Consider the following 72,089-nt stretch of genomic DNA (forward strand, 5'->3'; position numbering starts at 1 on the left):
AAGAAAGGGGAAACAGATGGCACCTGGAATATCGGGTCAGTCCCGTCCTAATACTGCGCTTTTCCAACGGGCCTGGAAAACGGCACACTAGGAGATTGTGTCCTGCACCTGGCTCGGAGGGTCCTATGCCCACAGAGTCTTGCTGATTGCTAGCACAGCAGTCTGAGATCACGCTGCAAGGCGGCAACGAGGCTGGGGGAGGGGCGCCTGCCATTGCCCAGGCTTGCTTAGGTAAACAAAGCAGCCAGGAAGCTCGAACTGGGTGGAGCCCACCACAGCTCAAGGAGGCCCACCTGCCTCTGTAGGCTCCACCTCTGGGGGCAGGGCACAGACAACCAAAAACTCAGCGAGAACCTCCACAGCCTTAAATGTCCCTGTCTGACTGACAGCTTTGAAGAGAGTAGTGGTTCTCCCAGCACGCAGCTGGAGATCTGAGAACGGACAGACTGCTTCCTAAAGTGGGTCCCTCACCGCTGAGCAGCCTAACTGGGAGGCACCCCCCCAGTAGGGACAGACTGACACCTCATTCAACCGGGTACTCCTCTGAGACAAAACTTTCAGAGGAACTATCAGACAGCTGAATTTGTGGTCTCACGAAAATCCGCTGTTCTGCAGCCACCGGTGCTGACACCCAGCCAAACAGGGTCTGGAGTGGACCTCTAGTAAACTCCAACAGACCTGCAGCTGAGGGTCTTGTCTGGTAGAAGGAAAATTAACAAACAGAAAGGACATCCACACCAAAAACCCATCTGTACATCACCATCATCGAAGACAAAAAGTAGACAAAACCACAAAGATGGGGAAAAAACAGACCAAAAAAACTGGAAACTCTAAAAAACAGAGCACCTCTCCTCCTCCAAAGGAATGCAGTTCCTCACCAGCAACGGAACAAAGCTGGATGGAGGATGACTTTGATGAGTTGAGAGAAGAAGGCTTCAGACAATCAAACTACTCTGAGCTACAAGAGGAAATTCAAAACAATAGCAAAGAAGTTAAAAACTTTGAAAAAAAATTAGAAGAATGGATAACTAGAATAACCAATGGAGAGAAGGGCTTAAAGGAGATGATGGAGCTGAAAGCCAAGTTTCGAGAACTACGCGAAGAATGCAGAAGCCTCAGTAGCAGATGCGATCAACTGGAAGAAAGGGTATCGCTGATAGAAGATGAAATGAATGAAATGAAGAGAGAAGGGAAGTTTAGAGAAAAAAGAATAAAAAGAAATGAACAAAGCCTCCAAGAAATTTGGGACTATGTGAAAAGACCAAACCTACGTCTGATTGGTGTACCTGAAAATGATGGGGAGAATGGAACCAAGTTGGAAAACACTCTGCAAGATATTATCCAGGAGAACTTCCCCAATCTAGCAAGGCAGGCCAGCATTCAGATTCAGGAAACACAGAGAACGCCACAAAGATACTCCTCGAGAAGGGCAACTCCAAGACACATAATTGTCAGATTCACCAAAGTTGAAATGAAGGAAAAAATGTTAAGGGCAGCCAGAGAGAAAGGTCGGGTTACCCACAAAGGGAAGCCCATCAGACTAACAGCTGATCTCTCAGCAGAAACTCTACAAGCCAGAAGAGAGTGGGGGCCGATATTCAACATTCTTAAAGAAAAGAATTTTCAACCCAGAATTTCCTATCCCGCCAAACTAAGCTTCATAAGTGAAGGAGAAATAAAATACTTTACAGACAAGCAAACGCTGAGTGATATTGTCACCACCAGGCCTGCCCTAAAAGAGCTCCTGAAGGAAGCACTAAACATGGAAAGGAACAACCGGTACCAGCCCCTGCAAAAACATGCCAAATTGTAAAGACCATCGAGGCTAGGAAGAAACTATAGCAACTAAAGAGCAAAATAACCAACTAACATCATAATGACAGGATCAGATTCACACATAACGATATTCACGTTAAATGTAAATGGGCTAAATGCTCCAATCAAAAGACACAGACTGGCAAACTGGATAAGGAGTCAGGACCAATCAGTGTGCTGTATTCAGGAAACCCATCTCACGTGCAGAGACACACATAGACTCAAAATAAAGGGATGGAGGAAGATCTATCAAGCAACTGGAAAACAAAAAAAGTCAGGGGTTGCAATCCTAGTCTCTGATAAAATAGACTTTAAACCAACAAAGATCAAAAGAGACAAAGAAGGCCATTACATAATGGTAAAGGGATCAATTCAACAAGAAGAGCTAACTATCCTAAATATATATGCACCCAACACAGGAGCACCCAGATTCATAAAGCAAGTCCTCAGTGACCTACAAAGGGACTTAAACTCCCACACAATAATAATGGGAGATTTTAACACCCCACTGTCAGCATTAGACAGATCAACGAGACAGAAAGTTAAGAAGGATATCCAGGAATTGAACTCAACTCTACATAAAGTGGACCTAATAGACATCTACAGAACTCTCCACCCCAAATCAACAGAATATACATTTTTTTCAGCACCACACCACACCTATTCCAAAATCGACCACATAGTTGGAAGTAAAGCTCTTCTCAGCAAATGTAAAAGAACACAGATTATAACAAACTGTCTCTCAGACCACAGTGCAATCAAACTAGAACTCAGGATTAAGAAACTCAGTCAAAACCGCTCAACTACATGGAAACTTAACAACCTGCTCCTGAATGACTATTGGGTACATAATGAAATGAAGGCAGAAATAAAGATGTTCTTTGAAACCAATGAGAACAAAGACACAACATACCAGAATCTCTGGGACACGTTCAAAGCAGTGTGTAGAGGGAAATTTATAGCACTAAATGCCCACAAGAGAAAGCAGGAAAGATCCAAAATTGACACCCTAACATCACAATTAAAAGAACTAGAAAAGCAAGAGCAAACACATTCAAAAGCTAGCAGAAGGCTAGAAATAACTAAAATCAGAGCAGAACTGAAGGAAATGGAGACACAAAAAACCCTTCAAAAAATTAATGAATCCAGGAGCTGGTTTTTTGAAAGATCAACAAAATTGATAGACCGCTAGCAAGACTAATAAAGAAGAAAAGAGAGAAGAATCAAATAGATGCAATAAAAAACGAAAAAGGGGATATCACCACCGATTCCACAGAAATACAATCTACCATCAGAGAATACTACAAACACCTCTATGCAAATAAACTAGAAAATCTAGAAGAAATGTATAAATTCCTCGACAAATACACCCTCCCAAGACTAAACCAGGAAGAAGTTGAATCTCTGAATAGACCAATAACAGGTTCTGAAATTGTGGCAATAATCAATAGCTTACCAACCAAAAAGAGTCCAGGACCTGATGGATTCACAGCTGAATTCTACCAGAAGTACAAGGAGGAACTTGTACCATTCCTTCTGAAACTATTCCAATCGATAGAAAAAGAGGGAATCCTCCCTAACACATTTTACGAAGCCAGCATCATCCTGATACCAAAACCTGGCAGAGACACAACCAAAAAAGAGAATTTCAGACCAATATCCTTGATGAACATTGATGCAAAAATCCTCAATAAAATACTGGCAAACTGAATCCAGCACCACATCAAAAAGCTTATCCACCATGATCAAGTGGGCTTCATCCCTGGGATGCAAGGCTGGTTCAACATACGCAAATCAATAAATGTAATCCAGCATATAAACAGAACCAAAGACAAAAACCACATGATTATCTCAATAGATGCACACAAGGCCTTTGACAAAATTCAACAACCCTTCATGCTAAAAACTCTCAATAAATTAGGTATTGATGGGACATATCTCAAAATAATAAGAGCTATCTACAACAAACCCACAGCCAATATCATACTGAATGGGCAAAAACTGGAAGCATTCCCTCTGAAAACTGGCACAAGACAGGGATGCCCTCTCTCACCGCTCCTATTCAACATAGTGCTGGAAGTTCTGGCCAGAGCAATCAGGCAGGAGAAGGAAATAAAGGGTATTCAATTAGGAAAAGAGGAAGTCAAATTGTCCCTGTTTGCAGATGACATGATTGCATATCTAGAAAACCCCATTGTCTCAGCCCAAAATCTCCTTAAGCTGATTAGCAACTTCAGCAAAGTCTCAGGATACAAAATTAATGTACAAAAATCACAAGCATTCTTGTACACCAATAACAGACAAACAGAGAGCCAAATCATGAGTGAACTCCCATTCACAATTGCTTCAAAGAGAATAAAATACCTAGGAATCCAACTTACAAGGGATGTGAAGGACCTCTTCAAGGAGAACTACAAACCACTGCTCAATGAAATAAAAGAGGATACAAACAAATGGAAGAACATTCCATGCTCATGGGTTGGAAGAATCAATATCGTGAAAATGGCCATACTGCCCAAGGTAATTTATAGATTCAATGCCATCCCCATCAAGCTACCAATGACTTTCTTCACAGAATTGGAAAGAACTACTTTAAAGTTCATATGGAACCAAAAAAGAGCCCGCATCGCCAAGTCAATCCTAAGCCAAAAGAACAAAGCTGGAGGCATCACGCTACCTGACTTTAAACTATACTACAAGGCTACAGTAACCAAAACAGCATGGTACTGGTACCACAACAGAGACATAGATCAATGGAACAGAACAGAGCCCTCAGAAATGATGCCGCATAGCTACAACTATCTGATCTTTGACAAACCTGACAAAAACAAGAAATGGGGAAAGGATTCCCTATTTAACAAATGGTGCTGGGAAAACTGGCTAGCCATATGTAGAAAGCTGCAACTGGATCCCTTCCTTACACCTTATACAAAAATTAATTCAAGATGGATTAAAGACTTATATGTTAGACCTAAAACCATTAAAATCCTACAAGAAAACCTGGGCAATACCATTCAGGACATAGGCGTGGGCAAGGACTTCATGTCTAAAACACCAAAAGCAATGACAACAAAAGCCAAAATCGACAAATGGGATCTCATTAAACTAAAGAGCTTCTGCACAGCAAAAGAAACTATCATCAGAGTGAACAGGCAACCTACACAATGGGAGAAAATTTTTGCAACCTACTCATCTGACAAAGGGCTAATATCCAGAATCTACAATGAACTCAAACAAATTTACAAAAAAAAACAAACAACCCCATCAAAAAGTGGGCAGAGGACATGAACAGACACTTCTCAAAAGAAGACATTTATGCAGCCGAAAAACACATGAAGAAATGCTCCTCATCACTGGCCATCAGAGAAATGCAAATCAAAACCACAGTGAGATACCATCTCACACCAGTTAGAATGGCCATCATTAAAAAATCAGGAAACAACAGGTGCTGGAGAGGATGTGGAGAAATAGGAACACTTTTACAATGTTGGTGGGACTGTAAACTAGTTCAACCATTGTGGAAGTCAGTGTGGCGATTCCTCAGGGATCTAGAACTAGAAATACCATTTGACCCAGCCATCCCATTACTGGGTATATACCCAAAGGACTATAAATCATGCTGCTATAAAGACACATGCACAAGTATGTTTATTGCGGCACTATTCACAATAGCAAAGAGTTGGAACCAACCCAAATGTCCAACAACGATAGACTGGATTAAGAAAATGTGGCACATATACACCATGGAATACTATGCAGCCATAAAAAATGATGAGTTCGTGTCCTTTGTAGGGACATGGATGAAACTGGAAACCATCATTCTCAGTAAACTATCGCAAGGACAAAAAACCAAACACCGCATGTTCTCACTCATAGGTGGGAATTGAACAATGAGAACTCATGGACACAGGAAGGGGAACATCACACTCCGGGGACTGTTGTGGGGTGGGAGGAGGGGGGAGGGACAGCATTAGGAGAGACACCTAATGCTAAATGACGAGTTAATGGGTGCAGGAAATCAACATGGCACATGGATACATATGTAACAAACCTGCACATTGTGCACATGTACCCTAAAACCCTAAAGTATAATAAAAAAAAAAAAAAAAATTAGGAAAAGAGGAATTCCAAGGTTATGCAAATCTTTTAGAATAGAAAAGCAGGATTACTCACATAGTTTTATGAAGTTATCATAAAACATATAGTTACACCTGGCAGAGACAACACTGAGAGAAAAATTAAGTCTAATCTTGCAATTGAACATACATGCAAGAATCCTAAACTATTCCAGGTAATAGGAATTGATGTCAAATTAATTGTAATTAATTTCATGAGAAATTTAATAAGAAAAACTTTCCATAATAAGTGTTGAAAATAAAACATATATATATAATTATTTTCACATATGCATTGAAAAGCCACTTAATAAAATTTAACATCCATTCAAGATTAAAAAAACTCATGGTAAACTAATATAGGGGACTTCTTTATGCTGTTAAAGCTTATCTGCAATAAAACCTGCAGCAAGCATTATTTTTGATACGCTTTAGAAATATTTTCCTAGAGATATTAAACAAGGCAAAGTTTCTCTTGATGCCTACTGGCATTTTATTAAATGTCATGGCCAATATATGAGGCCAGAAAAGTTAATATAATGTATATGGATTGGAAAAGAAGGAATACAATCTGTCATTATTTGGAGATTATATGATTGTGTACATAGAAAACAGCTAATAAGTCATTAAAACTAAGAAGAACTTAAAAATCAATACAGAACTTATTTGTAGTTCCATATGTCTCAGCAACAATAACAGCTACAAAACCCTCAAAATTTCATTAGCATAAAACTACTATTTACCTAAAAATAAATCTAACACCAGATTTTCAAGCTCTGTACAGGGAAAAATGTAAACCTTTACTGGGAGTAATTTAAAATATGTGTCAATAAATGGATATATTGATGTGCTATAGACTTTATGTTATGTATATGTTATATAATATATGTTATATATATTGTTTTATATATATATATATATATATATATATATAATCTTTACCCCAACTGATATACACAGTACGATGTCAACTGATGTCTGATGATTTGTGCATGTGAAAATTGACAAGCTGGACTCTTAAATCTGTAGGAAAATGCAAATGTCAAGAATATTCAGGATATTCCTAGAGTATTCCCAGAGAAGTATAAGAAAAATGGGACGACTCGCTTCGCTGGAAAACAAGAAATTCTATTGTCTATGGAAAATATAGTTAATATTTTGGCTTATGGATTGACAATTCAATAAAACAGAGAAGATATCTCAGAAACAGACCTACACACTTTGGATACTTGCATACGAGAGAGGTTTTGTAGATCCACGGGAAAAGGACATCTGTTTCAATATATGGTGCTGGGACAATTAGATATCATACAGAAGAAAATAGAATAGACATACAAAAATAAGAAAAAAAACAAATCTATAACATTTGCAAATATATTTACAAAAGAGGAGCCAAATAAACTTTGCAGAAATAAAAGTTTAATCCTGTTAGTCATGACTAAAATATAGTTCAAGATCACAATGACTTAAAATTGTGAACATTAAAGAAAGGTGGCATTTAACATTCTGACAAAACCAACTGGTGACAAGTATGTGGAGCAACAGAAATTCTAATATGCTGTTATTCAGAATCTACATTTTACAACCAACTGCCATTGTCTAGTAAAAAACAAAACAAAACTTGATCCAGAATTCTACTAAGTGCACTCATAAATTCTCCAGAATACCTGGCCCCAAAATGCACATAACTACACTACTTGTAAGACCTCTGAATTAGAAATAAGTCAAAGTTTCATCAACATTACATGGCAATATGGTGGAGTAATCATTCAGTAGGATAGTATAGGAAATGAATAAACAGCAATGCATTAACATTGTTGCATTTTACAAGCATAAGGTCAAATTTAAAAGAAATGTGTCAGAAATGACATATACTAAAATTTTCAATTTATATAGAGTTTTTGGTAAAACTGGCCTGGTGCGGTGGCTCACACCTGTAATCCCAGCACTTTGGGAGGCCGAGGCAGGTGGATCACCTGAGGTCAGGATTTCGAGACCAGCCTGACCAATATGATGAAACCTCATCTCTACTAAAAATACAAAAATTAGCCAGGTGTGGTTGCATGCGCCTGTAATCCCAGCTACTTGGGAGGCTGAGACAGGAGAATCACTTGAACCCCGGAGGCAGAGGTTGCAGTGAGCCGAGATTGCGCCATTGCACTCCAGCCTGGGCAACAAGAGCGAAACTCCATCCCTAAATAAATAAATCAAACAAATTTTTAAAAAGTTGGCAAAATTTATGGCTTAAGAAAACAGTTATCATGATAAAACTGTTTTGAAATGTTAGTAATAATTATAGCATGGGATAGTGGTTACCTGTAGGAAGGGCTGGAGGTGGTTGTGAAAAGGAAGGGACACAAGAGGGTCTGGGGATAGCTTCCAATGTTTTACTTATGACGAATTGGGTGGTTGCATGGAAGGTCACTTAATGAGTGTTTGTTAATCTGTACATAGATATTTTATGCAAGTACATTTTCTTTGTATATGTTGCATTTCTCAATAAAGTTGTTAAAAATGAAGCATAAAATAAGTTTGAAAAATTAGCTGATTCTTGCAATCAAGCTATAATAATGTGAAAGTGTTTATAATCTTACTTCATGAAGGGAAAGCATGATGTGTAGTTAGAGTAGTTCATTCAAGACACTTAAAGAATAATAAAATATATATGCTTTGGAATAAGTTTTATTTCCACTATTTTCTATATTGGTAGCTGCTCCCTGATTCTATGTCATCTTCTGTGCTCTTTTCCCTGCACTTTGGACTCAGAAATCCTAGCTTGCTCCGCCTTGCTGGTCTTTGGCTTCCCAGCTTTTTTCACCTGTAGAGGGTGATTTCAAACTTCATCACTTTCCACTCTCTAATCAACCTCTGTCATTTTTTTTTTCTGCTTTCAAGCATTTCCAGTGATCCTTGAAGTGCTTTTCTTTGGCTTTTTTACCCTCTCCACTTATTGTTCTCATTTTGCTTTCTTTTCAATTCCAAATACTTGGAGTGTATATTCTTTTCCTGCTATTTCCGTTTAGTTTGTCCTGGGCTCATGCTAAATTGGTTTTGTCTGAGGCCACACATGTGATAGTGTCCAGTGACCTCTTCAAATGCATTTCCCATCCCTCTTTTCTTCCAAACTGCATTCATGTTTGTACTGGAAACAGCACAGCTAGTCATCCTCCCATTTTCAGCCTTTCTCTCCAGGTTCAGTATTGATTTGACATTAATTTTGACCTATTTTTGTAATTTCTTTAGTAACTCTTCCTCTATACTTTCTAATTAAAATGAGAAACCCACCAGTGCTCTATCTTTAAATATCAGCTTTCTTCATTATACTTACTCTCTTAATAAATTTACCTTTGGATTTTATCGGTTGTGTATAATTGATCTATGTATTACCTTTTCTCCATTAAATTTGTAGATAACATATTCTTCTTGTACATCTGCAAGAAAAATATTTTGCATTTGGTATTTGCTTCTTTTATACTCTATACTGAATTTTCCACTTCTTATTTTATGGCAGTAAAACTGATTAAAAGCTATGAAATGGCTAAGTGGGGTTGTATCAATCAGGGTCAAAAATAATATTCTTAAATTAGCCAGAGAGTAAACGATGTGCTGCAGCAACCAAAAAACTACAAATCTCAGTACCTTATAATAACAAAGGCTTAATTCTTGCCCACATGCTACTTATTCATAATGGATTGGCTTACGGCTTGCTCCATGTTGTCTTTAGTCCAGAACTAATTTGACAGAAAAAAATCTCTGGAATATTAATATTCTTAGAACACGGAAAGAAAAATAACATGATGAACACTGTGCTGATTTTCAAAGCAACATTTCTGAAAGGAATTTTACCCTCAGTCACTTTTTATTGGCCAGAGCAAGTCACACTGATTTCTATGAACCAAGGAGTTAATTCAAATTAATATAACAAAGTAATCTAAAATAAAAATAACTTAGAGAAAAGAGGACTTGTCCACTATATTAGTCCGTTTTCACAACGTATTAGCCCACAACTGTATTACTCACAGTTCCAGCCATGTGGAACTGTGGGTAAACTAAAGCTCTTTCCCAAGGAAAAAGGTTTCCCAAGGAAAGAGGTTTAGTTTACCCACAGTTTCTCGTGGCTTCCGAGGCCTCAGGAAACTTACAATCATGGAGGAAGGCAAAGGGGAAGCAAGCTTGGATATTTTCACGTGGCGGCAAGAGAGAAAAGTGAGGAGACAAGAGCGAAGAGCCCCTTATAAAACCATCAGATCTCAGGGGAATTCACTCACTATCATGAGACCAGAATGAGGGAAACAGCCCCTGTGATCCAATCACCTACTACCAGGTCTCTCCCTAGACACTTGGGGATTATGGGGATTACAATACAAGATGATATTTCGGTGGGGACATAAAGCCTAACCATATCACCCACATAAGAGTTTCAAGCTAAGCAATCCATGTATGTGAGATGGCACTGTTACCTATGATTAATTAGGTTCCAGGTTGATTCCGTTTGTTGCCCAACAAAAGCATTGCCATCATATGCATGACTGAAGCTGAATCACTACACCCAAACAGTGAAAAGAGGAGAGTGAACTTGGACAAACACATTCTTATGACCCAGTTCTGTATATCATCCATTTTCTATCTATTCACATTTCATTGGTATGAAAGTAGTCACAAAATTATCATGACAAATATTGAGATTGTGATTCAAGTTGCATTATCTCTATACATATATCTTGGTAGAGATGATGAATTTATAATATTGGTCTTAGCCATCAATATGGCATATCTCTCCATTTATGTATCTATATTTCAAACCGCACTTAATAATGTTTGGCTATGCCTAACTGCCACGGATGCTGAGAAGTGCCACTTCCCTGTCTTGGAAGAAGAGAATAAATGTTTAGGGCATTATTGATTATTTAATAATGAAATCAGGACACATTGAAAGTAAGCTTTATTTCACTGGAATGTATAATTTCAGGACCCATACTTTCTTATATTGAGTTTTCAACATCATGTAACAAGGAACGTGAGTGTTTTAAAGTGCATATAAACTTAAGACATCACATCTAACTCATCATTTTAATTTCTATATCCAGAAACTCTTTTCATTAAATATAATAAATTCTTCAGTATATATACCTTTACCATTTTTAAAAAATTTGCTTATTTTTCTAAGTAAAATAAACATATATATTTAATTATGTTCACTCTTTTCCAAATTGTGTACATTGTTTCAACAGTTTGATAAAATAATTTATAGTAAAAATATTGAATTTCATTAAAACTGAATACTAAATATGATTACATCACTGTCTTTTTTACTTTTTTAAAAAAGAAGAATTTCAAATTTCTAAGTAGCTATAATGACTTAAAATGCTGTTTTTCCCTTTGCTGTTTTTGCTAATTTCCTCATTATTTTCATAATTTTTAAAACTCTTATACTTTATATTTTATATCCTAATTTCCTGTACACTTGAAATAACTGCTTCTTTTGGGATCCCAATGCTCCTTCCATCCTTACCATTAAATATAATCTAAGTTACCTTATTAATCTTTAAGATATCTCAATGTTATTATTAAAATATGTTTATTATTTTTTCTTTGAGCCTTTTAAGGAAAAGCTTTGAGATTTTATTTGAGTTAATTTTTCATTTTATCTACACCTACTAATCTAGAAATTTCAGGGTGTTTTTCTAAATTGCCATATAAATTCACAGTATAAACTACTAATTTTTTTAGCTTGGTCCTATCACTAAAAATAAAAGATGTAACAATCAATTAATAAAATGAAACCACTTAACCTTCCACCACATATTTCTTTATTATTAGTGACAAATGTTCCACAAAGTAAATATTTTGATCCACACATTAGTATAGCCTATTGACAGTTTCAGAGAATGCAGTGTTGCCTATGTAATAATATTGTAAGCTAGAATACAAATCAGCATAAACAAGTTTAGACTTTATCACAAATGTACTTAGTTACGTATTAATTCCAAAAGCCACTCTTCTACCCATGGCTCTGTAAAAGATGAAAATGAAAGCAAATAATATCTGAAACCTTTTGTCTCCGATATACTCATTTATCCAGGAAAAAACTTGCAAAGCGATAACATTAAGGCAGTTTTCCTATATTTAACAAGAAATAAAAGGTCAATTGAAAGTAATAAACCTTTATGATTTTCTAATCTAATTGCCATCAATGCACAAATTATTCCAAAAGAGAAAATGATTTAATAAGGGTTTACATTTGGCTTAGAAGAGACAAAGGAACTTGTCAAGAAATGTTGGAACTGTTCTCATGATGGATATTTTTGAGAGTACTCTCATTATGTAAACCAATATAAATGTACTGTTGCTCTGTAGACGCATGTAAATGCTAGAAAGTTCAGATTCACAGATGCTATCTTCCCTGAGAAAAGCAGTTCATTTCAGGAGTAATTAATAACTTTTTGACCTCTATAGGAGGCTTGAAAAAAATCGGATAAAACGGAGAAAAGAGAAATACAAGATATACTATTATCTGTTGGACCCCATTTTTTATTAGATCAAATATATAACGAAGCCTGACTTCAAATAAATATATTAAACACTGAATGCTAACATATTAACAGGATACAAATGGTCAGTAATTACTTTCTCCCCCCTCAATCCTCTTTAGGTGAATTTCTTGAGAAATATTAAAAGGATCTTACTAATTCTGAAGTAAGCTAGTAATATGGCATGACTGAGGCCTTATCTCATGTGAATTGAAAATATGTGTCATATTTTAAGTAAATAGTAATATCTAGAAAAAACCTTTCTATTGAAAATGAGTTTAAATGTTGGTGGCAAAGATACTAAAAATCAAGCATAGATACCAATGACATTTTCACTTAAAGGTAGTAAAATTTTATAATCATTTTAATTATGTTTTTAGCACCACTGATGAGCAATTTGGCTTATTTCTGGGACACTCTGGAGGAAAACTATGGAACAATGACAAAAATTAAAACATATTTCCACCCCATGGTATATGATTTTACAGGATTTTACAGTTAATTCACAGTTTGTCTCCCTATCTAAACCATTTCTTGTCCCTTTTAGAGAAATAGATTTTCTATTCAATTGTTACAGTGCCATATCAATGTCATGCTCATAATGTGAGTATTTCATGTTCTCTTTCTTGTTTGAATCAATGGATCAGTGGCCTCTGACTTTTGAACCAAGTCCAGACTGACCCAAACTCCAAAATATAATCAGCAGTTTATTTTGAAGATGTCAAGAATAGTACACAAAATAGACATTGGAATTAACCTTATTATTTTCTATAATAGATGACCCAATATATCATCCATATATGATCAGATTTGTTTCTATGTAATTTATTTGTTTTAGGAGATTTGGGGGAGAGGGTTTAGATTCCTTAGAATTTTCCACATAATTAAACTGTCATGTCAGTTGCTAATAAAGGCTGTTTCATTTTTCAGGGTATAAAGCCTTAATGTCTGATTTTCATTATCCTCTATCTCCATAATTCCCAATAGAAAAAAATTGAAGGGTTTGAGATTAAGTTGTTCCAGACTCCTATTAGAGTCACAGTTTTGAGGTTGTTGATCCTCTGTATTGTATTTCCTATTATATTATCTTGTATTTCATTCACTTATGTTCTTACATTTCTTTTTCTATCCTTTGATATTCCTTTAGGTTTACTATTATTTTTTAAATTTCTTCAGATAGTTAAGTAGTCCATCAATTTCTAATGGTTTTCTTCTCTAATATAATTATTCTCTGATCTTTGGGATTGATATAGTTGTATTATTTTCCTAGTATAGTTTCCCAGGAAATTAGGTGCATCTTTTATTTCTCTTTTTAGCTTTGTTTTCCTCTCTCAGTTTATGTTGTTACCATTCTCTGTATGTCTTCACTGGGTTTCAGGCAAAGATAGTATCATTTGCAAGTCAAAAAAATGTATATATCACAGAACATTTGTTAGACTTAGAATAGTTCTGTAAGGGTTAACCTGACAGAGGTTAGGCAGAGATTAGTGAGAAAGGAAGGTGAAGAGATTGTCAGAAACCAGACTATGAAAAGTCTTAGGTGTCATACTTTGGGTCAGATAATGTAACAATGGAAAATAAAATTATTTAGCAGTGGAAAGGCAATGAAGGATTCTAGGTACTCAAAATCTTATTTGCATCATTTAGAAACATCAGCTCAGCAGCTCGAGTTTAGAATGGAAGGGAACGGGTGGAAACAACAACCAAAAAGAGAAGTTTACAGCAATCAAAGGGAGGGATTGTCAAGAAGTGAACTGTGGCTGTGAGGATAAAGGAAAACAGATTTGATAGGATGAGTGAGTTATATAAAAAATTTTGAGTAGAAGTTGGTGAATTTGAAACTATCAAATTCGAATTTGTATTTAATCAATCACATGAAGAATTTTTGACAAGTGGAAGCAAAATAACTAAAAATGTAATACATAAAATGAAAAGCCTACTTTACATTAAAAAGTAACTAAGACAGTAAAAGTAATTTTTAGAATGTTGAAAATAATGTCATTCAGAACAAGGTGAAACACACTGTAACTTTTAAAATCAGAAAACTCTAAGTTTTATGTATTACAAAGTCGATCATCAACCAAAGGTCATTTCCTTATTTCTACTGTACTTCTGATTCTGTGGCCATGGTGTTAAAAGTATTAATTTTTATACATCAGTCCTCTTCAGTATTTTTTTTTTTTTTTTGAGATGGAGTCTCATTCTGTTTACCAGGGTAGAGTGCAGTGGCACAATCTCGGCTCACTGCAACCTCCGCCTCCCGGGTTCAAGCAATTTTCCTGTCTCAGCCTCCCGAGTAGCTGGTACTACAGGCGCCCGTCACCACACCCGGCTAATTTTTGTATTTTTAGTAGAGATGGGGTTTCAACTTGTTGGTCAGGCTGGTCTTGAACCCCTGACCTCAGGTGATCCACCCTCCTCGGCTTCCCAAAGTGCTGGGATTACAAGCGTGAGCCACTGTGCCCGGCCCCTCCTCTATTTTTTAGTGCCAAATATGTTCAGTCTTCCAAGCAACTGGCCTTGCAGTTGTTTTTCACATCAGTCATGCTGAATATTCATGTTTGATTTGTCTTATGCCATTCTAATAATTTCTAATTAATTTACTTTTTATATAGGTTAATACATTTACAGAATTCAGTATCTAAATGTAGGTTCCACACCCACTGTATGGCAGCTTTATTTTCTAAACGGTCTTCTCACTAGAAAACAACTAGATCTTAGGAAAAATACGTATTTTTTATTTTATTCCTAAACTTTCAGAAAATAAAAGACTACTCCAGCCTCCTTTCCCCCACAATGTAACTAAAACTGGAACTCAAGAGCTGTAAGCAATGAGCAGTGAGAAACTGGTAGATGGTGGTATCCTTTGGCAAAGTCAATGGTGGTATTGCTATTGGGAGACTATGCCCTGGGACTGTGGCATGGTAGGGAAATTTAACTTGATACTCCTTCCTTAACCAAGATTAAAAAGATGGGGAGGTAAGTCAAACAAAGATCCACATAAAAGGAAAATATCACCTATTGTGTCCTTTAATACATAACATTTTTTAATTGAATAAATAAAATTGATTTTGGGGTGCAAATCTATGTCTTGTTTTTAATACCATTAAAATATCTGAAAGAAAAATATACACTGGATTATAGATCTTATTGATAGGCAATCTTTATTCCAGTAACTTCTTTTGATTACTATTTTTTACTTTTTATTTATTTATTTTTATTTTTTGAGAGGGAGTCGCGCTGTGTCGCCCAGGCTGGAGTGCAGTGGTGCGATCTCGACTCACTGCAAGCTCCGCCTCCTCCCGGGTTCACGCCATTTTCCTGCCTCAGCATCCTGAGTAGCTGGGACTACAGGCGCCTGCCACCACGCCCGGCTAATTTTGTTTTTGTATTTTTAGTAGAGACAGGGTTTCACCGTGTTAGCCAGGATGGTCTGGATCTCCTGACCTCGTGATCCGCCCGCCCTGGCCTCCCAAAGTGCTGGGATTACGGGCGTGAGCCACCGCGCCCAGCCTGATTACTAATTTTTAAAGGTTTTTCTTCCGTTCTGGAAATGAAATATGGGAGAATCACATTTTCCTCTGAGTAAAAAAAGCAATTTCAACTACTGTCTCGTCATCAATTCTAAATAGCAAAACAGTAAGTATAATGTTGAGTACCATTAAATCTCTACTCTTCCTTTAAAAAAAAGTACAGATTTAGACATGTGTGATGTACGTGTGTGCATGTATGTGTGTGTATGCATACCACTCATACATACTCAGCCATGAAAAAGCAATCATGTCTTTTGCAGCAATATAGATGAAAGTGGAGGCCAATATCTTAAGTGAAATAACTGAAACCGAAAGTCAAATACTGTGTGTTCTCACACGTGGGCCATTAAATAATGTGTACACATGGATATAGATATCCCATATATAACACATATATATGTGTGTGTGTATATGTATATCACATATATATGTGTGTGTATATATATATTATATCACATATATGTGGTATAATATATATATACACATATATCTCACGTGTGTGTGTATAGCTGGATTTAAAAATGTTATGCATATTTATATATGTGTGTGTGTATATATATATATATACATATATATATATATATATATATCACATTTTCTTTATCCAATCCTCCATTGATGGACACTTAGGTTGAGCCCATATCTTTGCTATTATGAGTAATTCTGTAATAAACCTACAAGTGCAGGGATCTTTTATACACAATGATTTTATTTTCCTTTAGATAGATACTTAGTAGGGGGGTTGCTGGATTGAACAGTGGTTCTATTTTTGTTCTTTGAGAAATCTCTGTACTGTTTTCTATAGAGTTGGTACTAATTTATGTTCCTACCAAGTGGACAAATGTTCCCTTTTCTGCACATTCTTGACAACATCTGTTGTTTTTTGACTTTTTAAAAATAGCCATGGTGTGAGATGGTATTTTGTTATGGTTTTAATTTGAATTTCTTTGGCATTATTAATATTGAGCACTTTTTGATATGCTTGTTGGCCATTTTGTGTCTTATTTTGAAAAATATTTGTTCATGTCCTTTGACTTTTAGTGGAGTTCTTTATTGTTCTTTTTGTTCTTGTTGTTGAGTCGTTTGACTTTTTTATAGATCCTGGATATTAGTCCCTTGTCAGATGCATAGTTTGCAAATATTTTCTCCCATTCTGCAGGTTGTTTGTTTACTCTGTTATTTCTTTTGCTGTGAAGAAGCTTTTTAGTTTAATCAAGCCCTGTTTGTGTATTTTTGTTTTAGTTACATTTGCTTTTGAGGTCTTAGTAGTCGTGATCTCTTTGCCTAGGCCAATGTGCCGAAAAGTTTTTCTTAGGTTTTATTCTAGTATTTTTATAGCTTCAGGTCTTATGTTTAGATGTTTAATCCATCTTGAGGTAGTTTTTTTATATGGCAACAGATGAAGGTCCAGTATTATTGTTCTGCATGTGGCAATCTAATTTTCCCAGTACCATTTATTGAATAAGGTGTCGTTTCCTCAGTGTAGGTTTTGGTTGACTTTGTCAAAGATGAGTTGGCTGCAGGTATATGGCTTTACTTCTGGGTTCCCTATTCTATTCAATTGAACTATGCATTTATTTTTATACCAGTATCATGCTGTTTTGCCTCTCTCTTTTTGAGATTTTAGTTGTTCTTCATTTAACATGTCAGACTGGAAAAAAGTACTGCACAGAACCAGCTCTTTATTCATCCTGTCACACTATCAATCTATTCTTTGGTTTACAGTTTTGCCCAACAAAGTAAGATAAATTATTCTGAAAATACACAATTTACAGACATTAACAATGTGATTGCTTTGAATTACTTAATCAAAATTCTCCAGATGATTCATTATCCATAAAGGAATACTTTCACTATCCTCAGCATTATTTTGTAGAATTTTTGCTTTAAATATAAACTGACAAACTGCTTTGTAGTTTCAAATTTTCTGGAATTGTGTGAATTGAGAAAGTGTAGGTGTACATGTGAAATTATAATGGTGTCATATAACATGCACACTTTCAACTTTTTAGTTATTTTTCATAAAATATGAATGTTTATCCTGTGGCTGTTTAGTTTGACCAAAATCATCCTTCTATCTAAACCACAATATAAACACATTTCTACCAGCCATTTTAGATTATTTTTAACTTGCCATATTTTTTTCTATAAATATGCGAGCTTAAGAAATACCATGAAATCATAGTACTAGATTTCTTTGTTAGATAATATAAAACAGATCTTGACCTTTTCATGGCAAAATTTATATCATATAATTTTACACCTCTTGTACCTGAATAACAATACATTATTAAAGAGTTTTTAATGAATGAATGGATAAATGAATAAATGTTTCAACAGAAGGCCTGAGATTATTGAATTAATTTTATCAACATGTATTTATTTAAAGCTATCATCTTGCCCTTATTACTAAGTAATAGTACGGAGTACAGACTTACTTAATGGCTAATTGGAAAGAACTTATGGTATGTAGATATATGTTCATTTGTTTCACATTTTATTATTTTAAATACCCATAAATTGAAATTAGGAAAACTAACATCGTTTTATTTTTATACAGCCTTCATAATGATGAATGAACTTTAAATAATACATCATCTATTTATTGACATATGGATTGCAAAAATATATTAATGAACATATCTTAGATTTTTAAGAAAAAAATTCGTGTGGGGTAAAGGTAAATTGATACATTCACACAAACAGACAATTGTTGAATATTTCACGTATATTATGCTATTAGCTATGTAGTAAATATCAAAATGATTTAAAAAATGATGTGGGGTTTTGTAGAAGGAATCAACATGTTTGGATTTATTTCTCATGGGAGGTTTTAGACAGGGCTGAGATGAGAAATACAGAAAAATATCATTATTTTAAGGAAATGTTCTGATCTTGCTGAGTTTGAAGTATAGTTGATCATTTAAGTAAAAGCATCTATTCTAATGATTAGACACTGTTTAGTTTTATATTTCTGTTTGGTTAGGCTGTGTTCTCCAGTTATTTGATCCAACACTAATCTAGGTGTTGCTAGGAAGGTATTTGGTTGAGGTGATTAAAGTCCAGATTGTCTAACGCAAGTTAGGTGGGAGTGATTGAATCAGTTGAAATGCCTTAAGAATAAAACTAAAGCTTTTTCTGAAAATGAAGTACAACTATGGACATCAGAGTCAACTTATGCCCAAGAGTTACAGCCTGTCCTTCCTGATAGCCTGCCCTGCAGATTTCATACTTGCCAAATAAACCCCACAATTGCTTAAGCCAATTCCTTGTAATCTCCTGTATATCCCTGGATGAACTTTGATTGTTACCAGGACTTCAGAATCAAAATCCCTGATTCAAATTCATACTTCACCACACATTAGCTAATTTCAAACAAACTAATTAAACTCTCAAGCCTTGGTTCCTCATTTGTTAAATATTAACAGTAACAGTAACAGTATCTGTTTCTTGGGTTGTTGTGAGGATTAATTGAGATAATCCATATTGTATTAGTCCGTTCTAAGGCTGCTATAGAGAACTGCCTGAGAATGGGTAATTTACAAAGGAAAGCGTTTTAATTGACTCACAGTTCCACATTGCTGGAAAGGCCTCAGGAAGCTCACAATCATGATGGGAGGCAAAGGAGAAGCATGCAGCTTCTTTATAAGGCAGCAGGATGGAGGAGTGGGTGCAAGCAGGGGAAATGCCGGACACTTATAAAACCATCAGATCTCGTAAGACTCACTCACTATCATGAGAACAGCATGGGGGAGCCACACCCATGATGCAATTGCCTCTACCTCGTCCTCCCCTTGACATGTGGGGATTATGGGGATGACAATTCAAGGTGAGATTTGGGTGAAGACACAGAGCCGAGCCATATCACATATCAAAGCTTATTGCATAAGGTAGTGTTTAGCACAAAGTCTGTACTTAAGTTATCTGCCATTTCCTTAAAATATTATTACTTAGAAGATCTACAAAAGAAGACAAATGATTGAAACTCAGGAGAGACATCTAGATATGGCTGAACTTAGGGACCTTCAACATATAGAGTGGAAGATGACTCATAGTTTGTATGAGTTCATTCAACTATCAATTGAAGAATGCATAGTTAATATCCAAGAGTAAACAAGATTTATGAGTATATCTATTCACTCTACATGGAAGCCTAAATTCCATTTTATAATCTCCACTCATAAATATTTGTCAGTATCTTAGTTGAAACCGTAGAAAATATGATTACCACATTGTATGTAATAGAAAATAATGTAGTTTGCCTTGTGTTTAACACAACTTAAAACTGCCAGCATCTGCTTTATTCCTCAGCCGTTTGTTTCTGGAACCACAGATCTCTCTTCCCCACTGGTGTCCCTAACAATCTATTTGTCTTGAATACACATTTCCCAGGGTCAGTTTCTGCAGAGACAAATACTATGAGAGGGCATTTGAAATTTGGTTAAGAGATCAAAAGCATTTTTGTTGCTCTTACTTTTGGGTGATTTAGAAAAAAGTAAAAATACTTTAAAAAGGTGAACATAGCTTCTCTACTATTTCATAGATAAACACAATAATACTGTCATTCACTTTGTATAACCAAAGTGTAAGTTAAAATATTTGATTCTGGTGTTCTTATATATAATTTAGGGGAGTAGGTTGCTATCTGCCATTTATATCTTTGGATTGCTCTTCTGTTTGGTAAACTTTCACAATCAGTAGTAAGGGCGTTCCCACTCTCATCTGAGACAGAAAGGAAAATTCCACAAAAAAGTACTGAAGGCAATCTGAGGGTTGAGGAAATACAGAAAAGTTACTGAGTCAAATATGATGATATGAAGAAACAAGCACTTGTTAGTATGACTGATAAACTGTCACCTTAGAAATTGAGTAGAAGGTAATTGTCTCCATTATTTTCCAAGATAGAAACCAAATTTAAAAAGTCAAATTTAACAAATTTTGAGTTACCAGTAAAAAAAGCTAAACAGTCTTGTGAAATATTTTCCCAGGAAAATGCATTAGGCTTTAACGACTGCACACTGTGTGATGGAAAGCATTCAAATTTACCTAAGAAAAATGTTTTGTAATGACTTTATTTATTTGTTTTTTATAAACCTGTGAAATGATCATGTAAAAATTTCAAAGAGATACTCCCAGGTGTGATGTTGAGAGGCAATTTTAGCACCTATTATAGAACTTCACAATGTAATATAACCTGTTGTGCCTTACTGCTTAATCACATAATGGCATTTATAAATTGTTCATACTGCTTTGTAAAAATGTCTTGCCATAACATTGTTATGGCAACACTTATTTTTATTGTTATTTTTATGACATAAGAAAACATATCAAAGCACTCAGGAAACATCTTATGTGAGTAGATATAACAGAATCACCAAGCAAAGCAAGAACTTTGTGAACAAAGAGTATATGTGATCATAAGTACTATTTTTTCATAAAACATTGCTATTATAAAATGTGCCTATTTTTAAGCTTTACAAAGACTCAGTTACAGAAACATTATTACTGAAGCAGGGACAGTGAGACTACTTACTGTCACATTTTGTATATTTTCAAACAGGAAAATAAATAATAATTTTCTATATCTCAGACAAATAGCAATTATTTATCATATTCTGTTATTGAAATCTATAAAATATGACAAAATATTTATACTAAATTGCTTATATTTTGACGTTCTGTATATCTTATATCCCTGGTGACTATAAAATGAAGTTATAGATAAATTCCTAAAACGCTTAAGCAATAAAATATGTTTGTTATATGGTAATATAAAATGTTTTATGATTTTATTTATAGGAATAGTGACATGGATCTGGAGGAGCCTATATATGGAAAAAAATGTATTGAATTAATTGCCAAACATTTGTGTTTTAGTTTTAAAAGCACATTACCAGGGAAATCATAATTCCAAAGAAATTTCTTTCATTACAGTTTCAAAAGAACCCAACTAAATTTTAAAAAGTGCCTTTCATAAATCTAATCTTAAGTAGTTATCCTTCACAGACATATCTGCATATTCAGAGGTGGTGAGGGGGTTTTCTTTAAAGCCTTTAAAATGCCAAATAGTACTCCAGAAGGCCGAATCAGGAAAACTAGGTAGAAGAGATGAGAATGCACGTTGTCATTTAATATAAACTAACAAAATTTAAACACTGGAACTCTTTAACAAACTGTTATTGGAAGTATTCATGCTAAGTCAAATAGGGCCAGAAAAAAATAAATGATAAATCCTTAAAGTTGGTTTCTAACTGTGATGAACTCTACTTATTTAAAACTGCAACTTTTCAGTCTTTTATTGCTTCATCTGAACATCTGAAACAGTTATACCTTCCAGTTCTAACATTCGAAAATACCTCCCAATCTCAAATATAGTACAGTTCCGTGTTAAGAACGTAAAAATTTAGACTGAAGAAGTTGTTATAAGCCTTGCACAGTAGCCATTATTTTGAGAAAAGGCTGATGGGGGACTTTGGTTCCTTCCTGGTAGTCTTGTAATATTTCTCTTTAATCTCAACAATGACATGCTCTCATATCATTTTGACATAGTGCTGTACCGTTCCCATTTGATACACTAACTGGACTTAGGAAAAAAATCATGTTGATAAATATAAACTATGGTCTGGTTATATTCATAATAAATCATTTGGGGAAGGGTCTTTATTTGGTACACTTTCTAATATTGCCCCAATCGAATGTTTGTCCATTAATAGCATTCCCTGTTTAAAAGCATTTTCTTTCAGCCTTTTAATAATATTGGACCATTGTCTTCTAATGTCTGTCGTTGCTAATTTGTAGGATACTGCTAGTTTTTTTCCAGTGTCTCTGGGGTGATTTTTAAAAATATTTTCCTAGAAAATTTTTAGCCTTTATCTTAGTTCATTTTGTGTTACTATAAGAAAATACCACATACAGGGTAACTTATGAAGAAAAGAAATGTATTTCTCACACAGTTCTGGAGGCTGGGAAGTCCAATATCAAGGGGCTGGCATCTGGTGAGAGCCTTTTTGTGGCATCATCCCATGGCAGAAGGCAGAAGGGCAGGTGAGGAAGGGAATGAGAGTTAGAGAAAGCTAAACTCGCTTTATTATCTCTTTATGCTAATAATATATGAGATGATATTAGTGTTTTACTGTGGGGTTTCTGATTGCCTTTCTTTTTTCTTGTTAGGAGAATAAAGGCAAGCCTACTTCCCAATATTCTGAACATTTTTTTTGATAACTAGAAACTAATTTGTTGTCTTATTGAACATACAGATTTTCATTTTAATTTGAACAGTTGGCTTTGTATGTACTATGTTCTCTTCTATAACTTTTTGTTTCTTCTGGAGACGCCTAATTTTTTTCTTTTTTTAAAAATATTTTCCTTCTTTATAAAATATATAAGTTTTCTCAGTCTCTCCCTTGTATTTGCCACTCCACAGAAAAGCCTTTATTTCCTAGAAAACTTTTCTTTTGGATTTTTCTTACTTTCTTTTCCAAAGTAGAATAAGTGTAATTTTTTGTTCCTTTTACATGGCTACTGTCCTCGGACTTTCCTTTGACATTCACCTAGGTTGAATCCATTAATTATCTGATTACAAATCTAAATCAGGGGTTTCCCCATATAAATTATTAATAAAGCTTAAATAGGAAGCACACTTTCAACTACTTGTGTGCCTGAAAATTATCTTTATCTTAATGCTTGATGGAAAGTTTGCCTGAATATGAAATTCTAGGTTTAAATTATGCTCCTTATAAATTTCAAAGTAATAAAGGAACAGAGAAATAAAACAAAATTATGCAGCTACTTTTTTTGTGGGGAAATTTGGCAGTTATGATGATGGTGCAAGACACAGATCAATCAGTTAATGGCCATGTAGAGGGCAAGTACAGAGATTCAGAGAAAGAAGCAGACATTTGATAGGCCCATAGAGCTCGAGAGACCAAAATGATAAACTTCAGGGATTAGGATTCTGATGAGAAGACTGTAATAGAGAAATGAGTACATCAATCTGTTAATTTTATTCCCGAAACATTGGCTAAATTCTTAAGGATTATGAATCCTCATTATTGATTTTCTCAGCAGCTCCATAATGCCTTCAAACAAATGCATTTTTATCTGGATTATCTACTTCTATTTTGATCTGGATTTTTTAAAAACTTGTTTTGGCAGCAGCATTGATTTTTTGCAAACTACTCTGTCATACTTGAAAGTGGTACCCTTGAGATCATAGACTTTTTTATATTGGTTACAAATCTACTAGGTTCTCATGTTGTTTACAGAGATTTTTTTTTACATTGATTCTTGGTAGTTATCCAAACATATAATAATAACTCATAATCATGCATCTGTCTTAACAACTATAATGCATCTAATGCTTTCTGTTGTCCAATTTCATTGGCTAAACTTCTTAGCCTTATATAAAATAGCAATAGTGATGATAATCATTCTTGTATTTTTTTTCTGACAATAGCAGGAAAGCCTCTAGTGTATCCCTATTAAGTAAGGTGCAAATTTATAGGGGATGAGGAATACAAACATACACATATGTGTACATGAGGATATCATGTTGAGGAAACACTTATCAAATTGTAATTTATTGACTACTTCCAACATGAATATGTTTTGAGTCCTATAACATAATCCTTTTGCATCAATGAAGTTAATGACATGACTTCTCTACATAGATGAATTAAGATGGTGCTATAGATTGAATTGTGTTCCCCTTGAATTTATATATTGAAGTTCTAACCGCTAATATCTCAAAATATGATATTGTTTGGAGACAGGGCTTTTACAGAGGTAATCATTAGAGTGGGCCCTGAACCAATATGACTGGTGTCATTATAAAATGGGGATGTTTGGTAACAGACACTCATGCAGGAAAAGTGCCACAAAAAATATGAAGATATCCGTCTATAAGCCAAGGAGAAAGATCTGAAACAGACTGTCCTCACAGCCCTCAGAAGGAACCAATCCTGACATCTTGATTTTAAACTCAGACTTCAGACCTGCGAGACAGTAGAGTTCCATTGTTTAAGCCACTCAGTTAGTAGTACTTTTTCATGGCAGTTTACCAAACCAATACAGATGGTAAGGACATTGGCAAAAATGGAGGAGTAAAGACTTCTAACAATTCTCTTCACCATAGAAGCAATGAGAAAACTAACAAAAATTTTCAAAATTAACTTTTCTAAAAAACTTTAGATATTAATTAGAGGATTATAACACTCTATTCAAGAATATTGGCTGAACCTCAGTAACAACAGTGAAATTTGTGGCTTTTAACTTGAACTATTCCAATCCCTCTGTTAGCTCTTAAGTAGCCTTGAAAATAAACATCTTGCAATCACAGAGAAAACTAGAAGCCTGGTATCCAACGGAGATAGCAGAAAGGGATTGGAGTGCCTTTGAGGTCTCATTCACCCAAAATATAATTATTTGACCTATCAGGTAGTTCCCTGAAAGACTCCATTTGCAGAGCTGTCTTAAGCCCCTTTTGCCCTTGGGGATCTTGTCAAAAACAACTGGAGCCAATTGTTTCACTCTGTGGCTGCCTGAAGTGGCAGATAAGAGTTGGGGCAAACAAAAAGCAAAACAAAGAGCTTAAAATGAAAACTGAGGAATGAGATTTTTTTATGGAGGCTTTGAAAATGTTGACATACTCCTGGGAATCTAGACAGACACAGCAAAATGTGAGAAAACCCTAAGTCTGTACCTCTGGCTGACCTTGAGGCTTTCTTCATGCAGAAAGTGAAGCCTAAAAAAGTTTTCAACTGTGTAACTTAACACAGTGTTAAAGATTACTCCAGAATGCACTCAGGGCTCTGCAACAAAGATTAGGAGACCTATTTTTTAATAGGCTTTTAAATAAATCTCTGTATAAGGAGTAGATTATTAATAAGCTAACCAAGAAAAGATTTCAGTGGCCACATAATTAAGGAACACTGACTTCACAGATTTAGGTTAGAAAAGTCATAAAGTAAACAGTAGCAACTACAAAGAAAACATGAACCATTTTTTTTTTTGAGGGTTGTAGGGAATCCAATATTCAACATTGCCAAAATACACTACTTTAAATATCTGGTTTTCAACAAAAACTACAAAACATGTAAAAAAAAACTATGAAGTGTGTGTTCTACATAGGGAAAAACTAAAAAACTGCTCCTAAAGAATCTCAGCCATTAGAACTACTAGGCAAATATTTTCAATCTGCTACTTTAAATATATCCATATAGTGAAAGCAATTCATATATAAAGAATGAAAGGAAAGTATAAGAATAATATCTCACCAAATAGAGAATGTCAATAAAAAGATAGAGCTTTTTAAAAGAAGCAAGCAGAAATTTGGACATAGAAAATTACAGTAATGAAATGGAAAAATTCATTAGAGGGTTTCAATGGCAAATTTTAGAAAGCTGGAGAACTTAACAATATGTCAGTTGAGATTATCCAGCCTAAGAAACAGAAAGAAGAAAATCAAGAAATCAAGAAAAAAATCAAGAAAGAGCGAAGAAAATCAAGAAGTCTCTGAAACCTGTGGGATATTATCAAGCATACCAATATATGGATATTGGTGGTTCAGAAGTACAGAAGAGAAAGAAGCAGAAAGAATATGCGAAGAAATAATGGCTGAAAACTTCACAATTTTGATAAAACAAAACAAAAACCACTAGTCTACACATCCCAGAGGCTCAATAAACCCAAGTACTATAATTTGTAGATAGCTATGCCAAGGTACATTATAATAAAACTCTCTAAAGCCAAAGACAGAGATAATATTGAAAGCAGCAAGATAGAAGTGGCTTATTGCAAACAAGGGATTCTCAATAATGTTAATAGCTGATTTCTCATCAGAAAGCATAGAAGATGGAGGGAATTTTTAAAAAGACTTTTAATTAAAAAATTTAAATCCAGCAAAACTATCCTTTGAAAATGAAGGAGGAAACAAAGAATTCATTACTACCAAACTTGTCATAAAGAAACACTAAAGAAAGCTCTTCAGACTGAAATGAAAGGATGCTGGCAAGTAACTAGAATTTAAATGAAGAAATAAAGGGCACTGAGGAAGGTAACTAAGTAAATATAAAAGTCAATAAATATATTTTTGTTTTTAATTAGTTTGAAATAAAAAAATATATTTTGTGTAACACTATGCAGGCATAAAAAAGAATGAGATCACATCTTTTACAACGGCATGGGGGATTAGGAATAATGGAGGCCATTATCCTCAGCAAGCTAATGCAAGAACAGAAAAACAAATACTGCATGTTCTCACTTGTAAGTGAGAGTTATATGATGAGAGCACATGGACACATAGAGGGGAACAACACACACTGGGGCCTGTCAGAGAGTGGGAGGAGGGAGAGGGTCAGGAAAAAAAAAAAACTAATGTATACTAGACTTAATACTTGGGTGATCAAATAATCTGTACAACAAACCCTGAAGATACACATTTACCTATATAACATGCCTGCACGTTTTGTACATGTATTCCTGAACTTAAAATGTTAAATATATACATATATGTATATATATAGGTTGTAACATGAAAAGTTTTCAATTGTAATTATTTTTATCCTATTCGAATTAAAAGACAGTTGCATAAAGCAATAGTTATAAATCTGTGTGAATAGGTACACAATGCATTAGAATGCAAATTGTATAATAGCACCAAGGATGGGGGATGGAAAGAATTTATACAGAAATAATTCTGTATAAAATTTAATTTGGCATTAATCTGAACTAGATTATGTTAAATTAAGATATAAATTGTAATCCGAAAGGAAACCACTAATTTTTTTTACTCTTCACATATAGTAAAAAAGCAACAAGGGAATTACAACAGTATTTTAGAAAATATCTAACCATGATAATAAATTTTATTGATCAATTTTTTAACATTGATGCATTTCTGGAGTAAATTCCACTTGTTCATGCTACTGGATCCTTCTTACCACAATTTTACTTGAGATTCCTACATCAACATTCATAAGTGACACTGATGTGAGTGTGTTTTTATGATTGTGAAATAATATCACAAAATAACTTGAAAGCTTTTTTTCAATTATCTGCAATATCTTGGCTAGCATTGACATTTTCTGATCTTTGAGTTTTTTAGAAATCCCCTCTGCAACCATATTGTTTTCATGTTTTTCCTTTTCTAAACTCAATTTTTAAAAAATTTCTATTTATAATTTAGTGTATTTAGACTTTCTGTCTCTATTGAGACCATGTATTAGCCTGTACTCACGCTGCTAATAAAGACAAACTTGAGACTGGATTATTTATAAAGGAAAGATGTTTAATTGTTCAACATGGCTGGGGAGGCCTCAGGAAACTTACAATCATGGCAAAAGAAGAAACAAACATGTCCTTCTGCACATGAGGACAACAAGGAAATGTGCCAAGTGACAGGGGGAAAAGCCCCTTATAAAGCTATCAGATCTCGTGAGAACTCACTATCAGGAGAACAGCAGCATAGCGGATAAGCACTCCCATGATTCAATTATCTCCCACCAGATCCCTCCCAGGACAGGTGGAGATTATGGGAACTACAATTCAAGAAAAGATTTGGCTGGGCAGCTGGGCACGGTGGCTCACGCCTGTAATCCCAGTACTTTGGGAGGTCGAGGTGGTGGATCACCTGAGGTCAGGAGTTCAAGACTAGCCTGGTCAAGATGGTGAAATCCCGTCTCTACTAAAAATACAAAAAGTAGCCGGGCATAGTGGTGGGCGCCTGTAATCCTACTCAGGCAGAGAATCGCTTGAACCCGGGAGTCGAAAGGTTGCAGTGAGCCGAGATCATGCCACTGCACTCCAGCCTGGATGACAGAGTGAGACTCTGTCTCAAAAAAAAAAAAAAAAAAATTTGGGTGGGGACACAGCCAATCCATATCAGAACATTTCTGATAAACTATAATTTTTCTAGAAAAACATGTATTCTAAATAAGGTTCAAATATATTTGCATAACCTTCAAAGACTACTGCTGGGAATACCTTTTGCAACATAGCACCACTGCTTTGGAATGCAATTTGACATTATTTTCTAAAGTTTAACATGCATGTGTACTGTGAACCAGCACTTCCACTCCTAGATATATATGCAACAGAACTGCATATATTACATGTATGCACTAAAATATGTTGATTACTTGTCTTATGGTCCATAGAAATATGAAACAATGATGAAAGTGTGTTACTTTGAGAGATGCAGTTGCCAAAATGCAAGGGTGAAGAAAAAGAAAAATAAAGCAAGGATAATGTAAAACATTGCAAGATGATGATTTACCTTGTAAGTTACCTTCTCATGCTGGTTAGTGAAGAATTTTATGGTTAACTGCTTCCAGTTGGCAGATAGGAATATTGAAGTGGAAATACAAAAAGAAAATTTGTCTCAGGGTAGTCCAGGATGTGGAGGAAGGAAGATGAATTCTCCAACCTCTTGTTTTTCCATTGGTCAATTCCTGGCCTGTGGCCAGAGGTAACTCATTCTTGGCTCTCCTGTTTTGTCTTCTGATTTTATTTGGTGCCTATTCAGGATGCCAGATCCCAAACTCTGTGATTTGGTGTTTCACTTAAGAGTAGGGTAGTTAGAGGCCAGGCATGGTGGCCCACGCCTGTAATCCCAGCACTTTGGGAGGCCGAGGTGGGTGGATAACCTGAGGTCAGAAGTTTGAAACCAGCCTGGCCAACATGGTGAAACCCCAACTCTACTAAAAATACAAAACTAGCTGCATGTGGTGGCACATGCCTGTAATCCCAGCTACTTGGGAGGCTGAGGTGGGAGAATCACTTGAACCTGGGAGGTGGAGGTTGCAGTAAGCCTAGGTCACGCCATTGCACTCCAGTCTGGGCAACAAGAGCAAAACTCCATTAAAAAAAAAAAAAAAAAAAAAAAAAAGAGAGTAGTTAGAGAAGCTAAAAACCCCAGGCCCAATAACCATTTGGTCCAGAGATCATAATGCATTTCAAAAGGAATCCACATAGCTGAGGAAATCTGAGTAAGCACCTAAGCGGTGAGTCCAGTGTCCAGTACAAGAGTGTTTATTGCTGTATTATACACAATAGCCTTAAATTGTAAATAATCCATATTACCACCAGTAGCATTATGCATAAATGGTGGTATTAAATATAAAATGAGTTAAATTACTGCTACATGTAGTGGAGTGAATCATTTCATTTTAAAATTTTGAGTAAAAGAAACCACATGTGCAAATGTATAAATAATGTTATTTACATAAATATTTTAAAATTAGGCAAATTGATCTATAGTGTTAGAATTGTGCTTACCTTTAGAAAGTTGTGGTAGGGGAGGAGTGTTGAAAATGGGACATAAAAAGGACTATTGAATGAGTGCCAATACTGTTTCTTGACCTAGGTGATGGTCAGATATGTTCATGTCATCAAGTTGTACACAAAGAATTTTTGCACTTCTGAATATATATCAATAGAAAGTAGTTTAAAATACAGATCCTTCTCAACTTACTATGGGGTTACATTCCAGTAAATCCATCGTAAGTTGAAAATAGTTGAAAAATACTTGAAAACCTCTTGTTGAAATAGTTGAAAATAGTTGAAAATCCAAAAGTGGATTCTTCGTAGCAAGGACTCTCACTGTGTGTCTGGCCAAAGGCAGAAGTTTGCTGCTTTGTCTCATGATATATGTGTCTGTGTGTGTATGTGTGCACACTGCATAGTACTTAATTTTGTTTAGTTGTTCAAACATCATGCTTTAGAGTTTTTTTTATTTTTAAATCCTTATAATTCCTATTCCTGGTTCCTTTCTTTTCTATGTCTTTTCTGTTTTATAACTCATGTTTTAAAATTTTGTTCGTTATTCAATCTTTCATTTTTGCTTGTACTATTCTCTATGTTTAAGTGTTCTTTCAATTTTAAAAAATTAAATGATACAAACATGTAATGCTGTAGGCTTTTCTTTCCATAGACTTATAGATTCTTTTATTATTATTGTTATTATTAATATTATACTTTAAGTTTTAGGGTACATGTGCACAATGTGCAGGTTTGTTATATATGTATCCATGTGCCATGTTGGTGTGCTGCACCCATTAACTCGTCATTTAGCATTAGGTATATCTCCTAATGCTGTCCCTCCCCCCTCCCCTCAACTGACAGCTGTTCCCAGAGGGTGATGTTCCCCTTCCTCTGTCCATGAGTTCTCATTGTTCAATTCCCACCTATTAGTGAGAACATGCAGTGTGTGCTTTTTTGTCCTTGCGATAGTTTACTGAGAATGATGGTTTCCAGTTTCATCCATGTCCCTACAAAGGACATGAACTCATCATTTTTTATGGCTGCATAGTATTCCATGGTGTATATGTGCCACATTTTCTTAATCCAGTCTATCATTGTTGGACATTTGGGTTGGTTCCAAGTCTTTGCTGTTGTGAATAGTGCCGCAATAAACATATGTGTGCATGTGTCTTTATAGCAGCATGATTTATAGTCCTTTGGGTATATACCCAGTAATGGGATGAATGGGTCAAATGGTATTTCTAGTTCTAGATCCGTGAGGAATCACCACACTGACTTCCACAATGGTTGAACTAGTTTACAGTCCCACCAACAGTGTAAGAGTGTTCCTATTTCTCCACATCCTCTCCAGCACCTGTTTTTTCCTGATTTTTTAATGATGGCCATTCTAACTGGTGTCAGATGGTATCTCATTGTGGTTTTGATTTGCATTTCTCTGATGGCCAGTGATGATGAGCATTTTTTCATGTTTTTTTTGGCTGCATAAATGTCTTCTTTTGAGAAGTGTCTGTTCCTGTCCTTCACCCACTTTTTGACGGGGTTGATTGTTTTTTTCTTGTAAATTTGTTTGAGTTCATTGTAGATTCTGGATATTAGCCCTTTGTCAGATGAGTAGGTTGCAAAAATTTTCTCCCATTTTGTAGGTTGCCTGTTCACTCTGATGATAGTTTCTTTTGCTGTGCAGAAGCTCTTTAGTTTAATTAGATCCCATTTGTCAATTTTGGCTTTTGTTGCCATTGCTTTTGGTGTTTTAGACTTGAAGTCCTTGCTCATGCCTATGCCCTGAACGGTATTGCCCAGGTTTTCTTCTAGGGTTCTTATGGTTTTAGGTCTAACATGTAAGTCTTTAATCCATCTTGAATTAATTTTTGTATAAGGTGTAAGGAAGGAATCCAGTTTCAGCTTTCTCCATATAGCTAGCCAGTTTTCCCAGCACCATTTATTAAATAGGGAATCCTTTTCCCATTTCTTGTTTTTGTCAGGTTTGTCAAAGATCAGATGGTTGTAGATATGCGGCATTATTTCTGAGGGCTCTGTTCTGTTCCATTGATCGATGTCTCTGTTTTGGTACCAGTACCATGCTGTTTTGGTTACTGTAGCCTTGTGGTATAGTTCGAAGTCAGGAAGCATGATGCCTCCAGCTTTGTTCTTTTGGCTTAGGATTGACTTGGCGATGCGGCCTCTTTTTTGGTTCCATATGAACTTTAAAGTAGTCTTTTCCAACTCTGTGACGAAAGTCATTGGTAGCTTGATGGGGATGTCATTGAATCTATAAATTACCTTGGGCAGTATGGCCATTTTCACGATATTGATTCTTCCAACCCATGAGCATGGAATGTTCTTCCATTTGTTTGTATCCTCTTTTATTTCACTGAGCAGTGGTTTGTAGTTCTCCTTGAAGAGGTCCTTCACGTCATTTGTAAGTTGGATTCCTAGGTATTTTATTCTCTTTGAAGCAATTGTGAATGGGAGTTCACTCATGATTTGGCTCTCTGTTTGTCTGTTATTGATGTACAAGAATGCTTGTGATTTTTGTACATTGATTTTGTATCCTGAGAATTTGCTGAAGTTACTAATCAGCTTAAGGAGATTTTGGGCTGAGACAATGGGGTTTTCTAGATATACAATCATGTCATCTGCAAACAGTGACAATTTGATTTCCTCTTTTCCTAATTGAATACTCTTTATTTCCTTCTCCTGCCTGATTGCCCTGGCCAGAACTTCCAGCACTATGTTGAATAGGAGTGGTGAGAGAGGGCATCCCTGTCTTGTGCCAGTTTTCAAAGGGAATGCTTCCAGTTTTTGCCCATTCAGTATGATATTGGCTGTGGGTTTGTCATAGATAGCTCTTATTATTTTGAGAAACGTCCCATCAATACCTAATTTATTGAGAGTTTTTAGCATGAAGGGTTGTTGAATTTTGTCAAAGGCCTTTTCTGCATCTATGGAGATAATCATGTGGGTTCTGTCTTTGGTTCTGTTTATATGCTGGATTACATTTATTGATTTGCATGTGTTGAACCAGCCTTGCATCCCAGGGATGAAGCCCACTTGATCATGGTGGATAAGCTTTTTGATGTGCTGCTGGATTCGGTTTGCCAGTATTTTATTGAGGATTTTTGCATCAATGTTCATCAAGGATATTGGTCTGAAATACTCTTTTTTGGTTATGTCTCTGCCAGGCCTTGGTATCAGGACGATGCTGGCCTCATGAAATGTGTTAGGGAGGATTCCCTCTTTTTCTATCGATTGGAATAGTTTCAGAAGGAATGGTACCAGTTCCTCCTTGTACCTCTGGTAGAATTCGGCTGTGAATCTATCAGGTCCTGGACTCTTTGTGGTTGGTAAGCTATTGATTATTGCCACAATTTCAGAGCCTGTTATTGGTCTATTTAGAGATTCAACTTCTTCCTGGTTTAGTTTTAGGAGGGTATATTTGTCAAGGAATTTATCCATTTCTTCTAGATTTTCTGGTTTATTTGCATACAGGTGTTTGTAGTAATCTCTGATGGTAGATTGTATTTCTGTGGGATCGTTGGTGATATCTGCTTTATCATTTTTTATTGCAACTATTTGATTCTTCTCTCTTTTCTTCTTTATTAGTCTTGCTAGTGGTCTACCAATTTTGTTGATGTTTTCAAAAAACCACCTCCTGGATTTATTAATTTTTGAAGGGTTTTTTGTGTCTCTATTTCCTTCAGTTCTGCTCTGATTTTAGTTATTTCTAGTCTTCTGCTAGCTTTTGAATGTGTTTGCTCTTGCTTTTGTAGTTCTTTTAATTGTGATGCTAGGGTGTCAATTTTGGATCTTTCCTGCTTTCTCTTGTGGGCATTTAGTGCTATAAATTTCCCTCTACACACTGCTTTGAATGTGTCCCAGAGATTCTGGTATGTTGTATCTTTGTTCTTGTTGGTTTCAAAGAACATCTTTATTTCTGCCTTCATTTCATTATGTACCTAGTAGTCATTCAGGAGCAGGTTTTTCAGTTTCCATGTAGTTGAGTGGTTTTGACTGAGTTTCATAATCCTGAGTTCTAGTTTGATTGCACTGTGGTCTGAGAGACAGTTTGTTATAATTTATGTTGTTTTACATTTGCTGAGGAGAGCTTTACTTCCAACTATGTGGTCAATTTTGGAATAGGTGTGGTGTGGTGCTGAAAAAATGTATATTCTGTTGATTTTGGGGTGGAGAGTTGTGTAGATGTCTATTAGTTCCACTTTCTGCAGAGCTGAGTTCAATTCCTGGATATCCTTGTTAACTTTCTGTCTCGTTGATCTGTCAAATGTTGACAGTGGGGTGTTAAAATCTCCCATTATTATTTTGTGGGAGTTTAAGTCCCTTTGTAGTTTACTCAGGACTTGCTTTATGAATCTGGGTGCTCCTGTGTTGGGTGCATATATATTTAGGATAGTTAGCTCTTTTTGTTGAATTGATCCCTTTACCATTATGTAATGGCCTTCTTTGTCTCTTTTGATCTTTGTTGGTTTAAAGTCTATTTTATCAGAGACTAGGATTGCAACCCCTGCCTTTTTTTGTTTTCCATTTGCTTGATAGATCTTCCTCCATCCCTTTATTTTGAGTCTATGTGTGTCTCTGCATGTGAGATGGGTTTCCTAAATACAGAACACTGATGGGTCTTGACTCCTTATCCAGTTTGCCAGTCTGTGTGTTTTAATTGGAGCATTTAGCCCATTTACATTTAAGGTTAATATTTTTATGTGTGAATTTGATCCTGTCATTATGAAGTTAGTTCGTTATTTTGCTCGTTAGTTGATGCAGTTTCTTCCTAGCCTGGATGGTCTTTACAATTTGGCATGTTTTTGCAGTGGCTGGTACTGGTTGTTCCTTTCCATGTTTAGTGCTTCCTTCAGGAGCTCTTTTAGGGCAGGCCTGGTGGTGACAAAATCACGCAGCATTTGCTTGTCTGTAAAGTATTTTATTTCTCCTTCACTTATGAAGCTTAGTTTGGCTGGATATGAAATTCTGGGTTGAAAATTCTTTTCTTTAAGAATGTTGAATATAGGCCCCCACTCTCTTCTGGCTTGTAGAGTTTCTGCCGAGAGATCAGCCGTTAGTCTGATGGGCTTCCCTTTGTGGGTAACCTGACCTTTCTCTCTGGCCGCCCTTAACATTTTTTCCTTCATTTCAACTTTGGTGAATCTGACAATTATGTGTCTTGGAGTTGCTCTTCTCGAGGAGTATCTTTGTGGTGTTCTCTGTATTTCCTGAATCTGAATGTTGGCCTGCCTTGCTAGATTGGGGAAGTTCTCCTGGATAATATCTTGCAGAGTGTTTTCCAACTTGGTTCCATTCTCCCCGTCATTTTCAGGTACACCAATCAGACGTAGGTTTGGTCTTTTCACATAGTCCCAAATTTCTTGGAGGCTTTGTTCGTTTCTTTTTATTCTTTTTTCTCTAAACTTCCCTTCTCGCTTCATTTCATTCATTTCGTCTTCCATCACTGATACCCTTTCTTCCAGTTGATCGCATTGGCTACCGAGGCTTCTGCAATCTTTGTGTAGTGCTCGAAACTTGGCTTTCAGCTCCATCAGCTCCTTTAAGCCTTTCTCTTCATTGGTTATTCTAGTTATCCATTCGTCTAATTTTTTTTCAAAGGTTTAACTTCTTTGCCGTTGTTTTGAATTTCCTCCCGTAGCTCGGAATAGTTTGATTGTCTGAAGCCTTCTTCTCTCAACTAGTCAAAGTCATTCTCTGTCCAGCTTTGTTCCGTTGCTGGTGAGGAACTGCGTTCCTTTGGAGGAGGAGAGGTGCTCCGCTTTTTAGAGTTTCCAGTTTTTCTGCTCTGTTTTTTCCCCATCTTTGTGGTTTTAACTACTTTTGGTCTTTGATGATGGTGATGTACAGATGGATTTTTGGTGTGGATGTCTTTTCTGTTTGTTAGTTTTCCTTCTACCAGACAGGACCCTCAGCTGCAGGTCTGTTGGAGTTTGCTAGAGATCCACTCCAGACCCTGTTTGGCTGGGTGTCAGCAGTGGTGGCTGCAGAACAGCAGATTTTTGTGAGACCACAAATTCAGCTGTCTGATAGTTCCTCTGGAAGTTTTGTCTCAGAGGAGTACCTGGCTGAGTGAGGTGTCAGTCTGTCCCTCCTGGGGGTTTCTCACAGTTAGGCTGCTTGGTGGTCAGGGACCCACTTTAGGAGGCAGTCTGTCAGTTCTCAGATCTCTACCTGCGTGTTGGGAGAACCACTACTCTCTTCAAAGCTGTCAGACAGGGACATTTAAGTCTGCAGAGGTTCCTGCTGACTTTTTGTTTGTCTGTGCCCTGCCCGCAGAGGTGGAGCCTACAGAGGCAGGCAGGCCTCCTTGAGGTGTGGTGGGCTCCACCCAGTTCGAGCTTGCTGGCTGCTTTGTTTACCTAAGCAAGCCTGGGCAATGGCGGGCGCCCCTCCCCCAGCCTCGCTGCGGCCTTGCAGTTTGATCTCAGACTGCTGTGCTAGCAATCAGCGAGAGTCCGTGGGCATAGGACCCTCTGAGGCAGGTGCAGGACACAATCTGCTAGTGTGCCATTTTCCAAGCCTGTTGGAAAAGCGCAGTATTAGGGTGGGACTGACCCGATTTTCCAGGTGCCCTCTGTTACGCCTTTCTTTGACTAGGAAAGGGAACTCCCTGACTCCTTGCGCTTCCCGAGTGAGGCAATGCCTCGCCCTGCTTTGGCTCGCGCCCAATGCGCTGCACCGACTGTTCTGCACCCACTGTTTGGCACTCCCTAGTGAGATGAACCCGGTAACTCAAATGGAAATGCAGAAATCACCCGTCTTCTGTGTCGCTCAGGCTGGGAGCTGTAGACCGGAGCTGTTCCTATTCGGCCATCTTGGCTCCACCCCTTGTTTCTAGTATTAACACAGTTGTTAACATCATTTAGTTGCTACTGATTCATTTAGAAAAATATTTGTATCCATATGACCATGCTGCAGTTAAGATATAAAACTTTTCATTTTGTTTTTTCAAAATCTCTTTATTTCTTTTTAAAGTCAGTCCCCATACCTTCCTTCCCAGGCGCACTTGAATCTTATTTCTATCATTAGTTTTATCTGATGTGGAACTTCACATATGGAATCATTTAGTACTCATTCCTCTGTTTTTACCTATTATGTTTATCATATGCTTTTGAAAAAATAATCATCCATGGTTTGATGTATCAGTATTTCATTAAAAAATATTAGTATTTCATTTTTGTTGCCTGGACCATGACATTAAAGATTCCTTTCTGTATTTACTCTGCCCACTATACCTGAGTTATGTTTCTTATACCCAAGTTTCTTCTCTGCTTACCTTCACACCAGCTATATATAGCAAAGAAGCATCACCTCCAGCCATGTTATATAATCTGCTGAGCTGTGGTTTTTTTATTTATGGCTTTTTTACTGGCACTATTTTTCAACAGAGATAGCAGATTTCGCTTGTTTATCTGCAAAATAAAAATGAATTTAAGCACCATTTCTTCTATCCAGAATCCCCCTTATTTAGCACCCACCTTAATCCCTCTGAATTAGGCTTATTTGCTGCGTCTTGACTCACTTCTACACGTTTATCTCAAAACTGCATGTATTTATGAAGTTTTGCTCTGGACTTTAGTATTTTTATTAATGTGGCCAATTTTGCATCATAGTGTGAATAACCTTCTTTACATTTCTGTGATCATGAATACATCTTTATCTTCTGTCCTGTGTTATAAGATTTTCTACATATTTGTATTTTTTTATACATCTTAAATTGTGGTTTTGCATGGGTCAAGTGAAATTACCCTGAGAACCTTTTTGCTACATTTTTGAGATTCATGATTATACTCTTATCCACACACAGTATGCACACACATACACATACATTTATTTACATCCAGTGTACATATTATTTTCAAAATATGTATTCCTTGAATGACTGTATTTTGACTGAAAACAATAATCTGAAAATTTTCAAGCTATGCATACAAGAGGGAATACTTCAGTAGGCATATATTAGAAAGGCATAACAGTCCTTGATCTCAAGGAGTCTGTACTCTAGTAGGGGAGACACATGTATGAACAAGTGGCCACAATATAATACATTGAGTTTTATGACTAATGCATGTCCAAGAGGATATGGAAGCACATGAATGAGGAATCCTTGATAAATTGGTGTGGGATTTAAAGGCAGGTCAGGCAAGATTCTCTTGAAGAAGTGACAACTAAATTATCCAGACTAAAAGGAAAATACAAAACTATTAGTTAGAGTTAGCACTCTTTGAAAAGATGTGAAATAAACAGTGAGAGAGACTGGTTGATTGAGGGAAATATCAGATTTAATTATTCACATAAAGGTAAAATATAGTTGATATAGGAATGCTATGTAAAGTAGCATCCAGAGCTTGTAGAATTTAAATTTGACACATGAGAAAACGCTTTCTGAAATTTGAGCTGCATAAACAGTCAAGCAAACAACATTGTATAAATATGTATAAATGAGGAGTATTGCTAACAATGTGTTTGTTCACCTTACGTTCTAATGTCACACTACTAGTACTTCATAACAAATCAATGCTAACAGTTAATTGTGTACTTTCCAATGTGTTTTGCATCCAGCCATAATAATAATAACTTAAGTTTTTAGTCATATTGAAAATGAAACAATGAATAGCCTCAATGTGCTGTTTTTAAAGGGGATATTAGTTTTAAAAATAAGAATAGGTGTCATAATATGTTAGGTACCTGTAGTGATATGTTGCTATCCGCCTATTTTCTGGAGTGTATTTTCAGAAAATAGTAGTACACACATAGAATTACTGTTGGGAACTGATAATAACTGAGTTTTCTTGCTTAAATTCACTAGTCTGAAGAACTTTCCAGAAAAAAATAGTTACTCAAGAGTCTTGTTTGGAGATGATTTTTACTGTTTATTTAGAAGAACAGAAATGTATGAAATGAAATATATGGTTGTCCATTAATTTAGTCTTCCTTTCAAGTAAAGCGTGAAATCGAACATAAAATAAAAGTATCCAGAGATAAGTCAAGGATGATGTCAAAGAAAGGTTTCCCTGCTACAGACTGAATGACTGAGTTCCCCCCAAATTTATATGTGAAAACCTAATCCCAATATGATGATATTAAGAGGTAGGGCCTTTGAAAGGTGATTAGGTCATGAGGGTGGAGATCTTGTGATAGGGCTTAGTGCCCTTATAAAAGAGACGTCAAAGGATGTCCTTAGCCCTTTCATCATGTGAAATGACTGCAAGAAGATAGATGTTTATGTACCAGGAAATGGGCTCTCACGAGATACCATATCTGCTGGCACCTGATCTTAGACTTCTCAACTTCCAGAACTGTGAGAAGTAAATTTCTGTTGTTTATAGGCCACCCATTCTATGATATTTTTGTTATAGGAGCTCAAATGGACTAAGATGATTCCATTTCACATTTAGCTTAGATTTAGACCTGCACTGAAAGAAGGTAAGAAAAGACTAATCTGAGCAAATATTTCTAAACCCTTTGAGCTTTCCCAGGGCTAATGCAGTACTGGTAGGTGGGGTGTATACTTTGGGCTAGTTTATCTCTCTAAGAGGGTCACATTAGGGCACTTTTTGTCCTTTCTGAATAAGTTAATAGTGTCCCTGACAGACGTTTGCCACTCTGATGTCAGCAGTATATTCTCTGCTTCGAATTGCAGAAGAGTCCTCTTTTGTAGTTGACTCATTTTGTTTAGCCTAGTAACTCTTAAAATCTGTGAGACTGTCTTCTTAAATTTAAATTTGCTCTCATTTGGAAATTGGCTTTAATTTTCAAATTGATATCTCCTTTTCCTTTGTATATATCCAAAAGCTACATTGTGTTATATTCAACTTTTTGCATCTACTGATGTTTTAATATTTAGGTTTAACATAGTCTTTCTTTTCTTTGGGTCTACTACTTTTTTGGTTTGCTTTATTTTTTAAATAAACCTATTCATCGTTCTGAATTCAAGCATTCTCTTGAGTCTGAAAAATAGTTTGGCCTTTATGGGTATTTTTCGTGAACAAATATCTGGCAGCTTGATGCTATCCCATTTCTAAATGATTGCTTTCTTAATAGGCACTTTGAACACAAAAAAAGAATAGTATTTAGATGTCTGTTTTTGCTACTAAAAGTGGCAGTAAACTGTTTAATATCCTTCTTCTAAAGAGAAAAGCTTGTCTTTTATGTTTTTAAAGATCTTTTCTATTTAAATATAACTAGAAGCTTTCTTTGAAAATCATTTTCTGTTCATTAATCCTTAAATTGTGCTATATTTAATGTGAGAAAGTTACATATGAGGTGACTTACCTAGATATATTTCTCCAGCTTTTTCTAAGAGTTGTCTTCAATGGTCCAAGTGGTAGATTTAAGGAGATAGCAGTATCTCTAAACATAGTAATTTAACAGTCAATATACTATAATATAAAGCATAAAAGCAGTAAAAGTACAACTTCTCCTTCTGGGAAAAGGGGATTACCAGAAACTGGATTTACTTTCTTACCTAAAACAACAAGAAGAAACAAAAGTTGTGTGGGATAATGGTTTGTATGTTAGGGAGCAAAAAAACAGTGATCCATGGGAGAAAAGAAATCAAAAGCTGTGCTTTATGGTTGTCTCAGCTTATTTTTTGAATAAATTTCCAAACCGCAAAGTAGAGAGGAAGAATCTAGTTGAATTCTGGCAAACTCCTTAGGTTGAGAAGACCAAACACAAAGCCTGAAGAGACTAAAGCAACTTCAGTTGTTACTGCAAAGTTCAAAAGAAATTAAATTGCACCGAGAGTTCTAGAGATTTATACAGCGTCCCCTCTGCATTACATCTTTAGCAGTGTGGTGATCAGGTTATGCATGTGAGGAAACTACATATGGCAAGGAAAGGAATGACATGCCATGGTTGGTGAAAGAATGCGCAAAGCTCAAATAGGGTCAGTCAAACCTACCAGACAGACTGGAAAACTCTTAATTCATGGAGAATTAAATAGAGCACAGAGAAGGATTTGCCTTGATAATTTGAAAAAAAAATAGTCAAGGACTAAAGGCTACTTTGGTCTCAATTGGAAAATCCCACTTAAAGCCAAGACCTGAAATGCTCAAACCATTTGCAGGTAATCCCATGCCAGAACAAAGCGTAATATTTATAGAAATATGAAAATATTCAACACCCAACCAAGAAAATTCAAAATGTCTAGCTCCCAGTAAAAATTTCCAGATGTGCAGAGCAGCCAGGAAATTATCATCCCATACTAAGAAGAAAAATCAGTCAATTAGAACAGATGTGGAACTGACAAAGATGTTAGAATTAGCAGACAAGTACTTTTATGTGTTTTTGTAACTTTTTATAAGTTAAATAAGCTAGAAGAAAGATTGAAAATATGAAGTGGAAATGTTGACCACACAAACAAATGAACTCAGAAGCCAGCAAGAATCTAGACATAGACTTCATGCTCCACAAAATTAACTCAAAGTGGGTCAGTTATTAAACATAAATTTAAAATACAAAAACTGTAATATGCAGAAGATAACATAGGGAAAAATCTAGGTGACTTTGGGTTTGATAATGACATTTCAGATACAACACTAAAAATACAACCTATAAAAAAAACTGGTAAATTGCATTTCACTAAAATAAACACTTGGCTCTGTGAAGAACATTGTCATGGAAATGAGAAGGTAAGTCACAGACCTGGAAAAATATTTGCAAAATACATATCTATTAAAGAACTGCTATTTAAAATACAGTCATGTGTCAGTTAATAATGGAGACATATTCTTAGAAATGTATTGCTAGGCAATTTTATCATTGAGCATCATAGAGTGCAGTTACACAAACCTAGATAACATAGCCTACTACACACCTTGGATGTATGATATAGCTTATTGATCCTAGGGTACAAATTTGCACACTGTGTTACTGTAATAACTACAGTAGGCAATTCTAACACAACGGTAATTATTTATGTATCTTAACATATCTAAACATAGACAAAGCACAGTAAAATATGATATTATTATCTTATGGGAACCAAAGACAAACCATATAATTTTACAGTTGTTATGTGGTACATGACTGCATATGAAGAACTAACTCAACAGGTAAGCAGTTATCGAACAACTAAGCTCAGCAATAAGAAAATAAACAACTCAATTAAAACATGGACAAAAGATCCGAGAACAGATAGATATTAGAGAAATAAACATATGAAAAGATTTTCATCATCACATGTCATTAGGAAATTGAAAATTAAAACAATAAGATATGAGTACATACCTGTTAGAATGCAAAAAATCAAAACACTCATAATACTAAGTACTAGGAGGATGTAGAGCAGCAGGAACTCTCATTCATTGTTGGTGAGAATTCACAATGGTACAGACACTTGTCAAGACAATTCAGCAGTTTTTACAAAACTAATCATACTCTTACCAAGTGATTTACCAATTGTTTTCCTTGATATTTACCCAAATGAGTTGAAAACTTATGTCCATACAAAATTTGCACATATTTTTATAGCAGCTGTATTTATAATAGCCAAAAGTTGGAAACAACCAAGATGTCCTTCAATAGGTGAAAGAATAAGCTGTTGCATCCATAAAATTGGAAATTATTACATGCTGAAAAGAAATGTGCTATCTAGCCAGGGAAAAGATATGACGGAAACATAAATGCAAATTAATTAGTGAAAGAAGTCAATCTGAGGGGCTGTATACCATACCAATCCAATGTCAAGACATTCTGGGAGAGGAGAAACTATGGAGACAATAAAAGGATCAGTGGTTGCCAGAAGTTCAGGGGGAGAGAAGGAAGGATGAATGAATGGAGCACAAGGGGGAGTTAGGGCAGATAAATTATGTTATATGATGCTATAATGGTAAGGATTTGCCAGCAAACATCTATTCATATCCATAGAATGAATAGCACAATAAATAAACTCTAAGGTGAATGTTAGACTTTGATTGATAATGATGTGTCAATGTTGGTTCATCAGTTCTAAAAATTGTATCACACTATTGTGGGACGTTGATGGTGACAGATCTTTGTGTAGAAAAGGAAAGGGTATCTGGGAATGCTCCGTAATTTTCTGTCATTTTTTTTTGCTGTGACCCTAAAGTTTCTCTGGAAAATAAAGTTTATTAATTTAAAAAAACAAACCTCTAGAGATAAAGATTACAATATCTGAGGTAAACATACATTGGCTGGTATTAAAGGGATTTTATACATGACAGGATAAGAGGTTATTGAACTAGAACATACAGCAATAGGAACTAAAATGAAGCACACTGAGAAAAAAAAAGAACACAGCTTCAGTTATCTGTGGGAAAATTCATCTGCAAAGTCTGAGGTGAGGTGGAGGAAGAAAAATAGATATAAGAGTAACTTGTTTTCAAATTTGATGAATACAATAAACCTATAGATCTCAGAAGTTCAACAAACCCTAGGTATAAGAAATATTTTAAAAGGACACCATTACATCACAATATGACTGCTCAAAACTATGATTAAAAATATATTTGAAGAAGTGATAAAAGTAATAACATTATGTACACAGGAAGAAAAATAAAAATGACAGAAGATTTCTCAGTAATCTGCAGGTAAGAAGACAATAGAGCAATATTTTTAAAGTATTGGAAAAAATACTGTCAGCCAAGAATTCTACACATAGATGAAATAGCTTTTAAAAATAAAAGCAAAATAATTTTTTTTCAGGTATACAATGCCAAAAGAATTAATCATAGACATATTTACATTGTAAGAAATGATTTTTAAAGATTCTTTAATCAAAAGAAATATACCACATGAAGTATAGATGTACATAAGGAATAAAAAAACTGGAAATGGAGACTACTTAAGTAAATATATAATATATATTTTAATTACTTAATTCTCCAAAGGTGAATAGACTTTTTAAATAAAAATAATGATTTATGTGGTATATAACACAGAAGCAAGTAGTGATATATATAATGAGAATTACATAAGGCTCAGGAGGGAAAAAATGGAAGTATACTACTGTCAACTCCTTGTACTATATATAAAATGATGTAATATTGCTGAAGGTAGGCAATGGTAAGTCGATGTGCATTTTAAACTCTAAAGAAAAACATATAATAAAACAGTATAAATTTAAGAGGAAATAAATTGGATTGAAATATAGTCAGTTAATACAAAAGCATGCAAAACCATAGGAAAAGAAGGAGATAATACACAAACAAATAGAAAGTCAGAAAACAAACAACATCTTGGTACATTTAACCCTAACCATATCAATGGTCTCACAAAAAGATAATATCAGATTGTATTTTAAAAAGTAACATCCAACATATGTTGCCTGCAATAGCTTATTTTAAATGTAAAGGCAATAATAGGTTATAAGTCAAAGGATGGAAGAGATAAGCTGTGGTAAAACTAATTATTTGAAAACTATGTTGTCTATATTAATAACAGAGAAAGTAGATTTCAAAGTAAATGACATGTACGTAGCTCACGATGATCATTTCATAATGATCAAGTGTTAAATTTTTTTTTTTTTTTTTGAGACGCAGTCTTGCTCTGTTCCAGGCTAGAGTGCAGTGGCGCCATCTCAGCTCACTGCAAGCTCCGCCTCCCGGGTTCACGCCATTCTCCTGCCTTAGCCTCCCGAGTAGTTGGGACTACAAGCGCCTGCCACCACGCCCGGCGAATTTTTTTGTATTTTTTAGTAGAGACGGGGTTTCACCGTGTTAGCCAGGATGGTCTCGATATCCTGACCTTGTGATCCGACCGCCTCTGCCTCCCAAAGTGCTGAGTGTTCAATTTTTTAAGAAAATACAATTCTAAGTGTTTATGCATCTAATAACAGAATTTCAAAATAAATGAGGCAAAAATTGATAGAATGTCAGAGAAAAATAGGCAAATATACAAATATAGTATACAATTTCAATTCCCTCTCTCAAAAACTGATATAACAAATATTTAAAAAATTAATTAGAACATTTAAGACTTAAAAAAGCAACTGTCACACAACTTGACCTAAGTAACATTTTAACATTCCTCAAAATAGGAGATTTTCATGTTTCATATATAATATAATATATAAACAATATTCTGATCCATAAAACAAATTTTAGTAAATTTTAAAAGATTTAAGTAATATACTGCATGTTCTCTAATCACTTAAATTACACATAAATAACAAAAAAACTTTCTGAAAAATTTCTGCATTTTTGGAAACTACATACTATACTTCTAAATTACCTATGGATCAAGTAAGATATAAAAAGGGAAAGTAGAAGATATTTTAAGCTGACTAAAAATGAAAGTACATGTATTGAAAAGAAAAAGAAGTCTCAAAACAATGATTTCAATGTCCATCTTATTAAACTATAAAAAGGAGAGCCAGCTGAATCCAAAGCATGCAAAAGGGAAAAAATGATCAAAATCAGAGTGGAAATCAGTGATGTAGGTAACAGAAAAACAATAGAGAAAATCAATGAAGCTAAAACTCATTCTTAGAGCATATTAATAATATTGACAAATCTATAGAATACTAGGGAAAAAGAGAAGACATAAATTGTAATATTCAAGAATCAGAGGTATGGCATCCATACAGATTCTACAAATGATAAAAGAATAATCATGGAATAAGGCAACTTTATGTCAATATATTTAACAAGTCACATTAAATAGACAAATTTTTTTGAAAGAGAAGCACTAAAACTCACTACAGGAATATAATATAACCTTAATAGTTCTATATTGATTTTTTAAATTTAAATATATAATATTTTTACAAAGAAACCTCCAGGACCATATGGCTTCACTAATAAATTCTACCAAACATTTAAGGAAGAAATAATACCAATTTTTCAAATACAAACTCTTCCAGAAAATTGAGGAGGAAAGACTACTTCTATATTCATCCTATGGAGTTAACATCTTGATACCAAAACCAGAAATTACAGTTAAAAAAATACTGTAACTATGTATAAATACAAAATTTCTCAAAAGATTTAGCAAATCAAATTTAACCATATATAAAATGGCAGTACAATATTACTAAGTTGAGCTTATCTCGAGTGTAAACTTTTTTGACATTTAAAATGGTGACATTTATATCGCTACATATATGTGTATAAAGAAAACAAAACATGCTGTATACCTTAAATGTATATAATAGAAGCAAAACAGTAACATTTATGAAAATAAAAACATTGGAATTTGAAAATATGTGACAGTTTTAAAGTCCACTAATGAAGTGTCACAAAGGTGTTACAAATATAATATTTTAAATATATTCAAGCTTGATTTTCACCTACTTTCGAGCATAAATAAAGTCAGGGATCTAAAACATTGCAAACGTCCATCATTCCACAGATTTTGGTTTGGTGCTTCTTTTTAAAAAAAAAAAAAATTTTTATTTCAATAGGTTTTTGAGCAACAGGTGGTGTTTGTTTACATGAATAAGTTTTTTAGTGGTGATTTCTGGGATTTTGGTGCACTCATCACCCCAGCAGTGTATACTGTACCCAATGTGTAGTCTTTTATCCCTTGCCACCTCCCACCCTTTCCCTCGAGTACCCAAAGTCTATTGTATTGGTTTTATTCCTTTGTGTCCTCATAGCTTAGCTCCCACATATGAGTGAGAATATACAATGTTTGGTTTTCCATTCTTGAGTTAATTCACTTGGAATAATAGTCTCCAATTCCATCCAGGTTGCTGTGAATGCCATAATTTCGTTTCTTTTTCATGGCCGAGTGGTATTCCATGGTGTGTGTGTGTATATGTCACATTTTCTTTATACATTCATTGATGGATGGGCATTTAGACTGGTTCTATATATTTGAAATTGCAAATTGTACTTCTATAAACATGAATGTGCAAGTATCTTTTTCGTATAATGATTTCTTTTCCTATAAGTAGATACCTGGTACTAGGATTTCTGGATCAAATGATAGATGGGTTTTTAGTTCTTTAAGGAATCTCCACTATGTTTTCTATAGTGGTTGTACTAGTCTACATTCCCACTGACTGTGAAAGTGTTCCCTTTTCACTGCATCCACAACAACATCTATTGAAAGTCAATCAATATAATTTATCATGTTAACAAACTAAAACATAAAAGTCATATAATTATTTCCATAGATATAGAACATATCTTTTGACATCATCTAACATGCATTTCTAGTTTTTTTTAATAAAGCAACTATGCAAACCATGAGTAAAAATAAATAATTCAACTTAATAAAGAGCATTTTTACTTAGTGTAGAAAGATTAAATCCTTCTCCCAAGAAGCAGGCATAGGACAAGAATGCTTACTGACAATACAATTATTTAACATGTTATGGAGGTATTAGCTAATTTAATACAGCAAGTAAAGAAAATAAAAAGATTCTAGATTAAATAGGATGAAGTATTAATCCCCCTTTCCAGTGATGACATAATTTCTCCATAGAAAATATGATAAAAAATTTTAAAGCTACTAGAACTAACCAGTCTGTCTGGCAATGTTGCAGGATACAAGATTTATACTTATTAAACATAATGAAAATCAATGTAATACACCATATCAGTGGAATAAAGGACAATTCATGCAATCATCTCAATAGATAAATAAAAATGTTTGGCAAAACCTAAGATAGTTTCATGATTAAACGCTAGAGAAAGAAGGCAACTCCTTCAGTCAGATAAAGAACATTTACAAAAACCTTCAGCTAACATTATATTTAATCATAAAAGAATAAAAGTTTTCCCCGTTAGAACAGGAGCAAGACAAGGCTGTCTGCTCTACTTTGATAAAATTTTGTAATGAATGTTCTAGCCTAAACAATTAGGCTCTAATAAAAATAAGAGTCATTCAGATAGTAAAAGGAGAAGTAAAATGCTCTCTATTTTCAGATGACATAATTTCGTTTACATAAAATTCTAAATAACACACAACACACACTATTAGACATATAACCGTTAGTGCTAATAAACTAATTCAGCAAGTTTGCATGATACAAGTTCAATACACAAAAATCAACTATACCTCCAAACACTAGCAGTGAACAATCTAAAAATAAAACTAAAGAACCAATTCCATTTACAATGGTATCAAGAAAAATAAAATATTTAGGAATAAATTTAAAAGGAGAAGTTCAAGACGTGCACTGAAAACTACAAAATAGTAATTAAAATAATTAAAGAAGACCTTAATAAATGAAAAACAATCTCAGGTTAAAGGGTCAATATTGTTAATATGTGGCAATACTCCTCAAATTTTTCTATACATTCAACCTAATCTCTATCAATATCCCAGGTGAATGTTTTGCAGAAATGGAAAAATACTAACTTTCATATGGAAAGGCAGGAGACCCAAAATAGCCAAAGCAATGTTGAAAAATGACAAGTTTGAAGGACTCATAGTTTCTAATTTTGAAATTTACTAAAAACCTCCACTAATCAAGACAGTGTGGTATTGACTTAATTATAGGCATATAGATTAATAGAATGATATGGAAACTCCAGAAATAGACAAATTTATTTACTGTCAATTGATTTTTAGAATGGCGCCAAAAGGGGAAAAGAATATTGCTTTCAACAAATGATACTGAAATCTCTAGATATCCATATGCAAAATGAAGTAGTAACCCTTCACACCATATACAAGAATTAACTAAAAATAGCATAAAGACCTCAATGTGAGTTAAAAGTATGAAACTTTTGGAAGAAAATATAAGTGCAAATCTTTGAGACCTTGGATTAGGCAATGGTTTATTAAATATGACACCTAAAACACAGAAACAAAGAAAAAATAGGTAAGTTGGACCTAATTAAAATAAAAAATATTTGTGCCTCAAAGGATACTATAATGAAAGTGAAAAGTTGTTTCATTCAGAGAATTCAAGAAAATATTTGCAAATCGTATGTCTGATTAGTCTATTATATGTAGTATATAAAGAACTCATGAATTAACACTAAAAATACAAATAATCCAATTAATAAACAAGCAAAGAATTTGAATAGACATTTCTCCAAAGAAGGAATAACTGTATAAAGGGCCAATAAGCACATGAAATGATGCACAAAGTCATTAGTCATTAGGGAAATACCAGTAAAAATGACAATAATATGCCATCTCACACCTATTAGGATGACTGTAAATTTTAAAAGTAAATAATAACATGTTATTGTGGTTGTGGAGAAAATGGAACCCTCAAATATATACATATATATACGTGTGTATATATATTTTTTTACTGGTTGGAATGTAAAATGATGAAACCACTTTTAAATATACTTCAGCAGTTCCTCAAAAAAGTTAAACTTTGAGTTATAAGACCCAGCAATTCCTGTTATAGAATTAAAAACCTTTCACACAAAAATATGTAGATGAATTTTCATAGCATCATTTTCAACGATAGCCAAAAATGTGGAAACAACCAAAATGCACATCAATGGATAAATGAATAGGCAAAATTTAAAATATCCAAACAATGGAATATTATTTAACCATGCAAGGAATAAAGTACTGAAACATGCTACCACATGGATAAGCCTTGACAACATTATTTTTATGGTTTGAATGTCTGTCGGCCTCAAAGTTCAAAAATAATTTGTAAATTTAATCCCCAAGCAACAATATTAAGTGATTAGGCCACAAGGAGTCTACCCTTATAGCTAACATTAGTGCCTAGTGAAGGGCTGGTCCAGGAAGCTAACTAGGCTCTTTTTGTTTTTTTGTCCCTTCTGCCATGTGAGGACATAGCATTCATCCCTTTTGGAGGATGCAACAACAAGGTACTAACTGGGAAGTAAACATTAGGCTTTCACCTGCCACCAAACCTGCCAGAGCCTTCATCTTGGAATTCCCAGCTTCTAGAGCTGCAAGAAATACATGGATATTGTTTATAAATTGCTCAGTCTCAATTACTTTCGTATAGCAGCACAAAGGAACTAAGAAAATTATACTAAGTAAAAGAAGTGAGACACAAAAGATCACATGTTGTATGTCTCCAGACTTGGGTCCATAGAGACAGAAATTAAATTAGTGGTTGCCAAGGGTGAGGGAAGATGTGGAGGGAGGATGACTGCTAATGGATGCAGGGTTTATCAATTGTATTTAACAAACTACTGGAAGTTAAACTTTACAGCAGCATCACATATAAAATAATCAGAATAAATCTGATGAATTTCAAGACCTGTATATTAAAAACTAAAAACAGATTTCTGGGAAATTTAAAGTAGATCTAAATAAATGGAGTGATATACCCTGTTAATGGGTTGGAAAAAATAATCTCACTAGGATGTCAATTCACTTCAAATTTATCTATAGTTTCAAAGCCATTCAAATCAAAACTGCAGAAGATTTTTCATTAACAAATTGTAAACATGATTTCAAAATATATATGAAAATGCATAGAACCAAAAATGACTAATATAACTGTAAAAATAAGAACAATGTTGCAAGAATATTACCTGATTTCAAACTTTATTATAAAGTAACAATCATCAAGACCATGTGGTATTATTGTCAATAATTGTTAGAAACAAAATACTTAATAAATCACTGAATTTTTTTCAGAAATTACCAAAAATTAAGTAAGTCCAAACATTATACATCAGCAGAGAGAGGTCATTCTCCCCAGCCCACTTATAACTTTAAATTGTATAATTTAAAACCAATGTGAGATTGTTTGAGTAGGAGTAAGAACTTTTTTCACTAAAAGTATCAATACAGAAATTGATAAATTGGCAAGCAATACAGTCATGTGTCAGCTTAATTTTGAATTAAATACAAATATTTTTCAAAAAAGTTCTAAAGGAGTTTTGTGATTAAATTTTATAAATGTTGATCCGGTTGATCACTTGTACTTTACAGGTGTCCCCAGCCCCTGGTCTATGGACTGGTACTGAGTCCGGAATTGGTGGGTTCTTGGTCTCGCTGACTTCAAGAATGAAGCCATGGACCCTCGCGGTGAGTGTTACAGTTCTAAAGGTGGCGTGTCCGGAATTTGTTCCTTCTGATGTTCGGATGTGTTCGGAGTTTCTTCCTTCTGGTGGGTTCGTGGTCTCGCTGGCTCAGGAGTGAAGCTGCAGACCTTCGCAGTGAGTGTTACAGTTCTTAAGGCGGCGCGTCTGGAGTTGTTTGTTCCTCCCGGTGGGCTCGTGGTCTCGCTGGCTTCAGGAGTGAAGCTGCAGACCTTTGCCATGAGTGTTACAACTCATAAAAGCAGTGTGGACCCAAAGAGTGAGCAGTAGCAAGATTTATTGCAAAGAGCGAAAGAACAAAGCTTCCACAGTGTGGAAGGGGACCCGAGGGGGTTGCCACTGCTGGCTGGGGCAGCCTGCTTTTATTCTCTTATCTGGCCCCACCCACGTCCTGCTGATTGGTAGAGCTGAGTGGTCTGTTTTGACAGGGCACTGATTGGTGCGTTTACAATCCCTGAGCTAGACGTAAAGGTTTTCCAAGGCCCCACCAGAGTAGCTAGATACAGAGTGTCGACTGGTGCATTCACAAACCCTGAGCTAGACACAGGGTGCTGATTGGTGTGTTTACAAACCTTGAGCTAGATACAGAGTGGCAATTGGTGTATTTACAATCCCTGAGCTAGACATAAAGGTTCTCCACGTCCCCATCAGATCAGTTAGATACAGAGTATTGACACAAAGGTTCTCCAAGGCCCCACCAGAGCAGCTAGATACAGAGTGTCAATTGGTGCACTCACAAACCCTGAGCTAGACACAGGGTGCTGATTGGTGTGTTTGCAAACCTTGAGCTAGATACAGAGTGCCGATTGGTGTATTTACAATCCTTGAGCTAGACATAAAGGTTCTCCAAGGCCCCACCAGAGCAACTAGATACAGAGTGTCGATTGGTACACTCACAAACCCTGAGCTAGACACAGGGTGCTGATTGGTGTGTTTACAATCCTTGAGCTAGACATAAAGGTTCTCCAAGGCCCCACCAGAGTAGCTAGATACAGAGTGTTGATTGATGTATTCACAGACCCTGAGCTAGACACAGGGTGCTGATTGGTGTATTTACAATCCCTGAGCTAGACATAAAGGTTCTCCACATCTCCACCAGACTCAGGAGCCCAGCTAGCTTCACCCAGTGGATCCTGCACCCTGGGGCTGCAGGTGGAGCTGCCTGCCAGTCCCACGTCATGCGCTTGCACTCCTCAGCCCTTGGGTGGTCGATGGGACTGGGCGCCGTGGAGCAGGGGGTGGCGCTCATTGGGGAGGCTCGGACCGCACAGGAGCCCATGGAGCGGGTGAGAGGCTCAGGCATGGCGGGCTGCAGGTCCCGAGCCCTGCCCCGTGGGAAGGCAGCTAAGGCCCAGTGAGAAATCGAGCGCAGTGCCAGTGGGTTGGCACTGCTGGGGAACCCAGTACACCCTCCGCAGCCGCTGGCCTGGGTGCTAAGCCACTCATTGCCCGGGGCCAGCAGGGCCGGCCGGCTGCTCTGAGTGAGGGGCCTGCCAAGCCCATGCCCACCCGGAACTCCAGCTGGCCTGCAAGCGCCACGCACAGCCCCGGTTCCTGCTTGCGCCTCTCCCTCCACACCTTCCTGCAAGCTGAGGGAGCTGGCTCCTGCCTTGGCCAGCCCAGAAAGGGGCTCCCACAGTGCAGCGGAGGGCTGAAGGGCTCCTCAAGTGCCACCAAAGTGGAAGTGCAGGCAGAGGAGGTGCCGAGAGCAAGTGAGGGCTGTGAGGACTGCCAGCACACTGTCACCTCTCAGTACCAGTCCCCAGACTGTTAGGAACCAGGCCACACAGAAGGTGAGCTGCAGGTGAGCAAGCATTACTGCCTGTGCTCTGCCTCCTGTCAGATCAGCTGGGCATTACATTCTCATAGAAGCGAGAACCCTGTTGTGAACAGCACAGTGAGGGATCTAGATTGTGGGCTCCTTATGAGAATCTAATGCCTGATGATCTGAGGTGGAACAGTTTCATCCCAAAACCATCTCCCATCCCATCCACTCCCATCACTGTCCCTGGAAAAATTGTCTTCCACAAAATAGGTCCCTGGTGCAAAAAGGTTGAGGACTGCTTCTATAGAACATGTTTCTTATGTTTCTTTCAGGTAAATGCATGCTGCCTTCTTTAGTTTCTGTAATTCAAACTTTGTTTACTGTTACATTTTTCATATGTTACTATTATTTGCTTCCTGATTAGTTTAAGTCATAAATGAAAGCAGTTATGAAACATTATCATTCATTTTATAATCGATAGACCTTACAAGTAGGTGAATCAATTATAAACACTGTGAGTTGGTCTAAATTTCATAGATTCTTACAGTGTCAGTATCTTCTTGGAAAATCAGATTTCCTTCACAAAATGTAGATGAATCACTCTCTAATAAATATTTAAGGAATTGCAGCAGTACATTGTTGTCATTAAATTGCTATTTGTGAGTGACACTTTTGAAATCTGTGATTATTCATGTAATTTTGAAACATTAAAGGCTCTAATGTCAGCAAAAATAACTACAGAATTTTTGCAGAGTGGGAGTGCTACATACTGAAATAAGCATTTACATGATATGATTTTAGACTAGTTACATAAATGCAATTCCAAATGTCCTTTTAATATATGCAAGGCATCTTTCTGGAAACTACTGGAAAACATTGATCACAAAGATAATGCTTTCTAATTACATGATCCAAGTGTTGTCATAGGCTAACTCACTTGATTCTCTGTACAACCATTAGCAACTGTAATCTCCATTACAGATGGGAAAGCTAAGGAATAGAAAGATTAAGTAACTTTTCCAGGTTTAAACAACAGGTGCACGATGATTATATAAGAAAATAAAAGCAGCCATACTCTCAGATAGGTTACTTTTCTAGTAATGCTCTTCAAATATGACTGGAAATGGCATAAGTGATTACCGCCTAAAACCTGTATATCTGTAACATGCATAACCTATGTTTTTTAGCTTGAGATATAAACAGAGTTTCTTCTCCATTTAAACTGGAAGTAATCACAACTCTGAAGCCATAGTTGCCAAGCTTACAGGACGTCCATATTTACCTATATTCCCTCCCATCAGCTTTCCTGTGTCTCTAAGATTGCCCAGGAATATTTATTCATGTCTTAGAATTTGTCTCACTTGTCCTTGCTCTCTGCTGCTGTATCAAGAACTCAGAGAACTCTACAACCCCTAGCCTGCTGGAATGGTTGTTGCTGGGCTACTATTGTCTATCCATAAACTGGATATTTACATGCCTACACCTTAAACAACAACATTATGATTTCGTATTGAAACACAATTAAGGGATAAAACATCTTGCTGATTGTGGACCCAGAAAATCTGAGACAGGTCTAGTTAATTTAGAAAGTTTATTTTGCCAAGGTTGAGGATGCATGCCCATGATACAGCCTCAGGAAATCCTGACAATATGTGCCCAAGGTGGTCAGAGCACAGTTTGGTTTATACATTTTAAAGAGACATGAGACATCAACCAATATATGTAAGAAGTACATTGGTTCGGTCTGGAAAGGCGGGACATCTCAAAGCAAAAGCAGGAAGACTGGAAGCTGGAAGCAGGGAGGGGGCTTCCTGGTCACAGATAGGTGAGAGGCAAACTGTTGCATTCTTTTGAGTTTCTGATTAGCCTTTCCAAATGAAGCAATCAGATATGCATTTATCTCAGCTATCAGAGGGATAACTTGCAACAGAATGGGAGGCAGGTTTGCCATATGCCTTTCCCAGTTGAATTTTCCCTTTAGTTTAGTGATTTTGGAGGCCCAAGATATTTTCTTTTCATATGATCTATACTTATTTATACCGTGTATGACTAAAGAGAAGCAAGAAAAGTAAAGGAGAAAGTCCCAAGGAAACCACAGTTATAACCTTAATCCTGCTTTAACTACTATAACTTGCTAGGTGAAATGCATTTAAAGTTTCACTACTGTAGGGCTCTGAAGCAGCCACTTGTCCCTGTCATCACAGAGACTTGATCTCCAACATTGCTGCAGCTAGAGTCTTGCAGTTGTGACCTGATGAAACCTGGACATTTTGTGAAGATATCCACTAATCTGTCTTCTCCTCTGGGTAAAACCCAGTGACCAAGTCATAACCTCCACTTCTGAGCCAGACAATCAAAATGGTCATCAGTGAAGGATAGAGAAGGGGTACAGAAAGCAAAATTATTTTCTTTTAATGTTTTACTGTGAAATAAATATAAATTCAAAGAAAGTTACAAAAATAGTATAGGAGTTCCGTATATCTTCACCTAATTTTCCTCAATGTGACACATTATGTGGTTGCAGTACAACATCAATACCAAGAAATTGACATTGGTATATGACCATTAACTAGGCTACAGATCTTACTCACTTTTCACCATTTTTAACCTGCGTTTGTGTGTGTGTGTGTGTTTCTATGCAATTTCATCCCATTCATAGATTCACTTATTTCATGTATAGATTTATATCCCATATGTAGATCTGTTATTATTATCAATGATTTTATAGGTCTAGAACCAGTGCATTCTGTTCATCCCTATCTATAGTATACAAGCTACCCCAATAGTACACATGATAAAATGTTTTATCAGTATCTCATTGCCCAGCCCTGCTCTTGAACGTAACAGTCCTGGTATAATAATTTGGAACACAAAGAAGAGGTTGAGTTTCCAGTTCTTTTTTCAAAAGAGAAGGCTCCTCTTTTATGGAAATCAGAACTAGAAAACCATAGATGGTGAGAAGATTAGCTTTGTCCAATTCAGTCATGTAGCTTCTGCCCACTATGGCTCCTGGATATATCAGAGGAACTTGTTCCCTCTGCACTTCAGTTACAGTACAGTCAGAATGCCGTACATATCCAACTGTACATGGGACATTTCTGTTCGGATGTCCTAAATCGCTTCCAGCTCATCATTCACCAAACTATACTTCTCAACTTTGCTTTTAAGCTTCCATTTTTTCAAGTATTTCCAATTTGTGAAAAACGCCATTATAAAGTTAACCAGATACCTTGACAGATCCTTGGCTTTTTTTTCATCAGCATCTGCCTCCTCCAAATTTATTACCAAATTATGGCAACTCTATATCTTCCCCACCTACTGCCTTACTCACACTCTCTCAGCCATGGCCATATTTAGGCCCTTACATTTTTGGTTGTTGTTTTTGTTTGTTTTTGTTTTTTGACTGAATGATATTATTTGCTTTTTAGTTGGTCTTTCTGTTTCCACAATGACTTAATGTATGTCTTATATTCTATTCTAATGCCAGAATAAATTTCAATAATATACAGTGTATTAAATGCTAGTCATTACATTCACCATGGCTATAAGATGCAGTAAAAATTCCTTAGGATTATATTAATTTTTCTTTATAATTTTGCCAAATCTATCTTTCTAGTCTCATTTTCTTCAAGTTCTCTTCTGGCAGTTGAGGCTCCTGTGAATGTAAAGTTACCAGATATTCATTGAGTCCAAAATCTTTTCTTGCACCTTCATGCCTTTGAAAATACTCTCTCAGTTCTTGGTTGTGCTTAAATATCAGTACTTGCTTTCTTCAATCACAGACTCCTATTCATCTTTCAGAACTCCTCTCCTCTAAAAAGCATTCTCTTGTTAGCACTCCACCCAGCAATGTACCTGATATATATTAGAAAGTATGATACTACAATATACTTTTCAGCTTCCACTCTGAACTGGAAGACCCTGACTATGAGAACTGTTACTTATTTTTATATTCTGAGTATTTTGGATATTATAATTTTCATGAATGTTAAATTTTTAAAAAGTTATAAATAAAATTTATAAAACTAAAATTTGTAGAATGGTATTACTGGAACTTACCTGAGAAATTATTTTGCTTATAGTTTTAATTTTATGGATTATAAAATTGAGACCTAGAGAGATCTCCAACAAAGACAAGTGTTACGGACTGAATTGTGTCCCACAAGATATGTATTGATGTTCTAACCTCAAAGAAGGTCACATTGTGATATACGTACCAGATACACATCATGTATATATGTATGTGTGTGTAAGCACATATACACACTGTAATTACTCTCTCTATATATAATATATACACATACATATATAATGCATGCATACATATACACACAATACATATGTATGTTTGCATTATATATGTATGTATCTGGTACATATATACACTATATATGTATGTATGCATTTTATATATATGTGCATATATATTCTGTATATAGAGAAGAATGTATAGTGTATATATGCTTACACATATATACATCTGATATGTATCTGGTACATATATCACAATGTGACCTTTGAGGTTAGGACACCAATACATATCTTGTGGCATATTGTGTGTATATGCATGTATGCATTATATATGTATGTGTGTGTGTGTATATATATATGTGTGTATATATATAGTGTGTGTGTATATATATATATATATATCAGAATGTGAACTTATTTGGAAATATGATCATTGTAGATGTGATAAGTTAATTTATAATGAGGTTATACTAGAATAGGGTGGCCTCTTAATCCAATATGCATAGTGTCAGAAGAGAAGACACATGGACACATGATGGGAGAGTAATTCATGATGAGAGCAGAAATTGAAGTGCTGCAGCTTCAAGCCAAAGAATACCAAAGATTTCCAGCAAACCACCAGAGGCTAGAACACAGAAGGGAGGATTCTTCTCTATAGGTTTTACAAGCAACATGTCTTTGATGACACCTTGATTTTGGACTTCTGGCTTCCAGAATTTGCCTATGATCCAGGTCCCTAACAACCTGTTTCTTATTTTTTTGTTCTGTCCTAATAACAAAACAGGATTTTTTTCTAAAAAGAAGTAAATTTAATTTTATAGACACTTTGACAGACCTGGTGATAAAACATATGTTACCTTTATTTTTTTACAGATATCAGAATTTTGTTTTAACATTACACTGGCCCTTTTAATAGAGTTATCCTGTCTGTGTTATATTGCTTTCTCTGAGGAAACACGTCTGTATTTGGCTGTTAAAGCACAACCTGAAAAAATTATGTTACTTGGATTTGTGTGTGTAATGGATCCTGTGATGGTTAATTTTATATATCATCCTGGCTAGGCTATGGTGCCCAGTGTTTGGTCAAATCCAAGTCTAGTTGTTGCTGTAAAGATATTTTTAGATGTGATTAATATTTATACACAGTAGAATCTGAGTAAAGCAGAAGCAGATTATTCTTCATAATGTGTATATATTTACATGCACAGCAGATATAGATATATGTGTATGTGTATATATGTGCACACACGCAACATACATAGTATAGAAATATATATAGTGTTTCACTGGAGAACCATGAATAATGCAGAACCCAAGTGATAAGTTCATATTCTTCAAATGCAGAGTAAGAAAGAGAGCTGGGACCTGGTAGGAGTGATGCTAGCATAGCCATGAGGCAAAACCATAAAAGAACAGAAACATAGGGTATCCTCAAAGAGCAGAATATCTGAATTCAATAGCTTTCTGGGGGTGGTTTTACTGATCTTCATTAGGATCTCACACAAATCTCTAACCTGAGGGATGTATAAAATGTGTGGTGAGAAAAGGTTTGAAAATATGATCAAATGAGATGAAAGCAAGAGTTTTAAACATAACGTGGCATCCTACAATAGCCAATTAATTACGATATAATATATATTTGGGAGAACACTTGGGGCTATGAAGTTCAATATGGATAGTGTTTTATTTGATTTTTTTCCATCTTTATAATGTGAGTAATTTTGTTTGAAGTTGGGAAAATGTCAAGAAGTAGTTATTTTACAGAAAAAGATACAGGCCCACATTTAATGTAATTGAATATAATTCTGTCACCTGTATTTATTATAATAAATAATACTATTTATTTTCTTTTATATTTTGTTCCATTGAACTGTAAAATATTATTCCACACACTCACATAAGCATACACACACACACACACACACACACAGTTGTAGGCTCCACGATGGCAAAATGGTATAGGAATCCCTATGCTGACGAAGTTTAGAATATACCAGGAGAAGTAAGACCCTGACCTTAGCAATATCTAAGATCATGACCTTAGAAATATCTGAAAATTTTCAGACATGATACATATCATTTTTTATCACCAAGGCTGTTCTTTACCTGTGTCACTACCTCGTTTGCTTCTGTAGTTCTTAACCCATGCCTCTTCACCATAGAACATATCACATTGTTTATGGATGGTGTTTCCAAGAGTGTTTCCCTATTGACTTTACCTCCTACTTGACCATCAACTCTGTAAAGGCAACACTGCAGGACACAGATAGCTGTTACTCATCTATGTGCTCTCTCCCTTCCTAGCTCCCAAGGGGTTGTCTAAAGTGATTCTACTGCTAGTGAACAAAAACGTAAATTGAAGAGTTAATGAATTCCAGAACAAAGGCATGTCAGCAGTCAAGGAAAAATGTAAAGAATGTATGGTTAAAAGAGCATTTCTCTGTTTAAAATATGGGCAATGATTAAAAGATACAAAGGGCAGCCATTTAGTAGGTGGACAGATTCCACTGTGCCATGTTTCAAAACTGTCTTACCATTGAGTCTCTGCAATGAATAGGTGAGTAACATGAGCCATTGGAAAAAACACTTTCCTGACTCTCTCATCTCCTATCTTTTCTCATATAAATACTATGGAGACTAACAGTATTTCTAAGGTCATGATCTTTGTCCCTCCAGAATCTCTGTCATCCTCTTTTTTTTTTTTCTTTTTTTTCTGAGATGGAGTCTTGCCCTGTTGCCTGGGCTGGAGTGCAGTGGTGTGATTTCAGCTCACTGCAACCTCTGCTTCCCAGGTTCAAGCGATTCTCCTGCCTCAGCCTCCCAAGTAGTTGGGATTGCATGTGCATGCCACCACACCCAGCTGATTTTTGTATTTTTAGTAGAGACGGGGTTTCACCATGTTAGCCATGCTGGTCTCGAACTCTTGGCCTCAAGTGATCCACCCACCTCAGCTTCCCAAAGTGCTGGGATTACAGGCATGAGCCACAGTACCTGGCCTGTCATCCTCTTGAATAAGCCCAAAAACTACTGTATTCGTCTATTCTCACACTGCTGTAAAGAAATGCCTGTAATTGGGTAATTTGTAAGGAAAAGAGGGTTTTTTTTTCTTTGTAAATACCCACATCCACATAAATAATTGGCTCACAGTTCCACAGGCTGTACAGGAAGCATGATGCTGGCCATCTGCTTCGCTTCTGTGGAGGCCTCAGGAAACTTACAATAATGGCAGAAGGCAAAGGGGAGGCAGACATGTCTTACATGGCAAGAGCAAGAGGAGGGAGAGAGGGGAGGTGCCACACACTTTTAAACAACCAGATCTCATGAGAACTCTATCATGAGACAACACTAGGGCGATGGTGTTAAACTATTAGAAACTGCCCCCATGATCCAATCACTTCCCACCAGGCCTCAGCTCCAACACTGAGAATTACAATATGACATGAGATTTGGGTGGGGACACTAGATCCAAACATATCAACTATAGAAGGAGAGTATATAGGTTTTTAAATTTTTCACTTAGTTTCTGTGCATTGTTACTGAATCACATATTAAGCCACAAATGCACTTGTTTTGGTGCATAGTCCATTTGTTCTTTAAGTTATTTACATGAGAAAAAGTAAAAACTGTGAGATTGAAGAAATATGGAATTAACTTTTGTTATTCTAAGCCAAATAGAATTTTTGCAAAATTATATCTTAGTTTGACCATCTCAAAAGCTGAAATACAAGAAATAATTATTAAATTTGTATAATACATTTAAAGTCACAACATGCAGGGTCCTTACCAAAGAAAATAGAAGAGTAAAGTAACTAATATTAACATTTAGCTCCATTTTCCTCCTCCACTGTGACAGGAAATCTATTTTAGTGTGGTTATACCAAAAGAGCTATACAATCTAACAAAATAAGTTATTGAATCCCCAGGGGAAAAAATCTTATGAGACTATACACAGATAATTATCCAGTGACTAAAGTTTATTCAATAACACACTGCTTTCTCTTCCCTAAGGCACAAATAAAATATACTAACATTTATAAACTGAGTCCAAAAATGTTAAACATTAAGATTCTTAGAAAATACAGCTAGCTAGCTAGCTAGATATACATACATACATACACAGACTACACACAAAAAAATAGCTCTGAAATGCAATCTGTATTCAATTATTCTGTCCATTTGATTTTTGTAACTGAGAACCACATGGGGGAAAATACTGAAATGAGAAGTATCATGGAGTAATAGGGAAAAAAGTGATTTGTAGTTATATAGACACCAATGCCTGTCTCAAACCCATTTCTGCTCTTTTCCAACTGTGTGACCACTTAAGGCACTCATTCCCACTTCACTAATGTGAGAAATAAAAAAGAAACATATAAAAGTAAGAACACTTAGCATTAGGATTTAGACATTCAATTTTAGGTCTTCTTTTCTAATTACAGTGTTTTTATTTTTCAATCAATAATATGAGCAGTTGAAGTTTTCTCTACTCTGCCCCACACCCACATAAATAATTTAAAATATGGTAAGAGGATTGAAGAGATAAGGAAAGAGATTTAATAAAGAATCAATTTTTGATATTGGATAGTTGACAACTTTCAAGCAGCACTTTCCCCTTCACTTCTGTCCCACATCTGGACAAACTGGATAAGAAGTTATTGGTGCTCTTTCTTTGGCATTATAGAGAAACTCACACCATGTAAACTCAGTCATGTTTGTGGGAACCCTCACCTAACCATGATACAACCTTAAGCCATTGCCCCTTTTTATTTTCTCTCTCTTTAAAGCCATTTTGGGACCAGCCTGAGAGCATACTCTGCTCTACCCAGAAAGCTCAGTATGTAATTAATAGACCTCTGATACCTTCTTTGTTTGTGTATGATATCATCAGTCCCAACATTTAAACTATATTATGGGTAGAAGGGCTCATGCCACAGCAATTGACACAATGAGCAGGGTGTCTGCTGTGTGACCACCACCACTATTGGAAGTCTTTCTTCCTCAGCTTTGGCTTTCTAACTGGCTCTGCTGCCTGATGGTTAGCATGTGTTTTGAGATGTTACCTGCTGACAAACTTATAGCTTTTTCTGTACTGCATTTTCCGAGTTTTATGGAACCTCATGTTATAGATTTGGTCAACTTGTGTCAAAAGTTTCAAACACTTGTGAATAGAAATATGCAATTGGGGCTTTCTTTAAAGTGGCATTGGGTTGTGTGTCTCACTCCACACCTATCTGTGTAGTTTACATTGAATCATTAATCTCAATTCTAACATAAGCTCTGCCTGACACTATGCTCAGTAGAATGACTCTTACCCTGTAACTGCTGGTTTTGTGTATCAACCTAGCATTGACTCCAATCTATAGAGTTTCAAGGGCAAGACTAATACCCTGTGAAACATATGGGATGAATGGGTGGTAGCTTGGGTGGAAGAAGGGTAGCCATCTCATGACATGCAGCGATCACACTCCTAAGTGTAGAGGACTCGCCAGGACCCTACAAAATGTCTTTGCTGATGCTACTACCTATATCTATATTGCAACAAAGATCTAGATCCTCATCATTATAGGGAAAAACCCACAAGCCTGATTTAAACTTAGGATCCTTGAACTCAGTAAAGTAATAATTGCCATGGGAAAGGTCCCTAATCTTGATGATACTAATTTGTGACTCTGGAGGAAGAAACTTGTTAATATGAACAAGGAAATTAGGACTATCCACCCAAAGTATATCCAGTAACAAGAAAGAGAAAGAGAGAAAGAAAACAAAAGAAAGGAAGGAGAGAAAGAGAAAGATAGAAAAGAAAGAAGAGAGAAAGAAAGAGAAAAGAAAGGAAAGAAAGAAGAGAGGGACAGAGAAAGAAAAAAGAAAGAAAAAGAGAAAGAAGAGAGAGAAAGAAAGAAAAAAAGAAAGGAGAAAGAAAAAAGAAAGGAAGGAGAAAGAAAAAAGGAAAGAAAGAAGGAGAGAGAAGGAAGGAAGGAAGGAAGGAAGGAAGGAAGGAAGGAAGGAAGGAAGGAAGGAAAAACAAACCCTGGACACTAGGAGAGGAAAAAACAAACAAAATGTCTAAAAAAAAGTTTCCATAATTTGACCCAATTAGATATTGTATATTTACTAAAATAATTCTGTAATAAAAAGATAAAAAGGCACTAAGTAGATTTTGCACCCGTGAAAGGATGATAATATCTTGTGACTGTGATACCAAAGTCACTATGCCAAAGAAAAAAGTCAAGCTTGGAAACTGTCATGGGAAAAACTGCCTTTCCTTTTGTTCCAAACAGATAGCTGCAAAATAAAAAGCCACATATCTCCCCAGGTGGCCTCCCTCAACCTGAGAATGTAAATTAACAACTGATGCAGGACAGTTGGACAAATCATCCCTCTGCCCACTCCAAAACAAATGCATATTTGACTTCTTCCTCTATTTTGTGTTAACTTTTCCCACTTTGGAAAAAGCGTGGGCCATATATCTTTCGGTGACTTGACAGTAAGATCTTTTTCCCAGGTGCTTTCTCAACCTTGGCAAAATAAATTTCTAAATTGGTTAATTGGTCATAGGCAGTCTTGCTCTGTCACTCAGGCTGGAGTGCAGTGGTGCGATCTCGGCTCACTGCAACCTCCACCTCCCAGGTTCAAGTGATTCTCTGTTGCCTCTGCCTCCCGAGTAGGTGGGATTACAGACGCCTGCCACCACACCTTGCTAATTTTTGTATTTTTAATAGAGATAGGGTTTTGCCATGTTGGCCAGGCTGGTCTCGAACTCCTAACCTCAGGTGATCCACTGACCTCAGCCTCCCAAAGTGCTAGGATTACAGGCATGAACCCTTGTGCCCAGCCCTCTACAATATAAGTTCTGAATCAACATTAACATCTACTGAGATGTACCAACTAACAGACGTCCATGGCCTTAATCAATACAGTGTCTCAAATTACATTTATGCCTGGGAATCTCTCTAAATATAAATAAGGTACCCTTTATACTTTTAGATTAATTGCCAAATATAAAATAAAAGACAAATAGTTATGCTTCACTTTATCCTCTGAGATATTGCTTTGCCTAACTTTCCTATTCTCATACCCTGAAATATCCCTAGTGAGCATGGGTGCTCTCAAGTAATTAACAAGTAATAAAAATTAAGTCATTGGCACTTACAAGTGGCTTGACAAAACAGATCAAATGTCTCTGCCCCTTCACACCAGTTAAAATAGTTAACCTACTCTCGTAAATTCCTCTCATGCCTCTTGGAGCCAGCCATAATTACTAATTGTTTATGGTATTCTGATGCAAGAAACTTTCTTCCTTAGCCCCATGTTATGTGTTATTACAGCAGCAATTGCTGGACATATACTGGGCTTTCCTGAATACAGAGGCTATGATACACTGAGCCTATGATTCGCTGTACTGAACTGCTCATTTGCTTTTGTCGGAGAAACAGCATCCCACAAGGAGTACTGGTGGCCACCCAGGCCCTTTTGCTGTAACAGAAATTGTAGCTACGGGACACCTATAGTACTTCTGGCATATCCCACCTGAAGGAGGTAGTGGTCTCCCCCGACCTCAGTCCTTTGCCAGATGCCATGATGCCAGAAATACTAGAACCAGAGCAATTCCACCTTGAATAGGGGCTGGGGAAAATGAGGCTGAGACCTGCTAGGCTGCATTCCCAGGAGATTAAAACATTCTTAGTCACAGGATGAGATGGGAGGTCTGCACAAGATGCAGGTTACAGAGACCCTGCTGATAAAACAGGATGTGGTAAAGAAGCTGGCCAAAACCCACAAAATCCAAGATGGCAACACAAGTGACCTCAGCAAAACCAAGACGGTGACGCAAGTGGTCCTTACTGCTCATTATATGCTAATTATAATGCATTAGCATGCTAAAAGACACTCCCACCAATGCCATGACAGTTCACAAATGCCATGGCAAAGTCAGGAAGTTACCCTATATCGTCTAAAAAGGAAAGGAACCCTCATTTCTGGGAAATCCCTGCACCTTTCATGGAAAGCTTACATACAGGGCAGTCCTGGATGGTGACAGGATAGCCCTAGAGATACACATTGTCACCCATCTATAAGATACTCTTAAGCTAATTTTTAGTTTCTTTGACTACTGTGTTTGAGTGATGAAAATGTTTTCTTTGGTATGTTCCCAGACTCTGGGATGTTTGGGTTCTCAGGGATACCTGCTCCTCATCTGGGCACCATGGCCTTGACTCATTTCCCAGCATTCAGTGTTCAAGCAGCTGCTGCATATTCCTAAGTAACCTGGTGGGGAACTTGTCAGATTACAACATGAAGCTTAGGATTTTCCCAGGAGGTGCTGTCTTTTTTTCTCTTCGTGGTGGTCTATAGCATTACAATATGTTTGATAAGAAAAAAATGGACTTTCCAGAAAGAAAATATTCTAAGCCTTTGACAAATTTTGAGTATACAGATCTTTTCTGTTGTAAAATTACATGTTCAATAAAATTAAGAGTTTAGATTTCCAAGAATTGACATAATTGTGGTCTCTGATTTAATAGATTTTTTCTTAGTTTACAAGATTTTCTCTTATTATTTCTTAATTTTTTCACTTGTTTACATTTTATTCTCTCATCTATGCATCAATTTTCTAACAAAAATAGTGATATATTAAAGGAATCATTTTCTTTCTTTGTAATATCTCATTTATGTTTGTAATTCCAGAATCTCACATACTGCAAATATTGTACAGAGTTGCTTACTAATTTATATGTATCTTTATTTTTAGATTATCATGCCAGTGTGAGGGAATGGGGAGATACCTCCTTAGTCTGTGAAATAATTTCTCTACTCATTCTGAAAGTTATCTTCCCCTATTAGATCCCTTAAGTTTTCAATAACTACTTCCATTCCTAGACCTGGCATCAGAATTTCTTAATTTTTAATTTAATTCTGTGTAGAAATCAATTGACACCACAACTTCTTATAAAATAGAACTCATGTATTGCCTGTTATAAGAAAAATAAAGAATTTGTACAAAATTGTTTTTGGATCCCACTGAAACAGTCCTAAGTCCTTGGGAATACAGCCAAGATAACTGGTCATCATGGAGATTCAAATGCACCAAAGCAAGCCCCATCTTCCTGACTAAAGTACAGCTGGCCCAGAGGCTGACTCAGATAGAGCCAACCAGTATTAATTAATTTTGAGCTTTTCTGTGCCAGATGATCTCTAAAGTCACGTCGTATTCTGAGATTTTGTTTTGAACAAGCTATCTTTTACTTTTCATTAATAATATTTTCAAAGTAACCTAATACTATTAAACTATTATTTGTAAAAAATTTCTTAGCTTGCATTATTTCTAAAGATGGCTAATCATTTGGATTTTGTTCTCATATCTGGTACCACTGACAATAATATTTACCATCTAAAATAATTAGAACCTCAATGCAGTCACTTTTGCAATTCAGTGCAATCTTAACATGAATTTTAAATCAACCCCAGTCTTGGTGTGGTGGCTCATGCCTATAATACCAGCACTTTGGGAAGCCGATGAGAGTGGATTGCTTGAGCCCAGGATTTCAAGATCAGCCTGGGAAACATAGCGAGATCTTGACTACACACACACACACACACACACACACACACACACACACACACATTAGCTAAGTATAGTGGTGCACACTTATAGTCCCAGCAATTCAGGAGGCTGAGGCAGGAGGACTGCTTGAACCCAGCAAGTTGAGGTTGAAGTGCACCATGATCATGCCACTCCAGCTTGGGGAACAGAATGAGATCCTGTCTCAAAAAATAAATAAACAAAAATAAATCAACCCTAGCCTTTCCTCTAAGGAATTTACCTGTTGATAATTTTAATATAGAGATATATTTGTGTATTGTTTGCACTTACTACAATACCTAGTATGAGTGAAAAATTCTTTTCCTTACCTTTTCTTTACTTTATAATCCTTTTTCCACATGCCTTCAAATTTAGGGTCTGAGCTTTTCTCATTTTATTCTTTAATATCAACTGACAGGGTATGAACTTTCAAGTGCTGCTTGTATTTCCCCATGTTTACAGCATAATTATAATTTTGTATTATAAATATTATATCTATATAATATCTTAAACCCTCTCATCTAAGATAATTTTAGGTATAAATGAGAAAAGTTGATTGCAAGTAAGATGGCAGAATAGGAAAACCTGAACCCTTCTTCTGCCCACATAGTGATTCAATAGTAAATCATGGACAATTTCCTTTTGTGAGGAAAAACAGAAACTAGTTTGGAGGCTTCTGCACCTCAGGCAAACAAAAAACTAGACACGTCAACACCAGTAGGAAAATCTGAGACACCATCTCCCCAGAATCTCCACACCCAGAATAACACCAAATCAGGAAAAATGTTCCAGCTCTTAGCTTCTCCTTGGGGAGGGAAAGAGTTGGAACAAACATTTGTCACCCCAACTTTTCTGGGGGCTTTCCAGAGCATTGACTTTTGTTTTCACATTCATGGAGCACTGGTGGGATCCAAAATACTTTAGCCACCTGGAAGACAACAGATACAGCAGTTTCAGATGGCAGTTGCCACAGTCCTTTCCTCCAGTAAGCACAGAACAAGTGGATAAAAAAAAAAAATCTCAGTTCTTATGTCTGGGTATGCAAAGAGTTGGTTTGTGCATCCAGTGCCCCACATTTTCTGGAAGCTACCCAAAGGACTGGCTTCTGTCTTGGTGTGCTAATGGGACCTGACATAATTTGGCCACCTAAGGGCTAATGAGAACAGAGATAGCAATTTGAGCTGGCAGTCACTACAGCCCTTCTTCTTGGCTCAGTATAGTACAAGCAGATTAACAACTTAAACCCCCACCTTCTCTCTGGGGAGGTAAAGAGTTGAACTGAATGCTTAAATCCCCACATTTTTGAGTTGTTCAAAGGACTGAATTATTTCCTGCTTGCCTCAGAGTGAAAATGGAACCAGGCCACCTAGTCTAGCCACCTGGCAGGCAGTGAGAACAAAAACAATGATTTGAGCTAGTATGCAACTAGTCACCATAGCTGCTCCTCCCAAGCCCAACACAGATAGAAAACAAGTAAAACAAAAACAAATAACAAACAAACAAGAAAAGATCCCAGCTTCTCTCTGGAAGGAGAAAGATGTGGACAAATCATCTAAAGATCCAACTTTTCTGCAGGCTTCCCAAATAATTGGCTTCAATCTCACCTACCTGGGCACACTTGTTGCAGGAAGTCAGGGAACCCGAACGGAGGGACCGGCTGAAGCCACGGCAGAAGAACATAAATTGTGAAGATTTCATGGACATTTGTTAGTTCCCCAAATTAATACTTTTATAATTTCTTACGCCTGTCTTTACTGCAATCTCTGAACATAAATTGTGAAGATTTCATGGACATTTATCACTTCCCCAATAAATACTCTTATAATTTCCTATGCCTGTCTTTAATCTCTTAGTCCCATCATCTTCGTAAGCTGAGGATGTATGTTGCCTCAGGACACTGTGATGATTGTGTTAACTGCACAAATTGTTCGCAAAGCATGTGTGCTTGAACAATATGAAATCTGGGCACCTTGAAAAAAGAACAGGATAACAGCAATGTTCAGGGAACAAGGGAGATAACCATTAGGTCTGACTGCCTGGGAACCGGGCACGACATAATCATATTTCTCTTATTGCCAAAAACGGGTAAGAGAAATATCACTGAATTCTTTCTCCAGTAAGGAATATTAATAATTAACCGACCTGGGAAAAGAATGCATTACCAGGGGGGCGGCCTCTAAAATGGCCACTCTGGGAGTGTCTGCCTTATGCAGTTGTAGATAAGGATGAAACACGCCCTGGTCTCCTGCAGTACCCCCAGGCTTGCTAGGATTAGGAAATTCCAGCCTGGCAAATTTTAGTCAGACCGGTTCTCTGCTCTTGAATCCTGTTTCTTGTTAAGATGTTTATCCATGACAATGCATGCACAGTGGGACATGAAACTTCATCAGCAATTCTAGTTTCACCCTGGCCTTGTGACCTTGCCCTACCCATTTGCCTTGTGACATTTTATTACCTTTGAAGCATGTGATCTCTGTGACCCACACCCTATTCATACACTCCCTCCCCTTTGAAAATCGCTAATAAAAACTTGCTGGTTCTGTGGCTCAGGGGGCATACACACTGATGAACCTGGCATACCATAGGTGTCTGGGAGACACTAACAATAAAGGAAGTAGGTTGCACTATAACAAAGGTTTAAGAGATCCCAAGAATCTTTCCAAACTGATTGGTAAAAGCCTATTGCATGAGGCCATTTTGTGAAGAGAGAGAGATATCTGCTTTGTCTAATAGGCAGACACCAACAGAGAGAATCAAGAAAAATTTTTGAAAATGGGAAATATGGCTGGGTGCGGTGGCTCACACCTGTAATCTCAGCACTTTAGGAGGCAAGGTGGGTGGATCACGAGGTTGAAAGATCGAGACCATCCTGGCCAACAAGGTGAAACCCCATTTCTACTAAAATACAAAAAAAAAAAAAAAAATTAGCTGGGCATGGCAGCGCGTGCCTGTAATCCCAGCTACTTGGCAGGCTGAGACAGGAGAATCGCTTGAACTTGGGAGGCGGAGGTTGCAGTGAGCCAAGATCAAGCCACTGCACTCCAGCCTGGGTGACAGAATGAGACTGTGTCTCCAAAAAAAAAAAAAAAAAAAAAAGCTGAGAAATATGTTCCAAACAAAGAAACAAGATAAATCTCCAGAAACAGAAACAGATTCTAATCAAACAGAGACATAATTTATCTGACAAAGAATTCAAATAACCCTCATGAAGAGTCTCACTGAGATCAGGAGAACAATACATTAACAAAGTAAGAATACTGTTAAAGAGAAATATTAAAAAGTACCAAACAGAAAATATGGAGCTAAAGAACACAATAACTAAACTAAATATTTCACTACAGGAGTTCAACAGCAGACTAGATCAAGCAGAAGAAGGATGGGCAAACTCAAAGACAGGTCACAAAAAAATTATTTAGTCAGAGGGACAAAAAGATTCAGAGGAGTAAAGAAAGCATAAGGGACTTATGGGGCACCATCCAGCAGGTCACTACATGCATTTTTGGAGTCCCATAGGGAGAATAAAATCAGGAGCAGAAAATTTATTCAAAGAAGTAATGGCTGAAAACTTCCTAAATCTGTGAAGGAGATGAATATACAGATTCCAGAAACTCAAATTTCCTAAAATAAGACAAACCCAAAGAAATCCACACTAAGGGAAATTATAATCAAATTGGTAAAAGTCAAAGACAGGGAGTATCTTGAAGGCAGCAGAGGGAAAGCAACTTATGACATACAGTGTAACCGTCAGAAAACTACTAGAGGGTTTTTTAAGTGGACTGATATATTCAAAGTGCTGAAAGACAAAAATTGTCAATCAAGAATACTACACCTAAAACAACAACAACAAAAACCCTAAACCTGGCAAAACTATCCTTCAAAAAATTAAAGAGAGATAGGAATTTTCTAGACAAACAAAAGCTGAGGAAGTTCATCATAACTAGACCTGCTTTACCAGAAATGCAAAAGAGTGTTCTTCAATGGGAAATAAAACAGCCCTGAATAGCAATACAATAGCCTAAGAAAGTATAAAGCTCAAGGGTAAAGGCAATATATAAATAATAAAAATACTGTATTACTGTGACTGTGATGGGTAAATCACAATTTTATCTTAAAAATTAAAAGACAAAAGTATTAAATAATCATAACTGAAAATATGTTAATGGATACAAGTATAAATAGATGTACATTGTGACATCAACAGCAATAAATGTACAGTGGGGGAGAAGTAAAAGTGTAACTTTTGCATGGGATTGAACTTGGTTGTTGTCAGTTTAAAATAGACTGTTAGAAAATATTTATTTATGTATGTATTTATGTATGTGTGTATGTATGTATTTATTGAGACAGAGTTTTGCTTTTGTCACCCAGGCTAGAGTGCAATGGCATGATCTCAGCTCACTGCAACCTCTGCCTCCTGGGTTCAAGTGATTCTCCTGCCTCAGCCTCCTGGGTAGCTGGGATTACAGGTGCCCACAACCACACTCGGCTAATTTTTTTTTGCATTTTTAGTAGAGACAGGGGTTCACCATGTTGGCCAGGCTGTCCTCGAATTCCTGACCTCAGGTGATCCACCTGCCTCTGCATCCCAGAGTGCTGAGATTACAGGTGTGAGTCACCACACCTGGGCCAGAAGATATTTTATGTTGGTCCTGTGATGATCACACACACACACATACACACACACACACACATACACACACACACACTACCTACGTAGGTTATATAAAACAAGAAAGAAAGAAATCCAATTATATCGATACAAAATAATCAATGAAACACAAAGAGAGTAAGACAGAAAAAGAGGGACAAGAGAAATACAAGACAGAAATCAACTAACAAAACAGCCGTAGTATTAACAAATTATTTCCAATGAATAATGCCTTTAAATGTAAATGGATGAAAGTCCCCATTCAAAAGGCACAAAGAGGCTAAATAAAATTTTTTAGAAGATCCATATATTTGCCAGTCTGTGTCTTTTAATTGGGGCATTTGGCCCATTTACATTTAAGGTTAACATTTTTATGTGTGAATTTGATCCTATAATTATGATGCTAGCTGGTTATTTTGCCCGTTATTTGATGCAGTTTCTTCATAGCATCAATGGTCTTTACAATTTGGTATGTTTTCACAGTGGCTTGTACCAGTCATTCCTTTCTACGTTTAGTGCTTCCTTCAGGAGCTCTTGTAAGGCATGCCTGGAGGTAACAAAATCTCTCACCATTTGCTTGTCTCTAAAGGATTTTATTTCTCCTTTGCTTATGAAGCTTAGTTTGACTGGATATGAAATTCTGGGTTGAAAATTCTTTTC

Source organism: Symphalangus syndactylus, chromosome 2 (genome assembly GCF_028878055.3).
Source record: "Symphalangus syndactylus isolate Jambi chromosome 2, NHGRI_mSymSyn1-v2.1_pri, whole genome shotgun sequence".
NCBI classification, from domain to species: Eukaryota; Metazoa; Chordata; class Mammalia; order Primates; family Hylobatidae; genus Symphalangus; species Symphalangus syndactylus.